At 36.0% G+C, this 72,089-nt stretch overlaps 2 protein-coding genes, 1 non-coding gene and 1 pseudogene across 3 annotated transcripts; 2 read left to right on the top strand and 2 right to left on the bottom strand.

The window, feature by feature from the left end:
• Window positions 1-27,155: 27,155 nt before the first annotated feature.
• LOC141720639 (glutamate receptor 3.2-like) lies at window positions 27,156-31,413 on the top strand. The gene is made up of 6 exons (XM_074523158.1): window positions 27,156-27,954; window positions 28,039-29,381; window positions 29,601-29,878; window positions 29,964-29,995; window positions 30,129-30,523; window positions 30,634-31,413. Exons 1-6 carry the CDS (start codon window positions 27,708-27,710, stop codon window positions 31,132-31,134), a joined length of 2,796 nt encoding a protein of 931 aa, XP_074379259.1. The 5' UTR covers window positions 27,156-27,707; the 3' UTR covers window positions 31,135-31,413.
• Window positions 31,414-31,507: 94 nt separating this feature from the next.
• Window positions 31,508-33,659, bottom strand: LOC141720640 (putative serine/threonine-protein kinase). The gene is made up of 6 exons (XM_074523159.1): window positions 33,428-33,659; window positions 33,206-33,312; window positions 32,808-33,024; window positions 32,403-32,640; window positions 32,140-32,290; window positions 31,508-32,001 (listed from the first exon to the last, which is right to left on the bottom strand). Exons 1-6 carry the CDS (start codon window positions 33,495-33,497, stop codon window positions 31,717-31,719), a joined length of 1,068 nt encoding a protein of 355 aa, XP_074379260.1. The 5' UTR covers window positions 33,498-33,659; the 3' UTR covers window positions 31,508-31,716.
• Window positions 33,660-38,065: 4,406 nt separating this feature from the next.
• Window positions 38,066-39,824, top strand: LOC141717040 (CENP-B homolog protein 2-like; annotated as a pseudogene).
• Window positions 39,825-60,195: 20,371 nt separating this feature from the next.
• LOC141721962 (small nucleolar RNA R71) lies at window positions 60,196-60,301 on the bottom strand. The gene has a single exon (XR_012575002.1). It is a non-coding gene; the product is annotated as a small nucleolar RNA R71 (small nucleolar RNA).
• Between the last annotated feature and the right edge of the window lie 11,788 nt (window positions 60,302-72,089).

Genomic DNA, 72,089 nt, shown 5'->3' with positions numbered 1-72,089 from the left:
ATCAATTGTGCCTCTGTTAAATCCACTTTCCAGAAGAAATTGAGCTAAAGTCTCATACCATGCTATTGGAGTTTGCTTAAGGCCATAAAGTGCTTTATCAAGTCTGTAGACTTGATTAGGAAATTTTGGATCTACAAATCCTGGAGGTTGTTCAACATATACCTATTCTTCCAATTCTCCATTGAGAAAAGCACTTTTCACATCGATTTGAAAGACTTTAAACTTCTTGTGAGCAGCATAAGCCAAAAAGATTCGTATGGCTTCCAATCTAGCAACTGGAGCAAATATTTCATCATAGTCAATACCCTCCTGTTGAGAGTAACCTTTAGCAACCAGCCTTGCTTTGTTCCTTGTAATTATGCCATCACTGTCAGTTTTGTTTCTGAACACCCATTTTGTGCCAACAATTGATCTGTTCTTTGGTCTTGGCACTAGGGTCCAGACTTTATTTCTTTCAAATTCATTTAATTCTTCCTGCATTACTTGCACCCAATCAGCATCTTGAAGAGCTTCTTCCACTTTCTCTAGTTCAGTCTGAGATAAAAAGGAATGATAGAGACATTCATGTGATGTTACAGTTCTAGTTCTGAAACCTGCTTCAGGATCTCCAATTATTAAGTCAGGTGTATATGCTTTAGTCCACTTTCTTGCAGATGGAAGTTGTTCTCTAGAACTGGATCCTCCCCCATGATCCATGCTGTCTCCATCAGCATTTTTTGATGCTCCCCTGTAGTTATGCTCTCTGAGACTTCAGAATTTGAGTTGGATCCTTCAGGATTTGAAGAATCAGAGTTTCCAGAATTATCAGAATTTGGCTCATCAGAACTTGATGAATCAGAATTTGAAAAGCCAGTGATAAGTTCTGATGCTTTTTGAAAGTCTTGAGTTGTGATAGGATCTTCAGCTTGCTCTCCCTAAACAGGTGCATTTTCCCTTGGAGTAGTTATCACATTTTCAATGACATCAGAATTTAACCCGTCAGAACTTACAGGATTAGGATTTAAGCCATCAGAATTTACGGAATCAGAATTTAAATCTTCATTTTCAAATCTCAACTGATCATGATCATTTAAATCTTCAAGTCCAGTAATCTTTTTATCATCAAAAGATACATTGATAGATTCCATGACAACCATTGTTCTTAAATTGTAGACTCTGAAGGCTTTTGTGGAAAGTGGATATCCAATAAAAATTCCTTCATCAGCTTTTAGATCAAATTTTGACAACTGTTCAGGATGAGTATTAAGAACAAAACACTTACATCCAAATACATGAAATTATTTCAGATTTGGCTTCTTTTTCTTCACCATCTCATATGGTGTTTTTCCATGCTTGTTTATGAGTGTAGCATTCTGTGTAAAACAAGCAGTCTGCACAATTTCAGCCCAAAAGTAGGTTGGCAGCTTTGCTTCATCAAGCATAGTTCGTGCAGCTTCAATGAGAGTCCTGTTCTTTCTTTCTACAACTCCATTTTGCTATGGAGTTCCAAGTGCAGAGAATTCCTGCTTTATTTCATGCTCTTTGCAGAACTCTTCCATGATTGAATTCTTGAACTCAGTACTATTATCACTCCTTATTATTTTAACAGAATCTTTGACCAACTTATCCAGCTGTCTGACATGATCAGTTAGAGTAAATGCAGTTTCATTCTTCTTGTGCAAGAAATACACCCAAGTGTATCTTGTGAACTCATCCACTATAACCATAGCATATTTCTTCTTTACAATGGACATGAGATTGACTGGACCAAATAGATCAACATGCAGTAAGTGATAATGCTCAAGAATTGAGGATTCGGTTTTTCTCTTGAATGAAGATTTTCTTTGTTTTGCCTTTTGACATGAATCACAAAGGCCATCAAGAGCAAATACTGATTTTGGCAGTCCTCTCACAAGATCTTTATTTACTAGCTCATTTATGTTGTTGAAATTTACATGAGTGAGTCTCTTATGCCAATTCCAGCTTTCTTCAATTGATGCTCTACTCAATAGACAGATTGCAGAGCCAACAAAGTTTATTGAAAGTCTGGCTTCATATATGTTACCAAGCATGTAACCTTTCAGAACTACTTTGCCTGTAGAATTACTTACAACTTCACAGTGTTCTTCAAAGAAATCCACATGATAACCTCTATCACAGATTTGACTCACACATAGAAGATTGTGTTTAAGTCCTATGCTTAAGCTGCTTCTTAGTCATTAAGCCTATGTTTACTTCAGCTGGTTTATCCTGTTTTAATTTGTCAGAAGTTGACTTTTCTTTTACTTCTGTCTTAGAATCTTTCATCTTTTCAGAATCAAACATAACAGTTTTTGCTACAAATTTAACATGATTTACCTTTGGCTTAGCAGTCTGTTTAACACAATTTGGCTCAATTTACACAGTTCCTTTCTCACTTTTATCATCTCCATAACCTAAGCCCTCTTTCCAGTTTCCACTACTTAGTATATTCTGAGTTGTTCTGCCAGAGTTAGTCCAAGTTCTGATGATCTCTCTTTCCTTTTCTAAATCAGTTTTTAGAGATTCATTCAATTTTAGCACTTCATCTCTAACATACAAAACCTCATCTCTTTCTTTCTTAGTTTGATGAAGAAAAACTAACTCCTTTTTTAAATAGACATTTCTGTTTTTAAGAGCAAGACTTTCAGATGTTAATCTTTCACATGTTAAAGTCTGATTTCTAAAACTAATGAACATGGTTTTAAGGTATAATCTCAACTCAGTAATATCATCAGTATGAAAAGCAAAGGTTGTTTGAGGTACCTTCAATTCAGCAGTGTCAGTACTGCTATCAGCATTTGCCATCAAGGAATAGTTCACCTCATCTTCAGAATTTGAAGTGTCTGTCCAGCTTTTCTTCTTTGTGACAAGTGTCTTGCCTTTATCACTTTTTCCTTTCATGTAGTCAGGAGATATGTGGCCTCTTTCACCACAATTGTAGCATTTGACATTTGAGTTGTATCCTCTATCAGACTTTCCTCCTTTGCCTTCAGACTTTCTGAACTCTTTCTTATCAGAACTTCCACCTTTCCTGGAAAACTTCTTGCCCTTTCTGAATTTCTTGTAGGCTATCTTTGTGATACCCTTCACCATAAGAGCACACAGTTGCATCATCTCTGCATCAACATCAACTTCATATAAACTTTCAGTTTCTGAATCATCATCATCAGAATATGATGACTCTGAATCAGACTTTATGATGAGAGTCTTTCCTTTGCCCTTCTTTGAGACAACAACTTGAGGAGACTCCTCCTCAGCTTTAAGAGCAACTGTCCTTGACTTTCTTCCATGCCTCTTGCTCCTTTGATCCATCTCAAGTTTATAAGTCTTGAGCATACCATAAATTTCATCAAGAGTAGTTTCAGTAAGGTCATAGTTGTCTCTTATGGTAGTAGACTTTAAATCCCAATTTTCAGGAAGAGCTAAAAGGAATTTTAGATTTGAATCTTCAAGATCATATTCCTTGTCCACCAATGACAGATCATTCAAGAGTTTGACAAACCTGTCATATAAATCAGTTAATGACTCATCAGCTTTTGAGTCAAAGTGCTCATACTCTTGAGTGAGTATAGGCCTCTTGTTCTTTTTGATTGCATCAGTTCCCTAGCATCTTGTCTCCAAAGCATCCCATATATCCTTTGCAGTCTTGCATCCAATTACCCTGTTTGACATGACATTATCAATTGCACTATGCAGCAAATGCCTTACCCTTGCATCCTTGGCAATAGATGAGATATCTTTAGGTGTGTATTCACCTCTCTCCTTTGGTATGGTCTTTGCTGGTTGATCAGCAACTGCAACAGAGAGCTTGGTAGGCTTATATGGTCCTTCATTAATTCTATCAAGGTACTCTGGATCTGTAGCTTCCAGAAATATAGCCATCTTCACTTTCCATATAGGATACTCAGATGCTCTCAGTATGGGAACCCTAATAGTCTCATATCGACTGTGGGTTTGAGTGTTTTGAGTTTCTTGAGTTTTGGTGGGCTTAGTTGCAGTTTGTGTTTCTTCAGACATGATTGATTATTTGGATCTCAACTGTATGTGTGTTAACTAGAAAAGCTCTGATACCACTTGTTAGGTCACACAACACTACAGAAGGGGATTGAATATAGTGTTTATACAATCAAATCGATTTTAACACAAGAATGTAACAAAGATCAAGTATATTCAAATAAACTCTGTTACAATAGAACTGTTGTTCTCTCTCAGTGATGAACAATATCACTAAGAGCTGCTAGGTTACAATGAATAATGTTCTCATTAATGATAACACATATAGTATAAACCCTAAGCTGTGTTTATATATTACACAGTTACAAGATATCTCCTAATTGATATAGAATATAATTCTGTCTCCTAAAATATATCAATCAGATATCTTCTACAAGTCTTCTAGTCCTCTAACTCTTCATGCATATCTTCTTTTGTTTTAGTACAGATCTTCTCCTGTAAATCAGCCGCATTCCTTATCTGAAGTCTTCCCGCACTTAAGTCCTGATATATATCTTCTGACGCCTTAAGTTCTGATATTAAGTTCTGACTTCAGTAAGTTCTGATTTCAGTAAGTCTTGATATATAAGTCATGTTGTTAAGTTTTGAAAACTAAACACAAATCAGATTAGACATGACATCTCAAATATATCTAACAGTTACTTTTCCCAAAAACAGGTTTGGAAACAATTATTTATAACTACAGGGGATACGTAACTTAAAACATTTCTGTTCCATTACGAGATTAAAACATTACCTATTCATATATAATGAACCATAAAAGAATGGTCAGGGTACTTGCCTTGCAGAGCTTTACAACTATCACTGACTGACATGGATCGACCCGGACGCTCGACTTTATCGCCTTACTATCAGACTATCCTCGATCCGACTTTGACACTTAGGTTCTTCGCTGGGAACCTTGCTGAGCTTGTCGACTGATCACTAGGTTATCTTTAGTCCAACGTCAATTCTCGAGTCATTCGACTAGCACCTACATGGTCGAACTATTCTATGTTAGACGTCTAGGTATGCTTGACATATCCTCGCTAACAAACCTACCCATTCGATATCAAATCCTGACTCGTAATTATACATATATTATAATAACACACGCTCAATTAGGGTTCTCGTTCTCGAAAATCGGTTCGGTGTTCATTTTCAGAAAATACGCATACTCCTCATTTTACGAAATTAGGGTTATTGGTTTTGGCAAAATATTTCACCACAACATACAATCAAATTTCGTATAAAATATATATTTATTTATATATTTGCTCGACGTACCGATAATTACCGGATATGCTCCCGTATTTCCCTGGTTTGATTTCCCGAAAATCGGGTAGCACTTCCTTTTTTTATCTGACTCTCCCGTCGAACCAATTCGACGTCAAACCAATAACAACAATCAATCAATCAATCACGCAATACAAATTTCACAAATTCCCAACCACCAATTTAAACCAACTAATTATTATTCATATTTTATATTTTTTTATTCGTAGGACTCAAAATTAATTCATCACGGTCCACCGTCGGCTCGCCGAGGCTCATCGCCGACGGCTGTAAAATTTGCGGGTTCTCGATTAATTTTGGGTTTCCAACGTAACTTCTACCGATTAATAAATAATAATTTCTGCACCAAATATTTTTTTCACGAAATTTACTCAAATGAATTTCCCTGCAGAAAATAATATTAAAATAATAAAAAATCTTAACTACACAAACACACACGCACAACGCACTAAACGGAAAACAGAGACACAGCTCGGACATTGAGAGGTCGCGCCACCAGCACCACCCCGCCAAAAAAATCGAGGGGAAGGGCGGCAACACCAACCTCTCAGCCGAGATATATACATACACATACGAAATCATATACACAGGCATGCGATTGAGTAACCAGGCGGAATCGCAGCATCAAACATGAACAGATGGCCGGAAAAAGAAGAAGCCGACGGAAATCTTACCGAAAGGAACAGGGAGCCGGAATAGCAACAAAAAGAAGAAAACAGAGGTGTATTAAGATGATTTCGAGGAAAGAAATAGGGAATTAAGGAAGAGGACTGAGAAAGGGATACATGGAAATGATTTTATATCTATTTAATTTATTTGCTTGTTATGCCCACAAGGAACCGAAAACAAACACGTGGCAAACAACCAGACACGTGTCTTTGAAATTCTTGAAAGCCAAATTTTATCTTATAATATGAAATTTATCGAGCAAAATTACGGTTGGAAATGAGCCAAAAAATTTCCAAACAAGTTTTAAAATTCACAAAATAATAGAGTACTAATATCCTAAAATTTTCATAATTTAATAAACACTTTTGAAACATAACTCATACCCGCATTTTTCAATTTATCGAACCAAGTTGCGCATAAAACAAATTCATGAAATTATGAAAATAGTCTAAAAATGTTAGAAATATCCCGATCTAAATAAAAACGTAATTTTTATAATTTTAAAACAATTTCTGAAATACAATTTATACCCGCTTTTAACAATTAAATGAATCAACGCGCGGGTGAAATTAATCCCAAAAATTCCCAATATAATTTTAAAATTCTCAGAATAATCCAAACTTAATAAAATATGAGTTTCATGATTTTTAAAGAATTCTGGAATTAAATACAGATTTTACAAATAAATGTAATCACAAAATCGTACAGGGCTAAATAATTGATGAAATATTGATTTCTAAATTTTATAAAATTCCAAAACTAATTATTGTAACTATAAAACCATAAAAATAATTTTAGAGACAATCCAAGTATTTATGCAAATAAATTTGCATTAAATCTACTTTTAAAAGTGAACACAATTCAGTACCACTCATTAATTAATCACGCGAACAACCCTGTACACTGAAAATCACACATAGATAATAATAAAATAACACATAGCTGATAGAAGCTATAGATATATTTTATTTATTTAATAATTCCATAATTACATATTAAATAATACGAAAATACGTGAGTCGTTACAAGCTTTTCTCGCATTTCTCATTCCATATGAACTTTTCATCTTTTCGAGTCAGCTTGGTTAATGGTGTAGCTATCTTCGCAAAATCTTTAACGAATCTTCAATAGTAACCAACTAATCCCATGAAACTTCTTACTTCTGTAGGTGTCTTTGGTCTTTCCCAGTTCAAAATAGCTTCAATCTTTGTTGGATCAATTTTGATTCCTTCAATACTGATTACATGGCCTAGAATTTGTACTTCTCTTAACCAGAACTCACATTTAGAAATTTTTGCGTAAAGTTGTTCTTTCCTTAAGATTTCCAAAATAATTCTTAGGTGCTCTACATGCTCTACTTCATTCTTTGAATAGATCAAGATGTCATCAATAAATACAAACAAGAACTTGCCCAAGCATTTCTTGAAAACCCTGTTCATCAGATCCATGAATGTTGCTGGTGCATTAGTCAATCTGAATGCCATTATGAGGAACTCATAGTGACCGTACCTGGTATAAAAAGCAGTTTTAGGAATATTTTTCTGCCTTAATCTTTAATTGATGGTAGCATGATCTTAAATCAATCTTTGAGAACCATGTTGCTCCCTTCAGTTGATAAAACAAATCATCAATCATTGGTAAAGGATACTTATTCTTAACGGTTAACTTGTTTAGCTCGTGATAGTCGATACATAGTAGCATGCTACCATCCTTCTTCTTGATAAATACTACATGTGCACCCCATGGGGATACGCTAGGTCTTATAATCCCTCTGTCCAAAAGATCTTGCAATTGCATTGCCAATTCTTTCATCTCAAATGGTGTCATTCGATATGGTGCTTTCAAAACTGTTTTAGTACCTGGCGCTAGATCAATGGTAAACTCGATTTCTCGATCCGGAGGTAAGCTTGGAAGCTCATCTGGAAATATATCTGGAAATTCGCATACAATCGGAATATTTTCAATTCTCGGACCTTCCTTGTTAACATCCAATATATAGGTTAGATAAGCTTTACATCCTTGACATAGCAATCGTTTAGTCTGCATCATAGTAAGGAATTTCTTCTTCTGTTTCTCACCTCTAAATGTTACCCTTGCATCATCCGTAGTTCGCGGATTCACTTTCTTATGTGCATAATTTATATGGGCATTATGACACGCTAACCAATCTATTCCTATTATAACATCAAATTCTCCTAACTTAAAAGGTATCAAGTCAGCGGAGAAGTGATGTCCTGCAATTTCGATGTCGCACTCTGGACACATCCGATCCACGGGGACTTGGTCATCATTCGCTAACTTTATAATTAACGTCTCACCCAACCATTGAACTTCAGACATAACTTATCAATAAACTCTTCAGAAATAAAAGATCTTATAGCTCCTGAATCAATTAATACTTTCGCATTTATGGAGTTCACAAAAAGCGTACTTGCAACTACGCTCGAATTCTGCACTGCCTCCTTCATTGTCATGTTGAAAGTCCTCGCCTTAGACTGATTCTGTTATGGTGGTGGAAGTGGTTCCATAATCCTCAGAACAGTGGTTTTCATAGCTGGTCCTTTACAATCTTTGGCAATATGTCATTTCCTTCCATATTGGAAACACGTAACATGACATTCATTGGAGTAGTGTCCCTTCTTCTTGCATCGGAAGCATGTAACATTCGTCTTATTGCAAACTCCCGTATATTTCTGACCATATGTCTTGCAGTATGGAAATGGTGGTCTTGCTAGACTTTGTTGGTTTGAAAATTGGAAATGATTACCTGCTTTTTGATTTCACAGGTCTAGCCTTCTAAAGTTTATATTTGTCCGAGCTTGGAATACTGGCTTCCTGTTGAAATGATTCTGTAAATTCCCTTGTCCCATTTTCTTTTGGGACACCTCACTTTCTCCTTCAATTATCATGGCCTTTTGAATGACGGACGTATAAGTTGTCAGCTCAAACATTGTTACCCCGCTACGGATCAATGACTTCAACCCGTGTTGAAATCTTTTAGCTCGCTTCTCCTCAGTATCCACTTGCTCTGGCACAAACCTATCCAATTCTGTAAACTTGGCTTCATACTCAGCCACTGACATATTCTCCTGCTTCAATTCCAGAAACTTTATTTCCATCTGATTCTTCATGTAGTGGGGAAAATACTTCTCCAGAAATAACTCAGTGAACCTATCCCACATCACAGTATCAGTACCTTCTAAAGTCTTCTTCGATTCCCACTAATAGTTGGTTTCCCCTTTCAGAAAATAACTGGAAAAATCACTCTTCTAGTCTTCCTTGAACTTTACTAGCAGAAATGCTTTCTTAATCTCTTTCATCCATGTCCTGGCTTTAGTAAGATCTGTCAAACCTTCAAATTCTGGTTGTTTCACTGACTGAAATTGCTTAAAAGTAACAATAGCCACGACTGGTGGTGGTATTTGGGGGACATTATGAGATGGCTATTGCAACATCTGTTGTTGGAATTGTTGTTATTGCTGCATCTCTTGTTGCAACATAACCATCTGCTGTTGCATCAAATGAAACATCTGGTTCATGGTATTATTGTTTCGTTCCTCAGGGTCGTTACTGGAAGTCTCAAATCTAGTCTTTCTTTTACGTGCCATTGTTCTAGTGATAAAACAAGCAATTCATTTAATAATCCATTAAAAAATTGATAATAAATAAAGAAACAATTTAACTTTTATTGGAACAGAAAATTTTAAACAAATCAAACTCTTTTTTTATAGCTCTGTTCCATATAACATCATTATCAAATAATTTGTCTGTCCTTTCACAAGTCAAACATATTTTAAAAATATGAAAAAGGCTACAAGACAGTTAAGAAAATGTAAATACTGTAAAACTGAAGGTTAAATAAATAAAAGAAAAGAGGTTGGAAAAGGTTTATTCTATATAACAACACCAGCATCAGGTGTGAGTGCTTGCTACAGAAGTCTGTCAAATACTGCACCCGGATACAAATCAAAATTATGAGATAGACATGCCTAATCTCATTACTACTACTATGCCTGCATTTATATATATATATATATATATATATATATATATATATATCACATATCATATAACGTCTCTGACTATCCCACTCTATCTCAGAACCCTGTGGCACTCGATCTATCTCCTGACGGATGGTCTCCAAAATCGATTGAGCAAGTCTAACTGCCCGATGAAACTTTGCACAGGTATGGGTACCCTCATGTCTCAGCTATCCCAACTCTCGAGAAGCTCCACGGTGTATCCGTCTCAATCTCTCTCTCAAGAAGTAATCTGGATGTAAAGCTTTTAGCGGACCAGTCGCTCGCTGATCAACCAACCCAAGTATCTCCCGACACTGTGCCCTCCAGAACTACATGTTCTCACGCATACTAGAGAACTCATGATAAGGAACTGTATGAAACTCTCCAATTTCTCCCTCTGATTCTCGGGAAGGTACTCTCACAACCTCATCGATATCCTACTGGATCCAAATGCATCACAGACTGGTCTACCTCCTGTTTAGCCATATACTCCATAGGTGGCATCTGAAAGACCTCAGGTTCAGGAGCGTACACTGCTAGAGGGCTAGAATAAATGATGGTTGTAGCTGGGGCTCCATAACCTGTAGATAGGGATACTTAGGTGGTAACTGTGGCGGTAACGGAGGCTCAAAATACTGTAGATAGTCTATCGAATTAGGTATCTTGGGTACTGGTGGCTCAATAGGTACTGGTGGAGGTATCTGTGTTGGTAGCTCTACTGCTGCCTGCCCTCTATACCTATGGTCAGATGAAGTCTCCATCTAATAACATAATCAAAACCCAAGAAAAAGGTCAACTTCCCATTCTTAGAACTTACAGATACTTAACCTATAATCTAACAAAACCCTAATAATCTAATTCTTATCTTATATGATCTTCCTATCCTATCTTAGTCATAGTGTTCTTGTTTCAGGGAACAAAAGCTACAACTCTGATGTCAAACTGTAACGCCCTCCAAATCCGGGGTCTAGATCTGGGGATTACTTCCCAACCAATAACATAAATTAACATGTATAATAATTATATAAACATACACCTAACCCCTTTATACTACTACTCAGGATCTTTAAGGTTAAGGTATGAAGACGAGAACACAACACTACCTTTATTACATTTTCAAATTCAAAATCTTCCATATCTCTCTTTATTACAAACCAACTAGCTAAACATGTTTTAAGACTATGTTCATTTTATTCAAACACACACAACAACTCTCTAAACTAAACCTATCTTGGTAGTTCAAAGCTCTCTTCCTGGATTGGGATTAGCACTCTTGGTGCCCAAATGTCCCACTTTTTCACTCACTTCTTTACTACCCTGGTGTGGATAGGCTTCATTCTCAGCTTTTTACTGAAAGGTAAAGTGAGTAACAACAAAAAGGTGAGCCATAATTGCTCAGCAAGTCCACAATATGTATATAGTATTATAAGAAAGTCAAGTGAATCTGATATGAATAGGTAATCAGATTCTATATGATCAGTATATATCTGTAGAGAATAAAGAATTCCGCTATCGGTGATTATCAATAAACTAGACTGGACACAAAATTATCAAAATACTGTAATCAGTTGATCAGTCAGATACAGTACGGATCTATGGCATTTACATAAACCCATATCATAACAAGGTACCCAGGCTCATTTATGGCCTCTGTAATTAATTAAAGGGTCCATTTCATCCTTGGCCCTAATCGTAACTATACAGTGCATAGGATAAGCATCCGGAATAATCGGTATGCTTCGATGTTATCCCAACATCAAAATATACAACAGGATAAAGATATTGTATAATCTATTATAATATGAATAGAGTATTCAACGTATCAAGGATAATCAGAAGCAAGATAGAAGTATGATCAAAGAACAGTAATTGTGTTTCAATGACTATGAACAAAGGTTATCAATATTCAGTGTATCAGGAATTGAAATTAGATATAGAACTAAGTATAGTAATGCATCATTCTGAATTTAGAATAGGGGAGAAACTGGCCTGGTATGTAATTTACCTCAAATCTATCACAGTTATCTATCACTGGCTGGTACTGCCTCGCTCAGTTCGTATCTATCAAGGAAAGATAGCAATTTAATTGACTTATACCTTAATCGTGCATTAATTCGAATCCACGCAACCCTTATCGTCTACTAGTACGATCATAACTGACTCATAAAATGATTAACTAGCATTTAGGACTCGATTAACCACGTAAGTCACATAGCACATAAGTAAGATAGTCATCCTGGTCTTTAAAACTTTTTTTGAATTGAAATCGAGTCATTATTCGCATTATTAAACAATATCAGACTCGTTTCCTAATTTTTAGAATTCATTAGACTCGTATTTCTAATTAATCGGTTCTATAAATAAATAAATATCAAACACCGACTCATTTCCAAAAGAAATTAAGATTTAAAACTATTTTTATTGGAAACAGATCATTTTTCTGAATTTAGGAGCGTTCGTTTCATTTAAAATGGATAAATGGTTCAATTAATATTCGTTTCATTTAAAACGGATAAACGATTCAATTAATATTCAATTAATAAGAATAATTAATTATTGTTCAAATTAATTAATTATTCAAATTAATTAAATATTATAATATTTTTAAATAATTATTTAGGAAAAATCAGAATTAAAAATGATTTTCCATAATTTTTGGAATTTAAATGAATTTAAAATAAATTGTTTAAATAAACTGATTAATTATAAAAATAATTAATCAATTTGAATGAATAATAAATAATAAATAAATATATAAATAATTAATTTTCAAGTTTTGGAAATTAATTCATATATATTTATAAAATTAATTAATTAATTAATCAATTTATTCTAATTAAATAAAACTGATTTTTGAATTTATAAAAATAAAAATAATTTTCCAAAAACAGTTTTCAGAAATGGATTTTGGGTTTAATTTCTTATAGTAACCTGAGTAAAAATTAAGATTTTGGATCAAAATCAGGTTACAAACCAGGTTGTAACCGGGTCAAGATGAACAAATCGGGTTGCCAAGAACACATCGGAAAATCTGTAGATTCCGGTGAGTTCCTGGACTCCGATCAACCTCAAATCAACACCGTTTGGTGTGATTTTTGAGTGGTTTTTATTTCAAATCACCTGAACAAAATGATTCTGGCATCAACATCCCGGAATCATCCCTGGAATCCATTCTTTGATCAAATCAAACCAAACTTCAGCCAAAACATCGATTTGGTTGGTTTGTACATGAAAGTTCACATTTTATATCTCAAATTAATTTGGCTGGTTTGTACATGAAAGTTCATGTTTTATATATCAAATTAAATCTTATTAACTGTATAATAAAACCTCTAACACCTAACTAACCTCAGATCAATCAAAATCCAAAAACGATTAAATCAAAACTTGAACATAAACCCTAATAATCGAATTCAACTATCTAGCAACCATTTGAAGAAATTGACAGCATAAATCGACTGTACACACTCAAATAAAGCTATATCAATCATCAAATCAATCAAATAACCCTATAATCAAAAAGCGCTAAAATTAGTCAAGAACCCTAAAAATTAAAATTGAAAATCTATGAATCAAAACATGAAATTGATGATATAAACATGTACAAAAGATCAACAACATCGATTTGAGTACTTACATGACAAGATTTGGTGCTCAGAATCGATCAAAATCAGTGTTTGATTCATTGACCCGAATTCAAGAACCATACCCGAATTTCAGAGAATTTTTGATTATTTTTCTGATTTTTAATGATTTTTATATAATTAATTAATAAAGTTAGGCTATTTATAATTACAAAATAATACCCCTAATTAAAATTTAGGCCCCAATTATGTCTCTTAATAAAATTAATTGGCCCTTAATTAATAATTTATGGGGAATAATTTTAAATTTTTTTAATCTCAAATAAGTAAAATATATATGCCAACATTTCCCAAAAATTATGAATAATTCAAAAATGTAAAGAAATGAAATATTTGAAAGTCCCATAATTTTATAAAAATAAAAATATGATTTTTGTGGGGTTTTGAGCACCCGTAGGGGCCCGAAAGAGTCATTTTTTATGAAACTAGATATTCTTTAAATTAACTGGATGTTTGAAATATCGATATGGTATACGCCATGTTAGGAATATGTCATAGGCTTGATGCTAAGTTCACCAAAACACCTTAGTAGATTTAATTTAGTGTGTTTGTAGCTCTTAACGGATGATTTACCTCAACATCCGTTGAGAGAGTAGCTTATGTATTAATAAGTTTTTTAGCACATTCCTGCATACTACAATACCTTAGAGATCTAGAAGTTGTGAGATATTCAGAGTCATGTTGACTACTAGATTGATATGCAAAATAGGTTGGCCAATTGTATATATTAGATGCCTTGTAAATTTGCATAAGTGAAATGGAGATAACTGCTATGGAAGACTTTCAATGGATGATTCTACAAGGTTTCAACGGATGATCCAAGTCACATTCAACGGATGATCTAATAAAGTTTCAACAGATGATTCAACACAGTTTCAATGGATGATCCAATGAAGTTTCAACGGATGTTCTAATTCAAATTGCAGTTGATAGTGACGTGACAGTCACATGGGTTTGATTGTATGCAAATGAATTGTGGCAGCCTAAATACAGGTTTTAGAGAACAAAGAAGCATTTCCATTTTCATGCTTACTTGAAGAAAATCAAAGATACTGGATGGAGAAATGAGGAAGCATGTGATTAAACAAATACACATTTTGTTTTATTAGTTTGTCTTATTCACTTGTAACTTGGTAATATATAAACCAAGAGTAGCTAGTAGTAAATTAAACAATCAACAAGAGAAATAGAAAAAGCTGTATCTGTAAAGAATTTTCCTGTTCTTTGTAATTCTACTTACAAGCAGCTGTGAGTAAACCTTGCATCACAGAGTTCTCAATTTTGTATATATCTCTAGTGGAAAATTTTAATCCACCAAAAAGTTTTAAATACTTGTGTTTGTTTACTTTGTGTTTAATTACTTTGTGTTTGATTACATCAATATTTTCATTCCGCGCTTTTGCTTAATCAAACACTGTAATATATTTGAGATAGAGTAGTCCTTACAATCGAAAATGAACCAGAATTATATTCAACCCCCTTCTGTATTCTTTGTTAGATTGGTTGGGAATAACAATTGGTATCAGAGCAAGCTCTTGAAGTACAAAGAGTTTAAAGATCACAACAACTAACAAGATGAGCAGGAAAGAAGTTGGAGTAAAAATTCCATTTCTGGAAAAAGAAAGCTATCACCACTGGAAGGTGAAAATGCACCTGCATCTCCTCTCTCAAGATGAAGCATATGTGGATTGTATTGAGAAAGGCCCTCATGTTCCTATGAGAGCTGCTACATGCAATGAGCAGTCTATCCCAAAGCCTATAGCAGAATGGTCTGATCCAGACATTGAGAAAGTTCATAAGGACAAGAAGGCCATGAACATTTTGTTTAATGGTGTTGATGGTGACATGTTTGACAACATCACCAATAGCAAAACTGCTAAGGATGTCTGGGATATAATTCAAGTTATATGTGATGGAACCGAACAAGTAAGGAAAAACAAGATGCAATGCTTGATTCAGCAGTATGAGCACTTTCATTGTGAAGACAGTGAAACATAAACTGACATTTTTAGTAGATTTCAAAAACTACTAAATGCTCTAAAGTTGAATGTGAGTTCTACCAGACAAAGGATTCCAATCTCAAATTCCTTAGATCTCTTCCAAAGGAATGAAAGCCTATGACAGTCTCTCTTAGAAATTCCCAAGATTACAAGAAATTCACTTTGGATAGACTGTATGGCATTCTAAATACCTATGATCTTGAGATAGAATAGGATGAGCAGCTGGAAAAAGGAAGGAAGAAGGGAGGATCCATTACATTGGTCGCTGAGCAAGAGAGAGAGAAAGAGATGAAGGTATAAGCTATGGAATCTGCACCAAACCCTAGAGTTTGTGAAGGAAAAGGAAAAGGGCTAGTAGCTGAACATGAAGACCATCTTAGTCAAGATGATATGGATGACATAGATGAACATCTGGCTTTTCTATCCAGAAGGTTTTCCAAGCTCAAATTCAAGAAGAATTTTGGAGCATCCAAGCCAAACAAAAACATGGTTAATAAGTCAAAATTCAAATGTTTCAAGTGTGACTTGAGTGGTCATTTTGCAAGTGAATGCAGAAATCATGATTCTGATAGAAAGAAGTTTGACATGTGGATTACAAGAAGAAATATTTTGAGTTGCTCAAACAGAAGGAAAGGGCTTTTCTAACTCAGGAAAATGACTGGGTTGCTGATGAATTAGATGAGGATGAGGATACAAGAATCTAGAACTTATGGCCAAATCAGATGAAACAGAGGTCAGTTCTTCCAGTAATCATGGAAACAAAAGGAATCTCTGGTATCTCGAAAGTGGGTCCTCAAGGCACATGACTGGTGATTCCACCCTGCTCACTAAGTTCAAGGAGAGAAATGTCCCAAGTATCACTTTTGGAGATAACAGCAAGGGTTATACTGTGGGATATGGCTTGATTTCTAAAGAAAATGTCATCATTGAGGAATTTGCCCTAGTGGATGGACTCAAGCATAATTTGTTGAGCATCAGCCAACTTTGTGATAAGGACAACTCAATAACGTTCAACTTTGAAGCCTGTGTTGTGTCCAACAAGAAAAGCAACAAAGTGGTTCTCACTGGAGTGAGAAAAGGAAATGTGTATCTAGCTAACTTCAACTCATCAAATGCAGAATCTGTCACTTGTCTTTTCAGCAAAGCAAGTCAAGATGAAAGTTGGTTATGGCACAAGAAGCTATCCCATCTTAACTTCAAGACTATGAATGAACTAGTCAGGAAAGATTTGGTAAGAGGCATTCCTCAAGTGGAATTCTCAGATGATAGATTGTGTGATGCCTGCTAGAAAGGAAAGCAAATTAAGGCATCATTCAGAAAGAAGCTTAAATCAATAATCGAAGAACCCTTATAATTAATGTACATGGATTTATTTGGACCAGTCAATATGTTGTCCATCTCAAAGAAAAGATATTGCCTAGTAATTGTGGATGATTTCTCAAAGTTCTCTTGGACATATTTTCTCAAATCTAAAGATGAAGCTAGTGAAATCATCATCAATCACATAAGGCAAGTCAACAATCATCCTGATCTCAAAGTTAGAAGAATCAGGAGTGACAATGGAACTGAGTTCAAAAATTCTGTGATGAGATTATTTTGTGAAGAGAATCGGATCATGCATGAGTTTTCAGCAGCAAGAACTCCATAACAAAATGGAGTGGTGGAAAGAAAGAATAAATCTCTTATTGAAGTTGCAAGGACAATGTTGGAAGAATCAAAGTTACCTACATATTTTTGGGCAGAAGTTGTAAATACTGCATGCTACACTCAAAACATTTCCTTGGTTAATCAAGAAAAATGCATGACTCCCTATCAATTATTCGAGAATAGGAAGTCAACATTAAACTTTCTTCATGTTTTTGGCTGCCAATGCTATATTCTAAGGAATCAAACTGTTATCAATCCTTGTGACGAACCCTAACCGTGTCCCTTTGCTTCAAGAACGTAAACCCTATCCTTGTATTTGGTTAACTTATGATCTCTTGACCCTAAGAGAGTCTTTATGAACTTTTCATATGCTACATCTTGTTAACCTAGATTTCTTGATAATCCATTATGTCTTGTTATGTATCATTCTTTGGTACTATCCTTATTGCGACCTTATACACCCTGTTTAACATTTGATCGATATTTTTAACTTATGATCCCTGCTTACTTTCAATTTGTTAACTTCCCTTGAAATTCTTAAATTGGACTTAAGAATAACTTTCGACTTGAAAGAGTCCAAATGATTTCACTTATTGGTAATGTTCAAACAGAATTTGGTTACACTTTCTTGTATTCCAACACAAAGGTTTTCCAAATGAATTCCTTGAGGATTGGATAGAGACGTAAGAGGCTAGTGGGACTAGTGTAGTCATATAAGAGGCTAGCGGGATTAGTCCAATATAAGGCTAAAATAATGCCATGGGTACCTTAATGACCGGATGGAGGTCAGTACGGGCTGTTCACCTGTATTACATTTAAAAGATGAATATTCCAATCGAGGGTTCTTTAGTAATTTTATAAAAGAGGAAATGTATATCTTTGATAAAGCAGTTTGCTTCTTTTACTTAAAATTAAACAGATTGAATTGCATCTTCTTTAAAGTTATGGAATTTGATCGAGAACCCTGTCACTTTACTTTGTTAATGATTCTTGAAGCTTGAATGATTTCTTCTTTTAAAGTGAGAAACTCTCTAAGAACCCCTTATTTAATTGTGATGAATGTCGACTTTCTCTCAACTTTAAATCTTGAAAGCCCAGGAACCTTTTCCAATGCCTTTACCTAGCCATTAATTGAATACTGTGACCTAGCTTAGTTTTATTCTGAGATAGAATGCCTTAAATAATATTGATTATGTTGATATTTAGAACTGCTTATATAGTTACTTGCTGGGCATTTTACTCATTTATTTGCTTTAATCTAACTATGGAAGTTAAGCAAGGAGATGGCCAGACTTAGGCGCACTGCTCGCAAGAGCGTTCCTGGCGGTCCCTACCATGTTGTAAGATTTCAGATGTCGGAGCAGGTAGATGCTGTGTGAGCAAGCGATTATAAGTTGGGGGAAGTGTATTAGCTAAATCAGATACTATTGGGTTTTCTGACGATTCCACGTCGGAATTGAATAATTTGAAATTATTCATATCTTGGGTTATAATAATATTATATTTTGGTTGGTAGTTGTAATCTTATCAAATACTTTATCCTGTTTAGATCCTGTTAGTTTCAGAATTCATCATATTTTGTCATTATTTTGTTTGTTAATTGGTATTGTGGGTCCCCACTCCTAACCCCGAGTTTGAGGGCGTCACATCGGAAGAGTGATTTGATGATCATGTCTTCCATATAGCATTCTATATTTTTCCCGATTTATTTTTTAAAGACCTTATTGACCATTATCTGAAAGGTTGCCTCTACATTTTTCAGGCCGAAACACATTTTGATATAAGCATATGTCCCCTTCGGCGTGATGAAGGCAGTCTTTGAAATATCCACAACATTCATAGCAATCTGATAGTAGCCCGAGAAGGCGCCCCGAAAACTAAGAACTTGATATCTGACTGTGGCATTTATCAACTAATCAATTCTCGACAGAGGATAGTGGTCCTTCGGACAGGCTTTATTTAGTTCGGTGTAATCTACACACATTCTCTATTTGTTGTTTAACTTTTTAACTACCACCATGTTAGCGAGCTAGTCCGGATACTCTATCTCTTCAATAAACTTAGCCTCCGGCAGTTTTTCCACTTCGACCTCAATGACCTTTTGTCGCTCTAAGGCAAAGGTCATTTTCCTCTGCTTCACAGACTTAGCCTCGGGCTTCATATTAAGACAATGATTAGCCGTCTTCGGATCTAGCTCGGGCATATCTTCGGGCCCCCATACGAAGACGTCATGGTATTACTTTACCACAGCTATGAATTTCTCTTTCAGGCCAGGTTCCATATATGTCCCTATGCGGACCATCTTCCCTGAATATCTGGCATACAAGTCCACTTCCTAAACTTCAGTCGTGGGCTCCGCAATTGGGCAAGACAGGTCGGACCCAAATTTTTCTATCTCAATGTTCAGTAATTGCTTAGTTCCACTTGGTTCGGAATCTGATCTCTTTCTATTCTCACTGGTGTCATTCTCTTTAATCCTGATACTTGTCAAGATTCTCCAGCATGATGAAATCGGTTGTCTTTTAGTCTCCTCTCATTTCTCCCACTCCTTTTTTAGTGGGCAACTTCAGTTTGAGGTTGGGGTCGACTCAACAGCTTGGAAGGCAGACAAAAATGGTCGTCCTAGGAGTGCATTGTAGGGGCTTTCAACCCGTACAATGTAGGACTTCACCTATTTTTCAGCAGTATAGGGCATTTTAGCGATAAGGACAGGTAAAGTAATCATAAATTCGCAGAGGATATGCGCTCCATCGAAGGCCTCAAGAGGTGCCTCATGGCATGGCTCCCTTTCTTGTCCGGCGAGGTTCATCTTTGTAAATGTTTGATGGAATAGGATGTTTGTCGAACTACCCCCATCTACCAACATTTTCCATATCTTGTTATCCCCGATGACAGGGTGGATTATCAACGGATCTTTATAAGGGTATATCACATGCTCGTAATCTTTTTCAGTGAAGGAGAGAGGCATAGTTTTTCTGGCAGGGCTAAATTGATATAAGTTATAAACTTGATGAGAATACCTTTTCTGGCATTTTTGTTGTCCATTCTGAGGGCGCTGCCTCCAGAAATGGTCTTCACCTCTTCCCGATATCTCTCTTCAGGCTCTCTGTTCATTTTCTCGTTCGGCCCCAGCTTGTCTCTCGGATCTCTTACAAACTCATTCAGTTCTTCGGCCTTAGTTTTCAATTAGCCTCTTCAAGTGGAAGCACTTATCATTATTATGTCCATTATCCTGATAGTAGTCGCAGTACTTATCTGTGTTCTTCTTGTGATCGGCCATCTTCATCTTGGATGGTCAAATGAAGCCAGGTTTTCCTTTGATTTCAAGGAGAATTTTGGAGATCGGCATGTTAAGTGGCGTGAACACGGTCGATTCTCTATCTCTTCGCCTCTCTGAACCTCTATCAGACTATTTTTATCATTAGTCCTACGGGCATCCCTTCGATCTCTACTAGACCCTCGGGAGTATTCATAGCATTTTGACTGTCGTCCATGATCCTCTCTTCGGGGCTCTTCGTACCCCTCTAGAATCTCCATCTTTCGTCGGATGTTCTCCCCTCACATATATATCATTCAAGGACTTTAGCGGATAATCGTAAATAGACGAAAGAAGTTTTTTACCTTTAACTGGGTCCAACCCGGTAGTCAAATATCGCTTAGCTTTTGTCATATTTAAATTGGTGATCATGCCAACTTCCTCCTTAAACCAGGCCAAGTATTCGCGCAGAGACTCATTAGTTCTTTGCCTACAGTGTATGGGAGTCTTAGTGTCTTTCTCCCTTCGACACAAATGTCAGTACTGCCTTAAGAATTTCCCTTTCAATTACTCATAGGAGTGGATCGAACGTGGCCGAAGTAATGTATACCACATCGACGCCCCTCCTTTCAAGTATGTCTTGAACATTTTACTAGGGGTGAGCATCGGTCGGTTTGGGCGGTTTGGAGGGTACAAACCAAACCAAACCGAAATTAGCGGTTTCCCTAAAATCCAATCTGAAACCAAACCGTTATGTGAAAAAACCAAACCAAACTAATCCGTTTAAAACGGTTCGGTTCGGTTTGGTTTCGGTTTAAACCATTTTTCCTATAAAACAAAGTTAGAAATTAAATTAAACTTGAATTTGTAATTAAGAATCTAAAATATGTATCATGATATATAATTATAATTTCTATTATAATCATATTCAAAAAAATATATATAAATAATGACTTTTAAAAATAAAAAAGGCAAGAAGATGAAAAAGATGTGACAAATTCTTATGCTTTTATTGAATAAAAATAAAAATAGTAAAAACATAACACATACATATATATTTATATCTTAGAATAAAATATATTAAGATTAGTTCTTTTATATGTTTTAGTTTACATATATGTTGTACATTATAATTTTATTATAGTTTGCACTTTAATAATATATGTATATTAATGTTTTAATTTAAATATTCGGTTCAGTTATATCGATCGGTTTGTAAGTAAAAACCGAAACCAAACCGAAAAAATTAGGTTTTTAAAATACCAATCCGTAACCGAACCAAACCGTTAGTAAACCGTAAAATTCGGTTTGGTCGGTTTGGATTGGGCGCTTTCGGTCGGTTTGGCTAATTTATGCCCAGCCCTACATTTTACACACCATCGCCTGGTTGTGGCCCATGCCAGTCATCAGTAACTCATACTTGTTACAATGGTCTTCGGGGTCCCCCTCCCATTGAACTCATCCATCTTCGGGAATTATTTTTCTTCCCCTGGTGGAGGCCGATATGCTTCAATCTTTTTGGTCACCACTGGTTCATGGCTGAACTTTCTTTCTCCAAACATGGCTTTCTCCAGTCTGGAAATCCTGGTTTGGGAGACATCTTCCTCCTCTTCCTGTTCGGAGTCTGAAGTCAATAAGACCTTCGTCGTCATCCTCCTATGGTGTGAGTCAGAGTCTGTGGACTCATATTCCTCAACATGGACCCATTTCTCTTTCCTAGAGTTCTTGGCCCCTTCAGTTTCTTCCAGCAACGCGCGTAGCGCCTTTTCCTCCAGTTCTAGCTCTTCCCTTCGTAGTTTGATAGCTTTAAGCTTCAAGGCATCGGCTTCACGCATTCTGGCCTTTGCCTGCTCTGCCTCTTCAGTTTCCTATGATTTCTCCTTCTTCTTGGCTATCCTCTCAGCCCGCCACTTCTTCAGCATCGCCTGCTCATCAGGATGCGGACGATGTTTTCTTCTTCATCGAAATCGGCTTCCAAATTCCGAGGAGTTACCAAAGGTTATTTCAGGGGAATGGTTTTTGGATGAGTGAACCCAGGAGGGCCCTGTTCATCACCGTTGTTCATCATCTTCTCAGATCTCATAATAATCTCGTATTCCCATAGACGACGCCAAATGTTGGAACCAGTTTTTTGACCTACAAGACTTCGTCTTCGACTTTGGCTTTGGTCTGCAAAGAGAAGAATGTGAGGGATTGTCCCCCCCAATTCATCTTCAGTGTGAGAATAAGTTAACTGGTTTTCGAGAGTAAATTGTAATACGAGATAATTTGAGTCTATAATATTGTGAGTGTATAGATGTGAATACCCTCGTGTATATAACCTGAACGTTGTTAACATTGCTATTCCGTAGTCTCCGGGTTGTTCCGATAAGAGGGTGAAGTGGACGTTGTGGCTAGAGAACACTTCATCTTTCTTGGGCTGATACACTGTCGTGCTACATGGACTAATCTCTTTTCGGTCGGTCCAACTTTCTTTGACATTGTCCCAAAACACATATTATGGGGCAAAGGAATGTGGACCTCTAACAAATATAATTGTTAATGCAAACAAGAACCATAATTTGAAATGTTGTCGAGGATCAGAGAATGCAAATAGTTACACGTTGGGGGATGTACAATCCATTTTTTATCCACTAACCAATAGTTAAACCAGATATCAAAATTAGTTATTGACTTTTATATTTAAAAATTCATTTTTTTATCTAAGCAACGTGTCCAGTTCTTAGCTTAAATTTTGTTAATTAAATTAAATACCAGCACCAATTGTAAAGTTGCTTGTAAGTGAAGTGGTCACAGTGAGTCGGTGATCCCTTCTAGAGGTGGGCAAATGAACGGTTTGGCTCGGCACGATCGAAATTCGGCGTGCTAAAAATTCGTGTAAATCGGCTTGTCATGTGTCGGTTCAGTATTCGGCACAAACCGTGTATGAAGATGAACCGAATACGAATTGGAAGTTGTTAAACCAGAACCAGCCCAGAATCGGCCCTCCTAAACTGCAGACGAATAATATACATGTTATTGAACTGTTCGGCTCAGCCCGCCAACGAATTGATTTGTTCGGCCCGCCAACGAATTGATTTGTTCGGCCTGCGAATGCATCTACGCGCCAACTTCTCTCCAGTCCATTCCACCTGTGTCTGCAAAAATAATGGTCATCTACTCTAGCTCCAACATTCGATTACAATTACAACATTCCATTTTTGGCCTTTAAATCACACACAAACAAATGTACAGATCCACTTCCACTCCATAGTTCACTCTTACTCGATCTCTCTTTTTCTTTCTCCACTCTAACTCTGATCTGCTCTACAGTCTACACTTCAAGCACATATACACTGTTAATTACTCACAGTCACAGTCACAGACTCACAACAAGCAACTCACAAGTTTATCACAGTCACAATCACATTTTCGGCGAGCTTACAAGTTTTCCAGCGACACTCTAAAAAATTCAGGCAAGCTTACAAGTTTTTTAGGCAAGCTTTTTTAAACAAATGGAAGAAGGAAGAGGCACACAATCCTCTCAAGGCTCGAGCCAAGCAAATTCAATGCGACCCCCTCGACCCACTAACATGGAGCCTGGTAAAATTCAAGATTCATGTTTTTATATTTTATGTTCGAATTGTCATAACTCATGTTTTTGTTTTTGTAAATAATTAATTTGTGTTTTTTAAAATTTTCTGTATTTTGTGATTTTTAAACAGACGGAAGTAATTATTTAAAAATTGATTATATTTTGTGTTTTTTATGTTTAAATTTTGTGTTTTTTAGAAATTCGATTGTTAATTTTCATAATTTGAATACAGAAAATTCGAATACTTTGTTAATTTTTTTTATTAAAAATTTGCAGGGAGCTCTTATACTTCGAGACATTCCTCGCACGTTTAGAATTATTTTTCGAGATAAGCAATACCAGGAGATCCTAACAAATTTAAATATTTTTGTCTTTGTATTCAAAGTGGGCGAAATCAATCCTCTTTTCTTGATTGTTATGGTACGTGATTTGCTTGATTGTTATGCACGTGGTACTAAGATATTTTCTTACATTTACGAACTAAATGTACATCTTGTTATTATTGAGTGTGTTAATATTATTACTACTTTAAAAGCATATGAAATTGATCATTGTTTTGGTACAATTATTGTTGATATGAAAAGTAAGTGGATTGAATATTTTGCCGAATTTCCTTTTATATATGGTGTTGCATGTCTAATTGATCCCGGTGTTAGAAATGAAGGTTTAGAAAATATGTTAGAACATTATTACTCGGTGTTAGGAGTTTTATATAATCACATGTTTTATGTGCAAAATTGTTTAGACTTATTATATCGTCTTATAGATTTATATACTCCTATAACTCAAAATATTATACCACCTAAGACTAGTAATTCTAGTAGGTTTAATAGTATAATGCTTGATATCCTAACTAAAAAATAAAAGTGTAAAATTTTTACCGTATCATCTCTACCTACAACTTCATTTAACATGACTAGAGAGTTTTTTTCATATAACTATGAGTTGGATAAGGATTTTTCAATACTAACGTGGTGGAAGAATCATGAGAATCAATTTTTGGTATTAGCTAAAATTGTAAGGGACGGTTTAGTAGTTCTTGCCTCTACGATTGCTTCTGAGGCCGCTTTTAGTGCCTCTAGATGAGTGTTGGACGAGAAGAGATCAAGTCTTTACCGGATGTGGTCAAGATATGTGTTTTCAAAAAGGATTGGGATCAAGCGGCAAAGAGACAACAATGGAGGAAAAAAGATGACTCGGACGGAGAAGAGGACCCTTGGATGACTATGGACACTTCATCGGAATCGGGCATGTCAGCGAACGAACAACAATAACAAGAAGAATTTCAATAGTTGATAGGATATTTTTGCCATGTATTTTTAGTTTTTTTCTTTTTTGTATTTTATTTAAAATGTAAACACGGTTTGTTCCATTTTTTTAGAGAGGAGTCCTCTCAAATCAATTGTAACATTTTTTTTAAATTAATAAAATTTATAGAGGTGCCGCTTTCTTTTCCTTATTTTAACACATGTTAGTTTTTCAAATTTAGAAAAATATTTTAACATAATTTTGAAAAGAAAAAATGAAAATAAAAATTGAACACACTAGCAAGATTTTGGTGCTGCACCCTGAAGCACCTTCTGCTTCTGCTGTTCTAGTTCAACTTACATACTTGCACTTGCGCAGTTGCACTTTTATTCTGCTTTTTTATTAATTTAATTAATTAAAATATTATTATTTTAAACACACGTGAGATGTGAAGTACAATAATGAATATTATTAATATTAATTCTTGTTATTAATCTATTAATATAGTAGGCTAAGTTTATAATTTACATTACATTATTACAACTTACATGTCATATGTCAATTAACTAATCAAGTGGCAGCCTATTAAAAAAAATATAGTTTGTGTAATTCGGCTCGCCAAACTCGGCAGCCCGGCTCACCGTCTCCACTCATTTGTTTGCAAACCGTGTACACCGCCAAAGTCGCCTAACTCATGTAAATCGTGGGCCGTCCACGAACTGCCGTTTATCGAACCGGCCCGAAATCGGCACGCCTCGTCCTATCATACAGGTTGTTTACGAGTTCATAGCTAGAAGAACCGGCCCGCCGAAAATTCAGCACGACACGCACGACACGATCGTGTGGCCACCTCAAATCCCTGCTGATTGTATGTCACTGTATATATTATTAAACTTATATGTACTTTTCTTAAGAAAGTTGTCGCCTTCTTTGATTTTTATTCCTTTCTTGTGGACTGGTTTAAAGGAAAACTAACCCCTTACCCCTGAGTTTTAAAATGGGTGGAAAGCAAGTTTAAGGTAACCAAAATAGTTTCTCACTTTCATTTCTAATCGTGCTCCGAGTTTTAAAAAGGAACGAAAGTAAGTGATGATGAATATAAATTTTACATACTTTCACTCCAAAACATTTATCCCAAAAATGGGATGAAAGTACTTTACCTCTCTATCATTTACTTCTTTCCCTTATAAAAACTCGGGAGAAAGGCCTAAGTGACTGCTTGATTTTCCTTAGTACCATTAAAGTATCTCCAATATAGGTATTTTTGGGATGCCAAACATGTCCAACTCATCATAAATATTAATTTTTTATTTATTTGTTCATTTATATCACAATTAGCATCTTTCAAGTCCAATAGTTGGCACCGCACGTGAGGTGCCTAGATGGTCCCAAACAAATAATATAAAAAGATATATGTAATAAAACGTATATGGACAATTTAAATTTTTAATGTAAATATTGAATGTTTTTTCATTTAGAGTAAGGGTCAAAAATTGGCAATTTCTCTCTTGACACCCCTGGGGCACCCTTGTAACTCCGATAAAAAGGCACCAAGAGTGTCGTGTCACATGGGAGTTGACATCCTGGCATCCCTTGTGGCACTCTGGCTGAAATTACCTGCACCTTTTATACTTGCCAGTCATTACCATTTCCAGATCTTGCGCAGTTGTTCATATTGTCAGCGGAATACGATTCCCTCTTTTTGTGTTAATCGCTGTGGTTTACTTTAGGGTACTTTAGGGTACTTTAGGGTATGCCTTGCTGCTCTACTACTGATTCCATATTCTTCCTTTTCTTAGCGGTTACTCCATGTGCATTAGTTAAAGGATACATTTTCCTTTCTCAAGAAATTTCATTAGTTTATTTTAGATGTTTCATAATTTTTATTACTGTACTATTTTTACTCCAATTGTTGATATATATTGGATACAGATCAGGTCGTGCCAAATGATTGGTGCATCATAATTTATCACGCTTATTATTAGCCGGAATCAACAATATTTGTTTTTATGCGATAACAATACTACTTTTGATTACATTTTTTTTTAAACGGACACTTCTGATTACATAGATGAGCTTGTTTGGTCTACTTTAATTAGCATCCCATTAACATTAGTTCTTTTAATATATTTTCTTCATGCATTGATTCTGTCTGCCACACTCTAATCAAATATTGACTAAGGTTGTGTAGGGCCTGGCAAATGGCTATCGTTTGTTTTTTGATTTTGTAGCTAGGTCTGTCTTTTGCTCTGCAGGTATTCACCTCAAAATGCAAGTCAATTCTGTTTGTTCAGGCAGCAAACCAATATAGTTTAAGTAGCTGTTGTATACTGCATACTTACAGACATATAGGGAACCATGAATTTGTTCTGTCCAGTCCTGCTGTCCATGATTATTGGATCATTTGCAGTAGATACTAAAAAACCAGGTGTAGTGAACATTGGAGCTGTCTTCACATTACGCAGTGTAAATGAAAGAGTAGCAAAGATTGCGATGGATGCTGCTGTGCAAGATGTCAACTCTGATCCCAGTATTCTCAGCGGAAGGAGATTAAATCTTTCTGTTCATGATTCTAACTACAGCAGTTTTATGAGCATTATTGGAAGTAAGTATTCCTACCTCAACAGAACGATTACCTTGACTAAAATTTAAGTCGTAAATTAAATTTATTTTCTTTGCACTCTGACAGCATTGCGGTTCATGGAGATTGATACAGTAGCTGTGATTGGTCCACAAGGTTCAGTTATGGCTCATATACTCTCTCATCTTGCAAATGAATTACATATCCCTATGTTATCATTTACAGCATTGGACCCCAGTCTCTCGCCTCTGCAGTACCCTTACTTCATTCAAACCGCTCCCAGTGACCTGTACCTAATGACTGCCATAGTTGACATGGTTGATTATTTTGGCTATAAAGAAGTGACCGCAGTCTACACAGATGACGATCAAAGCCGGAGCGGAGTAATCAAACTTGCGGAAAAGTTGGCAGAGAAACAATTTAAAATCTCTTATAAAGCAGCAGTTTTACCTGAACCATTGCCAACTCGAAAGGACATTGAAACTGCATTGCTCAAGGTTAGATCAAAGGAATCTAGAGTTATAGTTGTACACACTTATCCCAAAACAGGGTTTACGATTTTTGATGTGGCTCGTGAACTTGGAATGATGACTAGTGGATATGTGTGGATTGCGACTACATGGTTGTCCTCAGTTTTGGATTCTGACCCCACTTTAGTGAACTCCAGCTCCGCTTTAGGAGTCCTCACACTCCGCCCTCATACTCCTTATTCAACAAGAAAGCAAGCTTTCGAATCTAGATGGAACAAGCTGAGCAATGCCTCCATTGGACTGAACCCTTATGGTCTTTATGCTTATGATACTGTCTGGATCATCGCTTATGCACTTCAAAAGTTTTTAGATGAGGGTGGAAAATTCTCATTTTCAAATGACTCGAGTCTGAGTGCTATAAAGGGACACTCTTTGAATTTAAAAGCATTGAACATTTTTGATGGTGGGGAAAAATTACTTGGAAAGATATTGCAGACCAATTTTACAGGTTTAACTGGTCCAGTAGCATTTAGATCTGATGACCGGTCCCCAAAAAATCCTTCATATGACATCATTAATCTAATGGTAACTGGCTATAAGCAGATTGGTTACTGGTCTAACCATTCTAAACTGTCTATTGCTTCCCCAGAAACTCTCTTTACCAAATCTGTCAATCTTTCACCTTTGAACCAACGGTTGAAGAACGTTGTATGGCCTGGAGGCACATTGCGAAGGCCTAGAGGATGGGTGCTTCCTAACAGTGAAAGGCCCTTGAGAATTGGAGTTCCTAACCGAGTTAGTTATAAGGATATTATTTCAAAGAACAACATCAATGCTAGTAAAATTGAGGGATACTGTGTAGATGTATTCGTTGCTGCAACAAAGCTGCTTCCCTATCCACTTCCCTATGAGTTCATTCTCTTTGGAGATAACCAACACAACCCGAACTACAATGATTTTGTTGCTCAGATCACTTTCAATGTAAGTAAAAGGAACAGATCAAATTAGCAAAGAAAGGGGACAGAATATTGTTAATTGCTTGGAATAAAATATGATAACTTTACACTAATCTCTTTTTCAAGGATTGCTAGTAATAAATGCAATGTCATATGTTTTGTCCTTTTGGGACACACAAAATAAATAGATAGGCTGATGCAATTATATTTCTCAGAAAATACAAGATTAATTCTGTTATTGCAGGTTTTTGATGCAGTAGTAGGCGACATAGCAATAGTCACAAATCGTACAAAGATGGTGGACTTCACTCAGCCATATATAGAATCAGGGCTAGTGGTAGTGGTGCCAGCAAGAAGGTTAAATTCAAGTGCTTGGGCATTCTTTCAACCCTTCACTCTATCAATGTGGCTAGTAACAGCAGTTTTTTTTCTCATCGTCGGAGCTGTAATATGGATTTTGGAACACAGGACAAATGATGAGTTTAGAGGGCCTCCAAGAAAACAACTTGCAACCATTTTGTGGTAACTTGAGGCCATTTTTACCAACTTTATCAAGCTGCTGCTCATACAATACAAACCCCTAATATATTTTTTTTCCATCATTCAGGTTCAGCTTTTCAACTATGTTTTTTGCTCACAGTAAGCATTCCTGTACACAATATTATAATATTTTCTTTCTATAATATATTTTTTCATTAGAAAAGAACTGACCCTTTATATCCATTAACTGGTGAGAAAAGATATTGTAATATTGTTGTCAATTTTTTTTTAGGAGAAAACACAGCGAGCACTCTTGGTCGAATGGTCCTACTTATCTGGTTTTTTGTGGTTTTCATCATAACCTCAAGCTATACTGCAAGTCTGACATCTATTCTGACGGTGCAACAGCTATCAACTCCCATCACAGGAATCGAATCTCTAGTACTGAGTAATTTGCTTATTGGATTCCAGATAGGCTCCTTCGCTGAAAACTATTTAAGGGATGAACTCAATGTCCCAACATCCAGACTTAGACAACTTGGGTCCCCAGAAGAGTATGCAGCAGCACTTGAGAGAGGACATGTTGCTGCAGTTGTTGATGAACGCCCATACATAGACCTCTTTCTCTCCGGTCACTGCAAGTTCCAAATTGTTGGCCAAGAATTCACAAAAAGCGGCTGGGGATTCGTAAATATCTCATTCATTTAATAAGGATTATTAATTTATTAATGTATCATGTATGCTACAATTAATTTTTATGTATCTTGTTTACCTTTTGCTGTCTGTGAAATTTATAGGCATTTCCAAGAGACTCACCCCTAGCTGTGGACATGTCAACTGCTCTTTTAACTTTGTCAGAGAATGGAGAGCTTCAAAAGATTCATGACAAATGGCTAAAGAGAAAATTTTGTAGTTTACAGAACTCTGAGGAAGATTCAGATCAACTTCAATTAAGGAGCTTTTGGGGGCTTTTCCTCGTGTGTGGAGTTGCATGCTTTGTGGCTCTTGCAATATATTTCTGCTTGACATTACGCGGTTTCAAACATTTCAGCCGACATTCACTTGAGTCATATAATGGAGATCAACCATCTTCATCAATTCGTGCAACTACAACTTCAGAACGCATAAAAAGGTTCTTATCATATGCAGATGAGAAAGCTGACATATCAAGGAACAAGTTAAAGAGAAAGCAGATGGAGTCAGTAATGTCAAGTAGTCACCGGATGGATTTCACAGCAAGGTACTATGGTTCCAAGAGAATACAAGCTGCAACTATATCACCAGATAGAGATATTTAATGCGGATGCTTTTGTACTGCAGTATATATGATGAGCACAAATTTTTATGTTGGCGAAAACATCAGTTTTTTTAGGGTTAACTCACTTCCTCTTTCATTCTCTTGGCAATCTTCAAATGTTGCTACTGTAATTTAATTCTTCTGTTTATAGACAGAATCTAAGATACCCACATCAGTTCAGCAATATAAACCTTGAAACAGTTCAATAAAACTTAACGATAGGTGCTTTGAGCCTCTGCTACCGGCTGTTGTTATAAAAGCAATTTATTTGGTCTTAACCTCTTGCTTTGATTTTCATAAATTTTAGAACAAGCAACATGTTACGCCTCAGCTTATTTATTTGTTAAATACATGTTGTGTTAAGAGATCGCTCGTCAATTTAATCAAAAGCGCAAGTAGCCTTATTTAAAACACAAGTCTAGTCTGGTAAAACATATACTGGTCTCCAGTAAAATTGTCAATCTTGCAGCTTTTTACATTCATTTGTCAGATATCAATGTGCGCTCAACCTTTGTACACAAGTGGTTCTAACTACATTAATTAAAGAATATAGTGCCTAGGAGATGAATAAACTTATAAACACTCATAGAGGAGAAAAACTGTGTGAAGAGCTCGCATGACCTGCTCCTACTTTAACATCCATGAGATCAGCCACAAATCCTGGTTGTGATATCCTGGACTGTCCTATTTCAACCTCATTTTTCAGCATCTTGATGACTGAAGACATACGAGGACGGAGCTTGCTTTTTTCTTGAACGCAAAGCAGACCGACTTTCATGAACCTAACAGCCTCTTCTTTTAAAAAATCTCCTTTCAGTTCAGAATCAACTAGTTGCACAAGTTCATCAGCATTGTACATTTCCCATGCCTGCAATTACATGCAGAGATTCATAATTTTAGTTTGACAACAACTTTACAGAGGGGAAGATACATTGATTAAAGGCTATAAACCTACATGCCAATGCCACTTGGCCATTTAAATATCGAATAAGCTTGACTTAATTACCTTATCAACTAAGAACTGCTCTCCACGTTCCATGTCAAACGCAACTACTGACCTGCCACTGACAATTTCCAAGAGCAATACTCCATAGCTATAAACATCCGACTTGCGTGTCAGATGTCCACTAATGGCGTATTCGGGAGAAAGGTAGCCTCTGGTGAACATTTGTCAATCAAAGGAATCCCATCAGAAACAGAACCTCAAATGAAGACAACAAAAAAAAAGACACAGACTTGCAACCTAAATTTCAGTAATTGGGGACTTACAATGTCCCAGCAACACGAGTACTAATGTAAGAACTGTCATCTCTGAATAACCTTGCCAGACCAAAATCAGCAACCTTTGGGACAAAACTCCGATCAAGAAGTATATTTCTGGCCTTAATATCACGGTGAACAATATGTGGAGTGATTTCTTCATGGAGATAAGCCAGTCCCCTGGCAATCCCTAACGAAATATCCCTTCTTTGTTTCCAACTAAAGCTACTTCTGTCTATGTCTCTTCCTATTAATCAACATTCAACAGCCATTGGAAATGTAAAAATATTGGACTTTCCTATTAATCAACATTCAATTGCCATAGGAAAAATAAAAAAATTTGGTCTTTTCTCTCAGCATACTGTCTGCATATAATCGAAAACGAATTTATATGAAGAAATTGAAGAAAATTACCAAGAAACGTATGGGTAATGCTATTGTTTTCCATGTAATCATAAACCAAATATCTGGAAGCTCCATCAACACAACATCCCAGGAGCCTAACAAGATTCTCATGTCTGGCGCCTGACAATGCAGTCAACTCGGATACAAATTCTCTTTCTCCTCTCATTGACTCGCGCTCAATAGACAAAACTTTAATGGCCACAATACTACCATCTTTAAGCCGCCCCTTTAAGCAAAAAAAACATATGTTAGCAACGATAGCCACAGGCATGGGCGGATCCAGGATTATATTTTTCACGGACACTACAAAATTTATAAAAAAACAAAAACGTATCCCCTGCCATACAGAATAAACAAGATAATTTAGAGGAGAGTAGACCATGTGATACAAAAGCAGAAATGATCACCTTATAAACAGAACCAAAACCTCCCTGTCCAATCTTATTAGATGATTTAAAACTGGTGGTAGCAGCTTTCAGCTCATTATAAGAAAATAACCGAAATTCTTCATCACCTGAAATCTTAAACTTGATTAAAACATCAAAAATCTTTTGATCTTGAGCATTAGACAATTAAAACACTGCAAGAAATGAAAGTACTTGTGCAAAAAGTTGTTGAGAAATAATTACCATTGTGATTGCTTGTGTTGGCAGCAATATCAACAACATCTGAAGTAGAGCATATACAAGAAAACTTCATATTTAATGGAACTCTTTTTTTTTTGTCCTGCTAAATTTAATGAACTGAAATATCAGAAAGAGAAAGAGAGCAGAGATGGGTATATTCAAGTAAATATATATTTTTTATATATGCTGGGAAGAAAGGGAAAAATGTGAAGAGAACTTGGCTATTGGTTTTGACTGGGTTTTCTTTTCTTCCATTATCATCATTATTAGAGTATTGTTTATTATTATCGTTATTTGAAAATATTATTCTCTCTATCCCTCCCATTTTTTTACACTTTTCTTTTTATATGTCCTATTCAATTGTTTATATTTCAAAAAATTCTAAAAATACTAAAAAAATTATAATTTTTAAAATAACTACATTCATTATTTCTCTTCATTATACCCACTTTATACATATAATATTAATCAGCTCACTATTTTACTCACTTTTTTAATTTTTATTAACTATTTTATCATTTTTCTTAAATTTCATGCTCCCCACATATTTAAGGGAGTAGTAAATTGTTTGATAGGGTATGAACTTGTCAACTACTAATGAGACCAAATATCATCATTAAAAACAATTAAAAAAATGAATGTTGACTGACGTGAGATTTAGATATGACAACCTCTGGTCTAAATTAGATATAATAACGCCACTCGGTGCACTTCGCAGTCCACACGTATGAAACCGTTTAATTATTTAGCAATTTGGTTTTAACTAATTATTTTGTATTTTCTCCGTCCCTGAAAACATTTTTTATTTGTGTTGTACACGTTTATCAATATATAATTTTATTATTAATATCTTTAATTTCGTATTAGTATTAAATATAAGAATTTCATTGTATTAAAATACTCATAAATTTGAATTCAACAAAATCTATATGAGTAGTGTTATGTACCCCAAATTTTATACCAAATGATGTGGCATACACGTGGCGGATTTTAACTCGGGGCGCATATGTATGCACGCGTGATCCATATTATTATTAGGAAACTTATAAGTTATAAATTTGACACATCAGCATTTGGGGAAACTTTTGGAGAAAATATTTGGGTCAATTTCCAATCACTAATTACTAATTACTATATTTGATCTTATTAATTAGACGTAAATTAGTAATCAATCGTTTATCATGAACAGGACAAAAAGTCAAAATAAGAAAAATATTTTGGGATGGAGGGAGTACCATAAATCCTACTCCCTCCGTCCCGTTGATTTCGATATATTTACTATTTGCACGTATTTGAGACTTTTATAAAATATAGTTTTGTAATGTTTTTTTTAATTTTTTTTGAATAAAAGTTTAAACATAAAATTTTTATACATAAAAAGAAATTAAAAAATATATAATTGAGCTATATCTTAAAGAAATAATAAAAAACGTATCAAAAAGTGATGTACAGAATTAAATGGGAGATAGGGAGTACTAACAAAAAGTAGGAGTAATTAAAATGAAAGGGAGCGTGTGTTACTTTTTGTACGTTCAAATCTATGTTTAGTACGGGCAGAATACCTCTGACTCGCCTCTTCGAGTCTCCTGGCTTTAATTATCCTTGTACGGATTGACTCCCATGGATATTCGAATTCCCAGCGTTCTATTAAACCGAGTAAATTGGCAACATAAAAAAGATTCAAGAACCTTCTCATTTTTCTTGAAAAATAAAATACTAAATATTTCCGAGTGAATTTGATATAGTCGTATTTTATAGGTTTGTGGTCGGAATAAAAGTTTAAGGTGGTGTTAGTTTCGCAGGCGAAGAATGATTGTTTGGGATGATATCTGGACTTTTTTATAACTTTTCAAAAGAAACGAATAGAGAATCACGTATTTATATTACTTGGTGAACTCATGCTTACGTATCATATCTGTACCTTATTTGTAGGAACCAAATATTGCGTAATTTTTAATAAACAAGTCATACAATTAGGGTCAGGCTTTTCATGCCCCTGCAGCCCAAGCCAATCACCAAATGGGGCATTCAGCCAATTAATCTCGTAAATATCGACTGACCCCACATATTTTCTTATTATTGCGACATCTTTGCATTTCTTTCCAATATTATAGAAAATATCCAATGTCGATCTTGAGATTCACGATAAATCAAGTTATCTATAGATCATTGTCCATATCATATTCAAAATTGGGTGATGCGAGTCGACCCGATTTCTCAGCTCGCACCAACTGAAACAACCCGCACTTTTCGGACTATTAAATCTAAACCAAAACTAAAATACAATACAATTTATTAAACCGAAATTCTATTACAAATGTTAACTATTACAAAAGCGCAGTTAACGAAGGTCCAAAATCAATCTACTCCAAAACTAAAATCCTCGAACTCCAATGTTATACAAATCGAACCCTTGGACGAAACCTGAAATTGAAAGAATGAGTTGTGAAGCCCAGCAAGCAACTACCGTTTGACGACTCAAAATAATAATTTATATCTTTTTCAAAAACACACTTTACACATATTATACATAACATATATCACATAGCATCACGCAAATATGTTAGGTAATGAATACAACACAGGGGGTGAATGTATCTTTTGTTATTTTTCAGCTTTTTGAACTGTTAAGAATGGTGAACAAAATAATCTATCTTGTAGAGATAATATGCTTTAACAGGTATCATAAAACATGCACATGAACACACTATCTTTTAAAACTCACTTAATTTTATATAAAAATCAAGTATGTTTAGCTACAAAATTTATGGGTTCTTTGTTGATAAAGAACTCAAATTCTCTCTTGAGAGTTACAAGATTTTTAGATCTCTTTTGTTACAACTAAAACAAAGCATTCAGTTTTTACTTTATAGAATAGTAAACACTGTTTTTACGCAGCATGCAGTAGCATGTACCAAACCCTACTTTAAATTAACTAAAACTTTCTATTTATGGCTTAGTGTATCTTTGCAAATCGTGCATGTCTGTGACTTTACTTTGTCAGTTAATCTTGCCCTTTGATCTTGTACTCTTTAAGCTGCTTTTTCTAGACTTTTCAAATCAGTAATTATTGATTTGTTTGTTGATTGATAATCTTGGATATTTAACTGATCTGCATTCTGTACTTGAGTTTTACATCGAGATCTCCAGTTTGTTATATAAAAAACCCGACATCTCGATAAGTATAATGACTTATCGAGATCTCTTATTACTCTATAGTTGTTTTGACTTATCAAAGTCTTTGAGTTCTCTATAAGAGAATTTGGCTTGTCGAGGTCTCTAATCTTCATGTCTTTATTTTGACTTATCGATATCTTTGAATTCTCTAGTGGAAAAATGACTTGTCGATATCTCGGAGATCTCTAGTGATATTTTGACTTATCGATATCTCTGAGTTCTCTAGTGGAGAAATGACTTGTTGATATCTCCAATCTCCATGTCTTCAATTTGGCTTGTCGATATCTCTAAGACTTCTCTATAAGCTTTTCTTGACTTCTCGATAAGTCATTCTGGAGTTCTCGAATGACTTCGCTATAATACTTAATATGTGACTTGTAGATTTCTTGACTTAGATGTTTTTCCCAAAACAGATTTATTCAATTCCAAGCTTCTTCACAATGTCTCTGAGGCATGATCTTCGTGATCTTCTTCCAGAGTATATTCTTAGGCTTGAGACTGTTTACAGAAAAATACTCCAGTCTAATCTATTTACACTTTTACAGACTTAGGTGAAACAATATAAAATGCAAACTTAGATTATCATACAACTTATTTAGTGTTGTCAATTTGACTTAATCTTGTTATAGTACAGGCATGTCTTGCACAACAATCTCTCTCAATTTGTGAGAAGATTTCTTATCACAAATTCATGCATGTTAACAAGTCTAACCCCAAGCTACAATGAACAATAAGACGTTACATAAAAATTGACAGAAATACAATATTTAAAATTGAGTGGTTATAGAATTTTTAACAAGGCATTCATTACATAAAATCTTCATACTCTGGCTCCTTTCTAATGAGATCCTTAAGAGTTATTAACACTTCCATTTCTTCTATAATTTCAGTTCCTCTTAAAGCTTTTACAAGCTTGAGCCACTTATCTAATGAATAACCATTTAAGTAACCAACTCTAAATCCGGAGTATCCGCCAACCTTGATGTTCATAAAATATCCATCTTTGGAAAGTCTGCTCATCCCTTTTTCTTTAAGCTCATTTGATATTTTCTACATTTTTGCAAGTTCTTCTGCATATTTCCTATCTTTTTCTTCTTTTTCAGCCTTTGCCCTTGCATTCTTCTCATCCCTTTCTTTCACCCATACACAACATACAGTAAAACCTCTATAAATTAATATAGTTGGGACCGGAGAATTCTATTAATTTAGAGAGGTATTAATTAATCGATAAATTAATAATTATTAATTTATAGAGAATTTTCGGTAGCAAACAAAATTAACTTTTGATTAAATTTTTATTCACATAAATTTAAATAAAATGAATTGTTCAATTTATATTTTATACTTAATTCAATTAATTCAATGTATATGAATTTAGAAAGTCAATGTAATGTACAATATATTAGATTCAAAGTCCATGTAGTGTATAAGTTAAATTCATTGTATTTTACATAGAAAATATTCAATGTATATTAGGAAAATTCAAAGTACATGAATTAATTTAATTCATTGTATTTTACATAGAAAGTATTCAATGTATGTGTAGTCATAAAATATATTATATATACTGTATATACTAGATTGGGGGAAAAATTATACAAACAAAACAATGGCTTCTCATCTAAAAGGTGTCACAAAATCAACAATGACGGATGAAGCAAGAAAAGCATTATGTGAATATAAAAGAGAAAATTCATCATGCACTCAAAAAGATCTCCAGTTGTGGCTCGAGAATAAGTTTCATCTAAAAGTTAGTCAAGGTACAATATCAAATACACTGAAAAGGTCAGCAGACTATCTTGCAGCTAATTACTTGGAGAAAAGAAAAGATATTAAGCGACATAAACCAGCAAAATATCCAGATATGGAGAAGGTTCTCTATGAATGGTTTCTCCAGTACCAAGATCGTGTTAATATGACAGGAGAGCTAATTTTAGAGAAGGCAAAAGAGACCATGAAAATTTTATACCCTTAACAAGATCAGGAGCACACTTTTTCTCAAGGTTGGCTTGAGAAATTCAAGTTAAGACATGGTATTAAGTCATTTCGTCGCTTTGGAGAAAGTGGTTCTGTTGATGTACAGGACATGGAGAAGAAACTGGAGTCCATAAGGGAAAAAATAAACCAGTTCCCTATGAAAGATGTTTTTAACATGGACGAAACTGGTTTGTTTTACAGGTTACAAGCTGATCACTCTCTTGCTACGAAACAACTTGAAGGAAGAAAACAAGACAAAGAAAGGCTCACGGTTGTTATATGTTGCAATGAAGATGGCTCTGAAAAAATTCCTTTATGGATTATTGGAAAAGTATGCAAAGCCACGGTGCTTCAAGAATGTTAACATGGGCAACTTGAATTGTCATTATCGTGCAAACAAAAGAGCTTGGATGACTAGTGTACTTTTTGATGAATACATTCGTTGGTTTGATAGCCAAATGCAAGGCAGAAGAATTTTGTTTGTGGTAGATACCTGTCCAGCACATCCAAAAAATATTGAAGGACTACAAAATGTTGAGTTGTACTTCTTGCCACCTAACATGACATCAAAAATCCAACCTTGTGATGCAGGAATTATAAGAGCTTTCAAGATGCACTATCGCAGGAGATTTTATCGTGGGTTATTAGAAGGTTATGAGTTGGGACAATCTGATCCAGGAAAGATTAATGTTTTGGATGCTATCAATTATGCAGTCGCGACGTGGACGACAAATGTAAAACAAGAGTCAATAGCAAGGTGCTTTCAACATTGCAAAATTCGTTCCATAGATGAAGTTTCGAGCAATTTAAATGAACATACAACTCCGGAAGAATACATTCATGAACTTGAGGTGATGATTAAGGATCTAGGTTATCGTAATAAAATGGATGTTAATAACTTCTTAGATTATCCGGGTGAAAATGAATCATGTTCCGAGGTCCAGAGTATAGAAGAGATTGCAAACACCATCCTTGAAAATAGTGTTGAAGATGATCTTGAAGACGATACAACACCGTTGGAGCCGGTTACACGTAAAGAAGCACTCAAGGCATCAAAAATGCTTAATAACTTTTTGATGCAACATGAAAGCACCACACCCGAGCTTTTGGATGCAATAAGGAAGATTAGGGATGAGCTTCATGTTGATTTAAATTATATGAAAAAGCAAACTACAATTGAATCATATTTTACAAAGATGTAATAGCTATATTTTTATGAATATAAGGGAATTATTAATTTATAGTTTTATTGGGACCATATTTTTATACATGGTTTTCAAAAAAATTATTATCTTATTATCTTATCGAAATTGATCATTTTTTGAACTGGCCCAAGTCGGGACCGGACAAAATTATTAATTTAGAGAGATTATTAATTAATCGAGTATTAATTTACAGAGGTTTTACTGTACAACTTTCTATATACTTGTGATTATATCCTTATCCTTCATCAAACTGATCACTCTTTTAAATTCTGTGGTTGAAAGTGTGTTCATCAGGTTGCTGCCAAGTAAAGTGATATGATACAACCCAGACTCTGATTATTTCTTCAGCTAGCTGTTGAAAATATTCTTCATCTGTGAGGCACCAATTTAGTGGCAGAAAGTCAGATTGATCATAACAATTCCAGAGAGACCTTGTAATAACTTGGATTTTTGAGACTTTGTAAAATAATTAATGAATAGTAACCCTCACAATCGGGGAAAACCTTTTAGCCCACACTATGTAGTGCATGAGAAATTAAGTTACCGAGTCGATAACATGATTACGAGAATCACAATATAATTACAAATTTAAAATCCTACAAGTTCAAATCCAAGTACGAGACTTCAAAATGTAAAGAACGTATAAGAAAGGATTTACACCGCGAACCATTTACGAGAGTTTATTACGAAAACGAATAAGCGACCGAGCGAACGCATAAACGAATAAATAAACGTATCAAGCCAAGCTAACCATACAAGCTAACTAGAGTAAGAAACTAACCATGGTTAGTAATCAAATAGTAACCTAGCTAAATAGGAATGATAACCTAAGCTAGCAAATAGTAACCATGAATAGTGCAATAGAGTACTTAGCTAGTAACCTAGCTTTGAAATTTTGCAAGCTAGCAAGATATGTACTAAGATATGCATATCTAGGATGACATACACACACAAGCACATCACTTATCCAAGAAGCACCCAAGAACATAACATAAAACTATATCTCTCCCTTGAAGCTCTCATTCGGCCAAAATAAAAAAGGAGGAGAAATGAAATTCAAAACACCAACTTTTAGCCATGGAAAAAACTCCACAATTAGATCCCAAGCTTCATACATCCTAAACTAAGGTAATATAAATTTTTGAGATCACTCTATTAAGTTTTGATGGGTGAAATAAATTCAATAAAAGTGATAATGAATAGTAATGAATAATAACTCTTCTTGGTTTCTTGATTTTTATGGCTTGATCTAGGTTCCTTATACTCAACCAAGCATCCCCAAGACTCTACCATCAATAATAACACATCACAAGCTTGCAATAAAGGTATAAATCTTTTATCAAACTTTTTTTAAGATTTAAGTTTCAAGAAACTTTGAGATCTTAGTTATAAACCTAGTTCTAGTAGTTGATTTGCTATTATCTTGATGTTTAGTTATTTAGTATTAAATTTGATGATTGTTGCCTCAAGAACATGATGTTATTGAGAGTATGTGGTGTTGAGATGATTATATGGTGGTTGTTGATGGTTGATTAATGATTTAAGGTGTAAAAGAAACTCGTATCGTAATCGTAATCTCGTTAAAATGAACAAAACACAACTTAAAGTTTCTACAGAAGTTCCCGAATGTATAAACTATAGTTTCTTGAAAAGTAAGACTTGATTATGATAGAAAATCTTATAAGGATCGTTTAGGAACTTGAATTGCTTGATTTCAATTTACGGATCAAAGGTTATGACCGTTTTAGTAAAAATGATTTACGCGATAAAAACTACTATGAATTACGAACTTTAGAAATAGAAATGACCGACTTAAAAATATTCAAAAATCATGAAATTTTTACAGAGATTAAAAAATAGAGTTTTTAACTGCTATAAAAATTTCAAGTGTAAAAATGAATTTTTCAAATTTATAAAAATATCGGAGCCGAGACCGCGCGATTAGGAAACCATTAAGAATCGTAAGCGGAGCCGAGGACCGAAGTGTAAAATGCATAAAAGAACATAAAGGATTTCGAAAAGAAAGCGAACATGACAAATACTTGTGATTAAAGGAATAATAAGAGTAAAATGAATTACGAGAATGATTAATAAGTAGCGCGTATGTACAAGTCGCCATAAATAAGAACGGGATCTAACGAAATGATACATGTTTATTATTATAGATTTCCGAGCAGACCCTAGAGCATCCTCCACCTCAAAGTACCCAGGAAAGTTTATGAACCCAACTCCATATACTGTTGTGTTGTGAAAAGATTGTTTTACTGTCTTTTGTATAAATGCACGCTTGCCATGATAACAACATTTTAAGTTTTCGCATCAATAGCGATCGTGTTACGATATATATCGTAGAATATTTTAGCGCTACCATAAGCGTGATGTATGAATCATAAGACCGAGAGTCGGTCGAAGTTTTAAAATGAAAACCCGAGAATCATTCCGGTGATGTTTTGGACGATGAAAAGTCTGTACTTATTTTATTCCAAGGGACTCGATGTCCACTTGCGAAGTATGAAATAACTCGAATATATTTAATATGATTTTCAATGATCGTATTCCCTCAACTATATTTAATCACTCGAACAATGGATATTATTTCATATATTTATTTTAAATAGGAGAAGTATTCTCCAACAATTATTTATTTCAAACTCGATTACCTATATCTATTAAAGATTACTTTAATTATTGAAACATTAATTAGTTGAGGAATATAATTTCAAATATTCTTTTAAAAATATAATTGTTCGAGGTTTAATTATTTAATAATTATTATTTAATAATTAAATATTTATTAAATAATTTAATATGATTCAAAAATCATAAAACCTAATTAAAAAATATTTTCTGAGTTTCAGAAAATCAAATTAATACTTTCAGATCATCGAAGAATATTATCTCGACATATTTTAAATATTTAAGTATAGTTTCAAACGAAACTCCCCCTTATTTATCTATCTATTGACAATAGTCAACTCAAATTATCTTAGTACTTCCCCCGAAAATTCTCGGAAGTACATATATATATACAAATGAGATGAGATGTGCCAATCAACAAGCAAAATGCTTGCAGAACTTCAATGTCGTTCAAGTTCTTGAGATATGATAGGATTTCTTAAAGGACAAGGGAGGGGTAGAGATCTAGTACTTCATGTATTGGGGAGACTGCCAGTACCGTGGGAGACGGTACTATGTGTACCTAAGGACCTGCGAAGTGTGTGTATACCCAAAATGGGACACATAGCCTGTATGCGTTCAGGGTGATAACAAGGAGTTTGGAAGTCATCCTCCTACTAGTAGAAAAAGGTTACTAATTTTCGTCTTACGACTGATCATCGTAAGCGGTGGCTCCAGCGAATGTCCTAAATTCTTCCAATTGGAATTGTGATGCAATACCGTAACCCAAGTATAGGTGCTGGGTTTACCATTAAGGTATTTGTAGGATAACAAGTTAACAAAGAATTGATTTCAAAAGAAGGTGTGTATCACCGAGGAAAACTATTTTAAATAAACTTACTTAGCGTATATGGAATCTTTCATGAATTTCTCATACAGTCTTTTCATACTGTACATTATTATGATGGACATCATAGTTCACACTTGTTTTCTTAAATTGACACAACATAACAGTGAATCAAGATTCCTATCATGAAACTCACGGCCAGAAAATGGGTAGGAAATGGCGAGCTGTTTTGTAGGATGTTTTGTGTTGTACCTCAGGTAGACCGATTAAATTGGTTTTCAGTTATTTTTAGTCCGACTTATTTACAAGTATGACTTATGTAAGATAATAAATAAGAAACATATATTTGGCCGACGGATTAACCTTACTTAAAGGTTACTTCCGCGGTAAGACTTAATTACTTTTGGGTTGTAATAATTATCACTTTGTGGATTGATACACTGTAGTAATGCATGGTTCATTTCCAAGATAATAACCTGTAAGTATGTGTGAGTTGATAAGTGTGGGGTCATAAAGGTGTGAGTATTTATATATTGTTGTACATGATAAGTGTTAAACATGATTCAGGTTGACGTGGCCTCCTAGATCCTGACCCCGGATTTTGGGGTGCCACAGAAATGGTTTCAGAGCCTTAGGTTATCAAATCTTGGAAAGGATAGGACATAAAATACGTAGACATAAGGATATTAATAATTAATTAGAACTCAAGTCGAGTTCGTCGTCAGACTGCATGGGCGGTTTTGACAGTTTTACCCTTAAAGAAATTCCGACTCTATGTTAGTAATACCTTGCCTATTTGTGTCAGGTACCACTGGAGCCTATGGGGGAGGTTGACCCTGTTGAGGACGTTATGGCCCCTGAGCGTGACCCTACTCCCGAGCCGGAGGACCCACCTATTGATGACTCAGATGATGACCCTACTGAGGATCCCCCAGAGGAGGAGACTGACTTCCCTGCCCCCATAGCTGATGATATTAAGATGCCCCAGGCGATGGCATAGACTGGACAAACATAGAGATGTGCCATCTCCTGACCGTTCATCCTCCCACACCTCATCCAGGGATGCTGAGCCCTTTTCCCTACACTGATGAGGACGAGGATGACGAGATGGATGCACAAACCTAAGAGATTCATGACATATCCTCCAGTGATCTGAACTCACCTCTACCACCCACATCGACCATACATGTAGTCGTGCATGACTGGATAGTGGCTCAGCTTAACACTAAGATCACCGCGGCATCTATCTGCATTGTGGAGCTACGACAGGCGCTGACCGTCGAGAGAGCGATCAGGCTAGAATACCCAGGAGATTTTAGAACTACTTCCCCGACCATAACTCGCCGGGAGATGGATGGGATTGAACTCCGTACCCGAGTATAGATGAGGATGACAGCGATGGGGGGATACATCCCGATAGTTGATGCAGAGCTGATGTTGGAAGGAGAGATTAGGAGGGTTTGAGACCTCACGCGCAGTGACGGTGACTGAAAGGCCATAGACTACTTATGGACCTTGTAAAGGGCTGGGTGACTTGTCACCAATTTTGTTAGGACAGCTAGTAGTAGATAATATTCTTAGCCCTTCAGGGTACCCGGTGTATGTATTTTTATTTCAGTATTCAGGATCATGTAGTTGATGTATTATATTCAGGACCATGTATGGATTCAGATGGTTGTTTTTTCCCCAAGATGTATTCTGGGAGACCCTATGATATATATCTAGCAGTTATTAAGAAATTGTCTATCATATTATTGCACTTGATAAAAGCATGCTAGATAATTAAATAACATGCTTACCTATGAATAAATTAATCCAAATATAAAATTATGCAACTATATTGACATTATTTTCATTATCCGAACGATGCCACCCCGTAAAAGAGGAACCAGGGCCCAGCTCGCAGAATCTGTCAACCAACAACAAAATGGACCTGATCACATAGTGAATGAGGAAAGTGAAGAAGACCTGGACTATAATGAGTATGCTGAAGAAGAATATGTAGAATAAGAAGCTGAGGATACCGATTAGGGAGGGAACCCCATGAATGAATTTATGGAACTTTTAAGGGCCAATCTGAACCAACATCCCATTCCACCACAGCCATATGTTATCAACAGACTGTTTCCACTGCCTTCAAAGCATTCAAATCTCTCAAACCCCCAAAGTTTCTAGGATATGTCGACCCCGTTGAGGCACGGGCCTGGCTTAAGGAAATAGAAAAGTCCTTCGAGATACTAGGTGTTGAAGAGCGACACAAGACCATCTTTGCCTCTTACATGTTGAAGGGGGAAGCTAACTACTGGTGGGAGTCTAAACGTAACCTCGAGACTGATATTGTAATTCCATGGGATAGATTTACCCGATTGTTCTTAGACTAGTACTTCCCTAGGTTTATGGAGACCCAGATGGAGATTAAGTTTCTAGAGCTGAAATAGGATAAAATGATGGTGGCGGAGTATAAGGCCAAGTTTACTGCATTGTCATGATTTGTACTTGAATTTGTGAATACCGAAGAGAAGAAATCACGAAGGTTTCAGCTTGGTCTGAAACAGTGGATCCAGAACCGATTAGCGGTGTTAGAACTGACAGATTATACCACCTTGGTGCAGAAAGCATCAATTATTGAAGTAGGTAGTGAACAAAGTTTGAAGGAGAAGGAAAATAGAAAAAGGAAGATAGGAAGTCAAGGAGGAGGAGGAACCGGGAACAAGAGCCTTCCGAGCAGGTTTGTCAGGGGAGTAGTGTCCCAACCTGCAAGAGGCCCCGGATTTAGAAAGGCCCGAAGTGAGAGCGTTGGCCAGGGCGGTGGACCATATAGGGTGACATTTCATAGCCAAACCATGCACCTATACCAGAATGTTGAACATGCAGAAAGAGACACCAGGGAGTGTGTGTCCAGGCTAGAGCCCCTCGGAAGTGCTTCAAATGCAAACAACCCGGACACCTTGCCCCAAATTGCCCCCGGCCAGGATTGACATGTTTCCAGTGTGGAAATATAGGTCATATGAAGAAAGTTTTCCCCACGCTAAGACCTCAGGCTTCTGGAATGAGCAGAGCCGCTTCCAACCGGCCCCCAGCTGCTGGACTTTCAACATGACCGTTCAGGAAGCTGTCCGGAATACTGATGTGATAGCAGGTACCCTTTTGTTAAATTCTAAACCTGTAAATATTTTATTTGATTCCGGAGCGACCAAGTCTTTTATATCTCAAAAGTTTTCTAAGAAGTTAAATCTTAACGTTGTACCCTTACTTGAGGTACTACAAGTGGAAATAACGAACCGAGAAATAATTCCTGTAAATCAAGTACACCGTAAATACAAGTTGAAACTACAAGGGAAAGTCTTTGAGGTTGACTTAATCCCATTTGTGTTAGGAGAATTCGATGTGATCTTAGGAATGGACTGGTTATCCAGTAATGGAGCGCAGAAAGATTATGAGAGAAAGAAGGTAAGGATAAGAGTGCAAAATGGAAAAGAAATAGTGTATAAGGTCAACGACAGACCTAGAAATTTCTAACCATGATTCAGGCTAAGAGATTGTTAAAGAAAGGTTACGAGGCCTACTTGGCTTATGTGATGGATACTAAGAAGGAAGTTCCCAACATACAGGACATACCCATAGTAAATGAATTCGAAGATGTGTTTCCAGAGAACTTACCAGGATTGCCACCCGACAAAGAAATAGAATTCGCTATAGAGTTAGCACCATGAACGACACCAGTATATTAGGCACCTTATAGACTGGCCCTAGTTGAGATGAAGGAACTAGCTTCTCAACTACAGGAATTATTAGATAACGGGATGATAAGACCCAGTGTGTCACCATGGGGTGCACCAGTACTGTTTGTAAAGAAAAAGGATGGTAGTATGAGGTTATGCATAGATTATCGAGAGTTGAATAAGCTGACTATCAAGAATAGGCACCCTCTCCCTAGGATTGACGACCTATTCGACCAGCTCAAAGGTGCTGCACACTTTTCCAAAATAGATTGGAGGACGAGATATCACCAGTTGAAAATTAAACCTGAGGATATACCAAAGACCGCCTTTCGCACTAGGTATGGACATTATGAGTTCTTAGTTATGTCGTTTGGGCTAACCAATGCACCTGCAGCCTTTATAGATTTGATGAACAGAGTGTTCAAGAAGTACCTAGATATATGTGTGATAGTTTTCATAGATGATATTCTAATCTACTCAAAGACAGAGCAAGAACATGAAGAATATTTTAGGATAGTCTTAGAAATCTTGAGGAATGAGAAGTTATATGCGAAGTTCTCGAAATGCGAGTTTTAATTAAAGGAGGTTCAGTTCTTAGGGCATGTAGTAAGTACCAAAGGAGTTCTAGTCGATCCCACCAAGATAGAAGCGGTGTCCAACTGGGAAATACTGACTACCCCAACCGAGGTTAGGAGTTTTGTGGGTTTAGCAGGATACTATCGGAGATTCGTGCAAGACTTTGCCAAGATAGCCGGCCCATTGACTAGGCTAACCCGGAAAACAGAAAAGTTTGTGTGGACAGAGAAATGTGTTGAAAGCTTTCAAGAGCTGAAAAGGAGACTGGTGTCAGCATCAGTGCTCGCACTTCCCGATGGAAAGGGAGAGTTTGTGATATACAGAGATGCCTCGCATAAGGGGCTAGGATGTGTGCTTATGCAACATGGAAAGATTATTGTCTATGCCTCTTGGCAGTTGAAAGAATATGAGATCAGGTACCCGACCCAAGATCTAGAATTAGCAGCCAAAGTGTTTGCCCTGAAAATTTGGAGGCACTACTTGTACGGTGAAAATATGAGATTTACACAGACCATAAGAGCCTCAAGTATATTTTTACTTAGAAGGAATTAAACATGAGACATAGGAGATGGTTAGAGCTGATTAAGGACTGCGATTGTGAAATTTGTTGGATTTTTAAACGCAGCGGGGCGTGGAAAAACACTTTTACACATACAAAATCCAAATAAAAGCATATAAATCGTGAATAAAAATTCGAGGGATCGAATCTAACCTTTAAAAATAATTCGGAGACAACGATTAGAGATCCTTAGCAGTTGCTCCTCAAGTGTGAAGCACTCCACCGGTATCCACCAAGAAAACGATGTTAAGGAGGAGGAAGGAGGTGGAGAGAATTGGGTTTTCCAAACTTTTTGGGTTTTCGGGTTCGATGGGGTTAGAATAAAATAGGGTCTATAATAGTATATTTATAGGCAAAATTTTCAGCTGAAATTTTCCCATAAATAATATTATTATTATCCCATTTATTATTCTCATTAATAATTAAAACACCTTTTAATTATTAATCCTTTTTCTAAACACTTTAGAAATAATTCTCTCTCTTGATTTAATTTCCAAAAATTAAATCATTAATTAATAATATTAAGAACTTTTCTTAATTAATTTATAATCAATTAAATCTCATTTAATCAATTATTAAATTTGCCAATTAATTATTTATTTCATAAATAAATAATTATTAGCCATTATTAATTAATTCCTCCACCATTAAATCATTCTCTTTTTATGGTGTGACCCTGTAGGTTCAATATTAAGCCGGTAGTAGAAATAAATAATAATAAAACTATTTTATCATTATTTATATAAATTCTCTAATTTATTAAATATGATTAATTAATTAATCACATTTATTCTACATCGTGAGTGATGCTTCTCAACATATCGCGACTATCCGGATAATATGAATTCACTGCTTAGAATACCAAGAACCTGTCAGTGAATAGTTACCGTACAATAAACTCCTTCTACCCTACAATGTCCTGATTAAATACAAGGCATGGATCTCGTGTCAAGCCTATCTAATTCAATCACTTGCTTACCATTTACTATGCGTAGTTCTATGCAAATTAGAAACTCCTTTCTAATTTCATTCACTCTGGCCAGAGATTCCTGAACTAGCATAAGTGGATCAGCCTTGAACATTCGCTTCCTTCACTGGAAGGGGTAGATCCTTTATTGATCATACACTATCTTCGTGTACAAATTCCTATACCCAGAAGAGCCCTAATAATTGTCCCTGGAGACTAAGAACTAAACCAAAGCATAGTTCAGTGTACACAAGATGACTATGATGACCTCAAGTCTAAGGATACTTGTACAACTATCACTAAGCGAACAACTGCTGACACGTGAGTGAACTCCATCAGTTGTTCAGCTGGGCGAGTCATGTTCAGTGAACTTATTCTATAATAAGTACCTACATACTAGCTATAGTGTCACCACACAAATGTCTATGAGAACAGACATCCTTCATAATGAAGCAAACATAGTATGTACCGATCTTTGCGGATTATTAATTACCAGTTAGTAATCCTATGACCAGGAACTATTTAAGTTTAGAGTTATCATCTTTTTAGGTCTCACTATTATGATCTCATCATAATCCATAAAAAGCTTTACTCTAAACTATGGTATATCTTATTTAAACACTTAAATAGATAGAGCCCGTAATAAAAACAAAACAAGTCTTTATTAATATCAATGAAATCAAAACAGATTACATAAAAGTTATTCCTAAATCCTAATACACGATTGGACTTAGGACATATTCCTTTCAAAATTATGTATCACCCGGGTAAAGCCAATGTGGTGGCTGACGCCCTCAGTAGGAAGGAGAGACTCAAAATGATAATGACATATGAGGAGTTAGTTAAGAAATTCGAAAAGATGGAGATCAATGTAAGAATAATCGGTAAGGGATCAGAAGGACTATTTGAGATCAAGTTAGTACCAGAACTAGCTGAAAAGATACGAGTGTGTCAGGAAAAGAAGATGAATGAAGAAAGAGAAATATTGACCGGTGAGGAGGTCAGATGCGAGAAAGATGAGAGAGGGATCATGAGGTATGCATCCCGGATTTGGGTTCCAAATATGCCAGAACTAAGAGACGAGTTGCTACACGAAGGGCACAGTTCCGGGTATTCAATCCACTCAGGAAGTACAGAAGTATACCGTGACCTTAAGAAATATTATTGGTAGCCTAACATGAAAAGAGAAGTAGCAGATTGGGTCAGCAAATGCTTGACATGCCATAGAGTGAAGGCTGAACATCAGCGACCGAGTGGACTATTACGGCCCCTGGAAATTTCGGAATGGAAATGGGAGCATATAGCCATAGGTTTTGTGACAGGCCTACCAAGGACTAAAACCAATCACGATGCCATATGGGTTATCATAGATAGACTGCCAAGTCCGCGCACTTCCTTCCAATCAACGAAAGTTACACCGTAGATAAGTTAGTGGATATTTACCTGAAAGAAATCGTGGCAAGGCACGACGTTCCCGTTGCCATAGTGTTAGATAAAAATCCAAGGTTTAACTCCCGATTTTGGAGAAGCTTCCAAGAGTGTGTAGGCACTAGACTGAATATGAGTACCGCTTACCACCCCCAAATAGATGGGCAAAGCGAAAGGACCATCCAGACCCTAGAAGATATTTTGCGAGTATGTGCCATTAACTTTGAAGGAAACTGGAATGACTACTTACCCATGATCGAGTTTTCCTACAACAATAGCTATCACTCTAACATAGGGATGCCTCTGTATGAAGCTCTTTACGGAAGAAGATTCCGCTCTCCCTTTTGTTGGGATGAGGTTGGAGAACATAAAATAATAGGACCCGAATTAGTCCAGCAAACCAGAGAGATGGTGGAACTCATTAGAAAGAGGCTGGTACTGGCTCAAGACAGACATAAGAAGTACGCCGACCAGACCAGGAAAGATAGAGAGTATGAAGTAGGAGATTCACTACTGTTGAAAGTATCTCCATGGAAAGGAGTGATGAGATTTGGGAAGAAAGGAAAACTAAGTCCCAGATTCTTAGGACCCTTTAAAATCTTGAGGAGAATAGGACCTCAAGCTCACGAGCTCGCCTTACCTCCTAATCTGCAACAAGTGCACAACGTGTTCCATGTGTCCATGCTAAGGAAATACCATGCCGATGCGTGACAAGTGATAGAGTATGAGCAGGTAGACTTACAACCAGACTTGACCTACGTTGAGCAACCATTAACAGTGATGGACCAGAAAGAACAAGTGCTGAGAAACAAGAGTGTGAAGCTAGTCAGAATCTTGTGGAGAAATCAGAATGTTGAAGAGTCAACTTGGCAACTAGAAGACGCAATGAAGAATAGATATCCCCACCTATTTTCTAATTAATTCCGAGAAGGAATCCTTTTTAGAGGGGAAGACTGTAGTAACTCGAATTTTTGAGACTTTGTAAAATGATTAATGAATAGTAACCCTGACAATCGGGGAAAACTTTTTAGCCCACACTATGTTGTGCATGAGAAATTAAGTTTCCGAGTCGATAACATGATTATACGTACCAAATGAGTGTATGTAAATGCTATTAGTTTTCGAAGAAAATGAACTTTGAAAAATGATTGTATCTACGAACTGTCAAGGATTACGAGAATCACAATATAATTACAAATTTAAAATCCTACAAATTTAAATACAAGTACGAGACTTCAAAACGTAAAGAACGTATAAGAAATTATTTACACCACGAACCGTTTACGAGAGTTTATTACGAAAATGAATAAGCAACCGAGCGAACGCGTAACGAATAAATAAACGTATCAAGCCAATCTAACCATACAAGCTAATTAGAGTAAGAAACTAACCATGTTTAGTAACCAAATAGTATCCTAACTAAATAGGAATGATAACCTAAGCTAGCAAATAGTAACCATGAATAGTGAAAGGGAGTACTTAGCTAGTAATCTAGCTTTGAAATTTTGCAAGCTAGCAAGATATGTACTAAGATATGCATATCTAGGTTGATATACACACATAAGCACATCACTTATCCAAGAAGCATCCAAGAACACAACACAAAACTCTCTCTCTCTCTCTCTCTCTCTCTCTCTCTCCCTTGAAGCTCCCATTCGGCCAAAACAAAAAAGGAGCAGAAATCAAATTCAAAACACCAACTTCTATCCATGGAAAAATTCCAGAATTAAATCCCAAGCTTCATACATCCTAAAATAAGGTAAGATAAATTTTTGAGATCACTCTATTAAGGTTTTATGGGTGAAATAAATTTATAAAAAGTGATAATGAATAGTAATAAAATAGTAACTCTACTTGGTTTCTTGGTTTATATGGCTTGATCTAGGTTCCTTAAACTCAACCAAGAATCCCCAAGACTCCAGCATCAATAAGAACACATCACAAGCTTGCAATAAAGGTATAAATCTTTGACCAAGCTTTGTTTACGGTTTAAGTTTCAAGAATTTTTGAGATCTTAGCTATAAACCTAGTTCTAGTAGTTAATTTACTATTATCTTGATGTTTAGTTAGTTAGTATTAAAGTTGATGATTGTTGTCTCAAGAACATGATGTTATTGAGACGATTTAGTGTTTATATGATGATATGGTGGTTGTTGATGGTTGATTAATGATTTAAGGCGTAAACGAAACTCGTATCGTAATCGTAATCTCATTAAAACGAACAAAACACAACTTAAAGTTTCTGCAGAAGTTCTTGAATGTATAAACTGTAGTTTCTTGAAAAGTAAAACTTTATTATGATAAAAAAATTTATAAGTAACGTTTAGGCACTTGAATCTCTTTATTTCGATTTATGGATCAAAAGCTTTGACCGTTTTAGTAAAAGTGAGTTACGCGATAAAAATTGCTTCAAATTACGAACTTTGGAAATAGAAATGATCGACTTAAAAATATTCAAAAATCATGAACGTTTTACAGAGAGTAAGAAATAGAGCTTATTAACTGATATAAAAATTTCAAGTAAAACTATGAATTTTTCAATTTTATAAAAATGTCGGAGCCGAGACCGCGCGATTAGGAAACCATTAAGAATCGTAAGCGGAGCCGAGGATCGAAGTGTAAAAGGCATAAATGAACATAAAGAATTTCGAAAAGAAAGTGAACGTGACAAATACTTGTGCTTAAAGGAGTAATAAGAGTAAAATGAATTACGAGAATGATTAATAAGTGGCGCGCATGTACGAGTCACCATAAATAAGAATGGGATCTAACGAAACGATACATGTTTTTGATTATAGATTTCCGAGCAGACCCTAGAGTATCCTCCACCTCAAAGTACCCGGGAAAGTTTACGAACCCAACTCCATATACTATTGTGTTGTGAAAAGATTGTTTTACTATCTTTTGTATAAATGCCACGCTTGCCATGAGAATAGCATTTTAATTTTTCGCATCAATAGCGATCATGTTACGATATATATATCGTAGAATATTTTAGCGCTACCATAAGCGTGATGTATGAATCATAAGACCGAGAGTTGGTCGGATTTTTAAAACAAAAACCTGAGAATCATTCTGGTGATGTTTTGGACGATAAAAAGTTCGTACTTATTTTATTCCAAGGGACCCGATGTCCACTTGCGAAGTATTAAATAACTCAAATATTTTTAAAACGCTATCCAAAGATCGTATTCCCTCAACTATATTTAATCACTCGAACAATGGATATTATTTTGGATATTCATTTTAAATAGGAGAAGTATTCTCCAACAATTATTTATTTTAAACTCGATTACCTATATCTATTAAAGATTACTTTAATTATTGAAACATAAATTGGTTAAGAAATATAATCTCAAATATTATTTTAAAATATAATTATTCGAGGTTTAATTATTTAATAATTATTATTTAATTATTAAATATTTATTAAATAATTTATTGTGATTCAAAAATCATAAAATCTAATTGAAAAATATTTTCTGAGTTTCAGAAAATCATATTAATACTTTCAGATCATCGAAGAATATTATCTCGTAGGGCTGAGCAAAACTGAACTGAAACCGAAAAACCGAACCGAACCGTGCTAATTCGGTTCGGTTCGGTCCTAATTTTTTCAGAAATTCGGTCTATTCGGTCCGGACCGAATAGACCGAAATATAATTCGGTTCGGTTCGGTTCTTTTAACAAATATTTTGGTCCGGACCGAATAGACCGAATAGACCAAATAAAAAAGGCTATATTTTCATATTATATACATTTTACATATATCTTAAAAATTATAATCATAATTTTTAATTTTTAATTATATTCATGGACTATTAGAACTCTACATAGCACAATACTTTAATTATATTTTAAATTTTATAATTTATGATTTAATTTTTAATGCAATTTTCTTTTTGAAATTTTTTTCGGTCTATTCGGTCCAAAACCGGACCGAACCGAATTATTTCGGTTCAGTTCGGTCCGGTCCATAATATAACTTCGGTCCGGTTCGGTCCAAGAAAAAATGACTATTCGGTTTTTCGGTCTATTCAGTTCGGTCCGTTTTTGGACCGAACCGACCAAATGCTCAGCCCTATTATCTCGACATATTTTAAATATTTAAGTATAGTTTTAAAAGAAACTCCCCCTTATTTATCTATCTGTTGACAACGGTCAACTCACATTACTTAGTACTTCCTCCGAAAATTCTCGGAAGTACATATATATATACACATGATATGAGATGTGCATATCAACAAGAAAAATGCTTGGAGTAATTCAATGTGGTTCGAGTTCTTAAGATATGATAGGATTTCTTAAAGGACAAAGGAGGGGTAGAGATCAGTACTTCATGTATTGGGGAGACTGCGAGTACCGTGGGAGATGGTACTATGTGTACCTTAGGACCTGCGAAGTGTGTGTATACCAAAAATGGGACACATAGCCCGTATGCGTCCAAGGTGATAACAAGGAGTTTGGAAGTCATCCTCCTACTAGTAGAAAAGGTTACTTATTTCCGTCTTACAACTAATCATCGTAAGCGGTGGCTCCAATGAATGTCCTAAATTCTTTCAATTGGAAATGTGATGCAATATCGTAACCCAAGCCTAGGTGCTGGGTTTACCATTAAGGTATTTGAAGGAAAACAAGTTAACAAATAATTGCTTTCAAAAAAAGGTGTGTATCATCGAGGAAACCTATTTTAAATAAACTTACTTAGCGTATATGGAATCTTTCATAAATTTCTCATATAGTCTTTTCATGCTGTACACTATTATGCTAGGCATTATAGCTCACACTTGTTTTCTTAAATTGACACAACACAACAGTAAATCAAGATTCCTATCATGAAACTCACGGCCATGAAACGGGTAGGAAACGGCCAGCTGTTCTGTAGGATGTTTGGTGTTGTACCCCAGGTGGACCGAATAAATTGGTTTTCAGTTATTTTTAGTCGGGCTTATTTACAAGTATGACTTATGTAAGATAATAAATAAGAAAAGTATATTTGGCCGATGGATTAACCTTACTTAAAGGTTACTTCTGTGGTAAGACTTAATTACTTTTGGGTTGTAATAATTATCACTTTATGGATTGATACACTCTAGTAATTAATGGTTCGTTTCGAAGACAATAACCTTTAAGTATGTGTGAGTTGATAAGTGTGGGGTCATAAATGTGTGAGTATTTATATATTGTTGTAGAAGATAAGTGTTAAACATGATTCAGGTTGATATGGCCTCCTAGATCCCTGACCCCGGATTTTGGGGCGCCACAAACCTTTCAGTAACTTGCAGTTGCTTTGTTTCTCTCCCAACAGATTTAAAGTGGATCTTGGTTGGTGGTTCAAATGAAGGTAGGTTTAAGATTTTCTTTAGGCTAGTTTGGCAGGTAGTGATTGGGATTTTGAGAAGAGAGTTTGCAGTTGGCTTATAGAAGAATTTTGGCTTTGAGGTGAAAGATGGTTGAGTGTTTGAGCCAAAAGGTTTAGTGGGTTGCGCTTGGTTTTTTGGATTGGTAGGGATCATTTTCGTGGTCCTGAACCATCTTTCTTCTTCTTCTTTCTCCTTTTATCTCCTTTCTTCTTCTCATCTTCCTTCCTCTTCTCATCTGTTTTACTTTCCTCTTTCTTCTTATCCTTGTTGTCAGTTGCTTTTGAAGATTGACTTGGATTTGAGCCAGGAGGTTTTTGCTAATCACCATCCTTGTCACTTATTAAATTAAATTGTGAGGTTGGCAACATAGTGTCAGCATTTACAAGATACCTTTCAAGGATTCTAATCATTTCTTCATCTTCAATTTTCTTGTTCTTTTTGTATTTCAAATCAGATTGAAGTGTCATAACCAGCCTCATATTACCTCTAACACTGTTCTTGGGAACATTGAAGATCTTGCATTTCTTGGTTTAAGAACAGATGTAAGCCACCCCATTGCTTGGATATAGATAAGCTTCAGAAAAAATATCTATTTGAGCCTTTTTGAGTTCATGAAGCAATTGGGTGTCCTCTGTGATGACCACATGTACCTTATCAATCACTACATCCAGCTCAGATGCTCTTAAGGTTCTAAGATTTGGAAGAGATACCTGGAGACATTTGTCTACACCAGCATCATTAATTTTCACAACAATTCTCTTCTCCAAATAATTATCAATTCTCACAACCACTGCCCTAATGGAGTTGATGTTCTTGGCCAATGCTCTTTTGTAGGTGATGTAGTTATTTTGAAGAGACATCCTCAGGATTATAAGAAGTTCACTGAATTCTTGATCTTGATTTAAATCTTCTGCAGCCTTGATGAGTCTGTCTTTTCCTACATCTTGGAGTTTTTGAGATTGTGAAGAACTTTGGCCATGCTGAGTTGATGTAGGCTCCTTAGATTTAGATTTACCGGCATCCTTGGATTGTTGAATCCTAGCTTCAATCTTTCCCTTAGTCTTGGGAATAGGCATGAGAAGGGAGTTGGTATTTCTGGCCTTACAGCTTCAGGAAATGAGGGCAATGGTATGTTGAGCTTCTCCATGATGGCTCCCAAAGCTACATAATTTTGTATTTGGAAATGCTTGTGAGAGTCTACCAAGGTTTTGATGTCAGTTTGTTGACTTTGCACTAAAGATGTGAGAGCTTGTACTTGTTCACTTAGTGAGATTTGAGCTTTGGAGAGAAGACACTTGCTGTTGAAGTTATTGAATTTGCATGGTTGATGAGGATTGAGACGTGGAGGAAGTAGAGACCCCAAAAGTATCCTGCACAGCTTTCTTAACTTCTTCCATGAGCAAGGCTGAAGGAGTGTATCTGCTTGAAAGCATTTGATCCAGCTTCAGTCTTGAGTCATTGGAGTGATATGTTTTTGAACTTGCTCATGCAGAGCTACAAATGAGGTTCTTAGATTCTTGACACTTGTTTCCACTCCACTTAAATCATACATAGACATTTGATCAACAAAGGTTGTGAATTTGTTCTTGATCTTTGTCTGTGAGGGAATGATTTGATCCATCTTTTCTCTAACCATCTTCATTATCTTGTCCTGATGCCCAGTAAGAGTAATTTGAAGTGCTTTTCCAAAGTTATGGAAAGCCTTGATTTGAGCCTTGTATATTTCATTTACTTCATCATATACTTCATATGGGGATAAGGATCTAGCATTGCTCCCCAAGATGGTTAGATACTCTTCCCTGAACTTAGCTAGCACATCATCCATTTTAATTAAGAATTCCTTATCCAGCCATGCATCACAATTTGCATCCTGACCAGCTTCATCAATAATCTTAGCCTATTATTCTTCAACATCTGTCTGGTAGGATAGCATGATGGCTTGGTAGTCTTGATTTGACATGTTGGATGTGAGAAGCTGCTGTGAAATTGGAGCAAGGCTACTAAGTTGGTCAACCATGAGATCATCTACTGTAGAAGATGGAGGTGCAACTTCTTGTATCCATTGGGAGATGGGGTGAGGTTCTTGTGGTTGAGAAGTGGAAGGTTGGTTGGATGGGTGAGAAGGAGATATTGTGATAGAACCACCTGTGATAGGAGTCACAATTTTACTCTTATATTACTCTGTGGTTATGACAGGGTGTTGTTCTCCACTTGTGGTGGGAACCTCCAGTTGAATTGGAGGGGATTTGTGTTAAGTGGTATTTATGTCCACATATAATGCTATATAAAGGCCTGATTTAATGTTTTGTACTCAAGTTATTTGTGTATTTAATATGTTTTGGCAGTATTTTTGCATTTCACGCTTATTTCAGGGATTCGGGTGATTTGGCATTATTTTTATGCTAATTTGGTGTTAGGATGGTGTCAAGAAGATTGCTCGTGAAAAGACCAACTCAAACCAGCAAGAAAAGCAGAAATTATGATTTTCTCCATAGAGTCGGTACGTCCATGCTGTAGTAGCGCACGGCCGCGCTGGGATGCATATTTGCAGCGCGCCCGCGCTGATGAAGCGCGTGCCCGCGCCAGGTCAGGATAGCAGAATTCTGTTTCTACTTGGATTTTGAGAGTTTGAAGCCCTGGTTGATTCTACAGCATATATAAACATAACTTATGATTGTGTTTCATAACAAGACGTACCAAAGCTTAAGGAAAAGGCGTAAGAAGACCGTTTAGCACAATTTAACCAAGGCGAAGAGGATCTAGTTTATACTTATGATTATTTATTTTAATTTGCAACTTTGGATGCTAGTTTTTTTACTTGTGAACCTATACTCTTGTTTCGTACTTAGTTTTATTATTTATTCAGTATAAAGACTATGTTTATTATACTATGCTTTTATCGGAACCCACATTAATGATGAGTCCGATTATGGGCTAATCGTTATCATGGGGTTCTAGCGGATTTACTTGTGGATTTCTTTAGTTAAATTATTTCGATACCTTAGTGTGTGGTGATTGTATGATATCCTAGTATTGGTTGTGCTTATTCGTCTTATGAGCGTCGCGAACTTATAAGATAGCGTGTTAATCTCTAATGAAGCGAAAGTGAATTTAGGGATTTAGAACTTGCCATACTAGCATAGGTTCATGTATTTGATATGCATGATTCATAGGTAATTTTAACCATCTTACTTGCCCTATGTAATCAAGATAGGTAACTTGTGCATTAAACCGTTACATTGTTAAATTCTATAGACATATAGGGTCTCAATATAATTGGAGTCTATTCAGCTTCTATCTCTTTTGTGGATGTTTGATAGTATGGTATACGTACATCGAAAGTTGGCGTTTATCATTTTCGTGTTATCTGATTAGTGTCATCACCATTGCATGCTAAGGTTAAAAACAAAAAGGCTATTGAATGAAGTATGGTATCCCATATTTGTGTTATATAATAAATCAACCTTTTATCCTCTTAGTTTAATTTCATGTTAGTTAATAATCTTAGTTACAAAAAATCTCAATTTGTTAATCGTCTTAGCATTTAATAATAAGCATACCATTGTTGCATAGGTACATTGATTGAAATTAACCTAAACCAATCTCTGTGGGAACGAACTAGAAATAATTCTATATTACTTGCGATCGCGTATACTTGCATGAATATTAGCGCGTGTTCTAGCCCTAATAAGTTTTTGGTGCCGCTGCCGGGGACTCGGTGTTAATTTTTAGTTTATGTATTTATCATCAGTGGTCGTTAAAGTTCAGTGACTCGGACATTGTTACTTACTTATTTCCTTATCGTGTTTCAGGTACTCTAGCGAGCGTGTATGCATACGCGTTCTCAGTCTCGTAAGAGAACACTGGATCAAGCTAAGGAAGAAGTTGTAGTAGTTGAGGAAGTTCTCATCGAGGAGAAAGTTTAAGAAGAAGCTCTTATTGCAATGAGAGAACCAGAAGCGAATATGAAGGCTTTGATGGATTACTCTCAACCGAAGATTAATGATATTCAGTCTTGCATTATCAGACGGACCATCTCGGCGAACAACTTTGAGATCAAGTCGAGCACGATTCAGATGATACAGAACTCAGTTCAGTTTGGGGGTTCTCCGACAGAAGACCCCAACATGCACATCAGAGATTTCATCAAGATCTGTGACACTTTCAAGTTCAATAGAGTTTCTGAAGATACTATTAAATTGAGGCTTTTCCCATTCTCTCTGCGGGATAAAGCTAAGTGCTGGTTACATTCTCTACCACCAGGGTCTATCACCAAGTGGGAGGATCTTGCTCAAAAGTGCCTAACTAAATTCTTTCCTATGGCGAAGACTGCTACGATCAGAAACACACTTACTCAATTCGCTCAGCAATCTGGAGAATCTTTATGTGAGGCTTGGGATCATTACAAGGAGATGCTTAGAAAGTGCCTCATCATGGGATGCCCAACTGGACGATCATTAACTGCTTTTACAATGGGTTGGGTCCAATCTCTAGACCCATGCTTGTTGCAGCATCAGGAGGAGCCTTGTGGGCTAAAAGCTATGATAAAGCTTATGAATTGATTGAACTGATGGTTTCGAATGAATACCAGAACCCAACTCAGAGGCTATCTCAAGGCAAGGTAGCAGGAATTTTGGAAGTTGATACAACTACTTCTATAGCTGCTCAGCTTCAGGCTTTGACGATGAAGGTAGATTCTTTGGCTAATTATGGAGTTAATCAGATCACTAATGTCTGTGAGCTTTGTACTGGAGCGCATGAGACTGATCACTGATCAATGTGCTATTTCTAGTGAATAAGCTCAGTTCGTGAGCAACTTTCAGAGGTCGCAGTAACCAGTACCAGCCACCTATCATCCAAATAACCGCAATCATCCTAACTTTAGATGGAGCAACACTCAGAATGCGGTTCAACAGCCTTATCAGCCATATGCAGTAAAGCAATACAACCCTCCTGGTTTTCATCAACCACAATATGCACCAAGACAACAACTCCAGCTGCAACAATCTAATGAAAAATCTGAATTTGAGGAGTTGAGGCTCATGTCCAAAAGCCAAGCGGTGTCTATTAAGACCTTGGAGAATCAAATTGGGCAAATTGCTAATGCCTTGCTCAATCTTTAACCTGGTACACTCCCTAGTGACATTGTAGTGCCAGGAAAGAAAGAAGCTAAAGAGCAAGTCAAGGCAATCAAATTGAGGTCTGGGAAGGTTGCAAATCCCAAAAAATCTCAAGTTTTGGAAGAAGAAGCTGTGGCTGAAGAAGAAGTGCAGAAGGAAGCAGAAATGGAAGCAAGGAAGACTACTGTTGAACATACTCCTCCTAAGGGTAATACAGGGGAGAAACAGATCTATCCTCCACCGCCTTTTCCTAAGAGGCTGTAGAAGAAAAAGCTGGATAAGCAATTTGAGAAGTTTCTGGAGGTGTTTAAGAAACTTCATATCAATATACCTTTCGCTGAAGCTCTTGAATAGATTCCTAGTTATGCGAAGTTTATGAAGGGTATTCTCTCTCGGAAAGTGAAGCTTGATGACTTAGAGACAGTTGCTCTCACGGAGGAATGTAGTGCTATGCTGCAACATAAGTTGCCTCTGAAGCTTAAAGAACCTAGAAGCTTCATTATCCCTTGTACCATTGGAAAGGTATCATATGACAAATATTTATGTGACTTGGGAGCTAGCATCAATCTGATGCCCTTGTCAATCTTCAAGAAGTTGGACTTACCTGATCCAAAGCCTACTTATATGACTTTGCAATTGGCCGATCGTTCTATTACGTATCCACGAGGCATTGTGGAGGATGTCTTGGTCAAGGTGGAAAAACTTATATTTCCTACTGATTTTGTAATTCTTGATTTCGAGGAGGATTAGAAGATTCCCATAATCTTGGGAAGACCTTTCTTGGCTACTAGTCGAATCTTGGGTGAGCTTACTATGTGAGTGTTGGATCAGAATATGACGTTCAATGTTTTCAATGTCATGAAATTCCTCACTGAAAATGAGAAATGCTTAAAGGTGGAGTTGGTCTATTATGTAGTTACTTCAGGACTTGATTAAATGCTAATGTTTGATGCCTTAAAAAGGCCTTGTTGGGGAATTCAGATAGTGAAGATGATGAAGGTGATGAATAGTTGTAATATCTGAATGCTTCTCCCTGGAAGAGAAGGCTGGGTATGCCTTTTGAATCTCTTGGAATGGAGGAGCTAAACAAATCTCCAAAGTGCCTCAAGTCATCTATTGAGGAAGCTCCTACACTTGAGCTTAAACCATTGCCTGAACACTTAAGGTATGCTTTTTTAGGTGATGCATCTACTTTGCCTGTTATTATTGCATCTGACCTTTCAAGTAGTGATGAGGAAAAGCTCTTACAAATTCTGAGAGAGTTCAAGTCGGTAATTGGATGGACTATAGCAAATATTAAGGGAATCAGCCCCTCTTATTGTATGCATAAAATTCTGCTAGAAGAAGGTAGCAAGCCTACTGTTGAGCAACAAAGAAGGCTTAATCCAATCATGAAAGAAGTTATGAAGAAAGAAATCCTCAAATGGCTAGATACAGGGATCATCTATCCCATTTCTGACAGTTCTTGGGTGAGTCCAGTTCAGTGTGTGCCGAAGAAAGGAGGTATCACCATTATTGTTAAGAGAAGAATGAGCTCATTCCTACTCGAACAGTCACGGGGTGGAGAGTTTGCATGGATTACAGAAAGCTGAACAAGGCCACGAGGAAGGATCACTTCCCTCTTCCGTTCATTGATTAGATGCTCGATAGGTTGGCTGGGCATGAGTAGTATTGTCTTCTGGATGGCTATTCGGCTTATAATCAGATTTGCATTGCTCCAGAGGCTCAGGAAAAGACTACCTTCACTTGTCCATTTGGGACTTTTGCTTTCCGTAGAGTTTCTTTTGGGTTGTGTAGTGCACCTGCCACATTTCAGAGATGCATGATGGCTATCTTTTCTGACATGATTGGTCAAAATGTAGAGGTGTTCATGGATGATTTCTCTGTGTTTGGTGATTCTTTTGACGAATGCTTGCAAAATCTTGGCATCGTTCATAAAAGGTGTGTTAAGACCAATCTGGTTCTCAACTGGGAAAAATGTCATTTTATGGTGCGACAGGGCATTATTCTTAGGCATAAGGTCTGTAATAAGGGTCTCGAGGTGGACAAAGCCAAGGTGGGGGTTGTTAGTCGCTAAACACGCGCTAATAATACACACAAGTATACGAGTTCACAAGTAGTATAGAATCTTTTCTAGTTCGTTCCCACAGAGACTGTATTGGTTAACTATTTAATTTACGCATCTAAGCAACAATATAAGGTTATCATCCAATGCTAAGACGAATAACAAATTGAGATTGTTTATAACTAAGAATTAACTAATAATTATAACTATGAGAATAAGATTAACTGAATTAATATATATGCCAAACATGGGATTCTAACTTCATTAAATACTTCATTCAATAGCCTTATTATTCTTAACCTTAGCATGCAATGGTGATGATACTGATCAGATAACACGAAACTGATAAACGCCAACTTTCGTTGCACGAGTATCATTCTACCAGACATCCACAAAAGAGATGGAAGCTGAATATACACCAATTATATTGAGACCCTATATGTCTATAGAATTTGACAACATAATGGTTTAAGCACAAGTTATCTATCTTAATTACATAGGGAAAGTAAGATGGTTAAAATTACCTATGAATCATGCATGATAAATACATGAGCCTATGCTAGCATGGCAAGTTCTAAATCCTTAAATTCATTTTCGCTTCATTAAGAATTAACACACTATCTTATAAATTTGCGACGCTCATAAGACGAATACGCACAACCAATACTAGGATATCATACAATCACTACATACTAAGGTATCAAACAATTTAACTAAAGAAATCCATAAATAAATCTGCTAGAACCCTACGATAACAATTAGCCCATAATCGGACTCATCATCAACGTGGGTTCCGATAAAATCATGATATATAAAATGTAGTCTTTATACGAATAATTAAACCAAGTACAAATAAGAGTATAGGTTCAGCAAAACAAGAAACAAGCATCCAAATTATAACTCAAAACAAAGATTTACAAGAATAAACTAGATCGTCTTCGCCTTTGTTGAATTGTGCTAAAGGTCTCTTGTCATCTTCTCCTTGCGCTCTGGTCCTTTTCTTTATTAAAATGACCTAATATGAATATTTATAGCAGCCCTCAACAATCTGGAAGCCTTCCCTTTTAGAATTGTATTAGAAACATGATTCTTAAATTCGGCATCGGCGTGGTCGCGCGCTATCACAGCGCGGGCGCGCTGTAATTCTGGAACCCCGGCGCGACCGCGCGCTATCACAGCGCGGGCACACCGCCTTCTGGGAAAAACTCAGATTTCTTCTTAAATCTTGCTGCTTTGAGCCGGCTTTCCACGAGCTTTTATTCCAACACCACTTGGACACCAAATTAGCACCAAAACAATGCTAATTCACTTGATTACCTGAATAATGCCTAAAATGCAAAAACACTAGAAAACACATTAAAACCCTTAACAACTTGAGTACAAATGCATCAATTCAAAGCTTATTTAAGCATAAATAAGTGTCATAAATTCCACTCAACATACCCCCAAACTTGAATCGATGCTTGTCCTCAAGCATAAACAGACGCAAAGAACAAAAAATAAAAATGTATGAATGCAACTATATGAATGCAATGATCCCAATAGAATAACTCAACCAATAAACAAGCAACATATCAACAAATGCAGTTACTCGCATGAAGATCAATCAAATCATACAAATAAACTTACAAACTAGAGAGGTGTGTGTGTGAAGATGCTTACAGATATATTATCGCAACTAGATCAATAATCATGACTCACTACTCATCAAGGCAATCACAAGGTTATAAATAAAATAAAAAGCTAGACTCAAAATAACTTATAACACTTCAATTCTTATATTGGAGTTTTATATGGATTCATGCTTTTATTCACAACAAAACAACACAAGTATTCTTATTTGATCGTGCAATGAGTGAGGTCCACAAAAGACTTATACAATAGCACCCATGTGGCGAGCGTTAGGTTAGCGGATCCAAGACCATAAAAGCCTTATATCACTAGGCACAAAATCCCCTAAGAACTTAATAACTCGAGTACTAAAGAGCCAACTCGTGATCAATTATACATAACACCTATTCTTTTTTTTCCTTTTTTTTCTTTTTTTTTCTTTTCACAAATTCTGAATGAGTGTGTTTCGCTCCATCTCATTTAACCCTAGACTACTCATAAAAATATGAGCCGGCTATTAGCCATTGGACACCTAGCCACACAACTAGAAATGAAATCCAATTTCTCCAATTTTTAAATATCCATGTCTTTTATTATTAAGAGAATACCCTAAATTCTTAATACAAACAAACGATTAAACCTCGACAAATAAATAAATCATGATCATAATCTAGCACTCTAGCAACCTATAAGACTTAGTGAAATACAAGTGTCTCTAGCATGCAAATCAACTTAATACGACTTAACATCTCTAAACACGACATCACTACACTAGCATCAATATCGCAAGTCAATCGTAAAAATTATCTAAGGGATCATGTCATGTTATAATGCAAATGCATGAAACTACATGAAAAAAATATCATAAAACTACCAAAATAAATAAAAAAAACTACATGGAAAAATATGCAATTATATGAACTAAACTATCATGAACATGCAACTATATGAGACTCACACAAATATATTCCTTCAACTACTACCCCCAAACTTAAAATATTCACTGTCCTCAGTGAAGGTAATAGTAAGGAATCAGGCATACCTATTCTGAATCAGAATCTTCACCCTCAAGGGTGGAGTGTCAGGCGTGTCAGGAGGCGGATACACAGAGTCCTCACCAAATATTGGCCACTGAATGTTAACTCCGGTGGCTCTAAATGCAATCCCAAGTGCCTGGGTGAGATCGTGTGTAAAACGACTATGGATGTCATGCATCGCATCCATCCTCCTCGCAAGACGCCTATACTGCATCGAACTCTTCTTCAATGATTCCTTCAACTATGATGACTCTATCTCCTCACCCAATTGAGCTCTCCAACCCGCTTCACGGGCAAACTTTGAACCACCAGCATAATATTGATCATAGGGCCGCTTTCCTGGAAGCATATTAAATGAATAACCCAACCCCTTAGGATCAGGCTTACCCCCTGTTAGGTCCCAATTTGTTTGTAGAAGGGGGGTTGAATGCAAACAATACCGTTTAATCGAATAAAATGCGGAATGAAAATGTGAAACAAAATTCAAGTTAAATAAAACTTTTATTAAACTTGAAAGGTGTTACAACTACAGTATCGGTTACAAGGGATTAATCTTAAATCAATTATTACAAATCTAGAATAAATTCGACATGAACTTTTTCTATTTTTGCAATTAAAAGATCAAATGCTAAATGTGATTTGAGATTAAGTTCTAGGGATTTTAATCCGCTAGATTGATACACAAGAACAAGATAAATAATTCTAGTGGATTGGATTTAACTTTTCAATCTAGAATTTTGATCTTGAATAAAGCAGATGAAAAATAAAATGTTGTGCCTTTGTTTTCTGCTGTGTTCTTGACTTGTGTTTTCTGTTGAATTATTGCATGAATGTCTTCTGCTGTGTTTTTGTTGTTTAAGTAAACAGAACAATCCAGTTTACTCAGCAAGACTTTCGGCAAGACAATCAAATGAATTGGTATGACAATCCATTTGAACTGGTAGGACTTTCGGTGAGACTATCCTCTTGAACTAGCAAGACAATCCCAATAGCTAGCAAGACAATCAGAATGAACTAGCAAGACTTTCGGTATGACTATCAATTGTCATACCGATTGTCATAGTAGTTCAAATCACATTGTCTTACTGAATTATTAATAGATTTTAATCTAATAATAATTCTGAAAATCCTTAATATTAATTCTGAATTAATTAATCAATTAATTCAATTAATCAATTAATTTAATTAATCAATAAATTAATCTTTGCAGATATAATTTATTTTCTTAATTAAATTATTTGACTTAATTAATTAATAGAGAATTAATACTAATCTTGAGCAGCAACCATTCTTCTGAAAATCTTCTGAAAATTACTATCAATTATGAATCAATTCCACCACTTCAATGTTGGCACTCGATGTACTATCTGGTTCATGAGTGACTAACTTCCGTGACGTTTCTTCAAGCCTTGACCTTGATACTCTTGATTTTCTTCAGATTAAATCCTTGTAATTAATTGATACCCTGACGAGATCTCTGTCACTTGATTAAATCCACAATCTTGATTTATATCACTGAGGCTTGATCAATTTCTTGAGCTTCTTCCAGTAAACTAAGTCTTCAAGTCTGTAGATGAATAATGTTTCTTAACCCTTTGACATATGTTACTTTGTGAGATCTCTCTGACGATAGATCCACTATTTACTTATTACATTCTTATTTGAGTTGAGTTATATCCTCGAATATACAAATAGGTTATGCCATATGCCTTTCAATCTCCCCCTATTTGCTTGTTAGACAATAACAACAAATACCTAGAGGATAACTCAACTAATAAATAAGAAAAAGATATAAACAGTAATGCAAAGTAAATAGCAGAAAAGTTCTGGATTATATTTAACATTTTCCAGATTCCAAAAGAAATTTACAAGTGAATACAAGATAGATGTTCCTCTAGCCTGAACATATAACTACATTAGACTATCTTGATTCATAAAGCTCTAATCATATTACATTGAGTTTTGAGCTATTTGACTTCAGTTGTCTTCTCTTCTGACTTCACCTTCTTCTAAATCTTGAAGTAACTCTTTGTCAAAGACACGATCCTTTTCTGAAGTGAAGCTTGCTGGTCTGACTGGTTGAACTCCAACTGACTTCAGCTTATTCTTGATCTGATTGTACCTTTTAATATTCTTTTCACAATAAGCTTGAATCAAATCAGCAGCTTGAGTCTTCAACATGGATGAGTATCCAGCAGTTCTTAAATGATGTTCCATCCAGACCAGATGCTTAGCTGAGTAGTCTTTAAGAGATTGTACATCTAGCTGACAGATTTGAAGACAATCAGACTTAAAGAATCTCACCTGATGAGGATTGTTGACCACTTGAGGACTAGCCCTGCTGGCAAACTCTTTAAGCCTTTCTCGAAGAACTTCATTCAATTCTGAGCTTCTTTTTACCTTGTTGAGAAGAACCCAAATCTCTGACAAAGAACGATTCTCAAACAGATGAAGTGACACCTTGAAAGATCCTTCACTCTGACAATATACAAAAATGCTCATCTCATTTAGGGATCTATCAAAAGCAGCTGTGATCCTTGAGACTTCAGTCTTGATAACATTCATGTACATGTCATTGTTAGGATTTGAGATTTCTAGCTTGTCAAGAAGATGTAGGAACTGTCTATCATTGTTAGTGCTCAGCTGAGGCATATCAAGTACTCTCCTAGCTTCATCCCATTTTTCACCAATCTTCAGTCTGACATCTCTTCTCCTTTCTTGAGCCTTAATGTCATGAAGACGTTGCTTTTGAAGAGTTTCTGTTCTTTGTATGTCTTTCCTCATGTCAATGATCTGGGAGACCTTTTTGAGTTCAGCTTCTTTTCTTTTCATCTCTGACTGCTGCTACTGAAACTCTTTCTCAAAGATAGGATCCACTGTAGCTTCCTCTTCCCATTCTCCAAAATCACTTTCCTCTTCAGCTTCAAATAAACCATCTTTATCTTCCAAGACTGGTTCAGTGGGAATGTCAAAAATATCAAAGTCATCATGTTCTCCACTGTAATAGACATCATCAGCCTTTCCTTTGTCCCCAGCAGAGGTATCTTTTTCTTTCCCCTTTCCACTACTCCCTTTCTTCTCCCCCTTAGTTGAGGGATCCTCTACTGACTTTCCCTTAGATCCTTCATGACCTCCATCACCTCCCGAGCCTGAGCCTCCACCAGACGGCCCTTCAAAGGAAGTCCTTTGTTCTTCATTGGGACAGTGAGAATTTTTGATCATGTAGTACAGGTGCTTCATCCCTTCATTCAGATGTTCCATACCTGTCTCTATCTTCAGAAATCTAGAGGAATCCAGTGAATGATTCATTTCAACCAAATCTTCAAGAGAAGTCATCCTTGTATGTAGAGAGCAGAAGTTAGAAATGCCATCAGCTGATAAAGTTGGAGTTTCCTGAATGGAATTGAGCTTTGGTGTGACAGCGTTCTTGAGATCTGAGATATCATTCCTTATGAGTGACAGCTGATTGTTGACAGAGGTGGAAGAAGAAGACCGTTCAACCACTTGTGCTTTGAATACTTGAGCTTCAGCTTGGCTTTTAGCAAGTTCTTCTTTTAGAGCAGCAATTTGAGCTAACAGGTTTACAGTATCAGTGTCTGTGTGTGCTCTCACCTGAATTTCACTCGTGTTTGGTTCACTCACCTCACGTGCTTGTGTTTCTCTCAATATAATTGCTCGTGAGGAGTCTTCCTGTTGCTGTTCTTCTGTACCTGCAGTTAAAATCACCCTAGCCTCTTCAAGAGAGGTCAGTGGTGGTGCAATGGGAATTCGCGAGTCCCGATCCTCAGTGAAACCTATCATTTCATGTGAAATAGATGTCTGAATTGCTTCAGGGATAGATTGACCGAGTTGCCCTCCACTTTCTCCAGATAAATCTGCGAGTGGAGAATCCCGTGAGGGAGCCAGAGGTGTTTGATCTGGGAGGGGAGAAAATGACTCTATTAAGGTTGGCTGAGAGTCAGATTTTCCCTCAGAAACATGTGACTGCTCTTCTGCCGTAACTATGGCAGGCACTGTAACAGACTCTATGTGCACTCCTCGCTCTGTGTCCTGAGTATCATCTGTGGGTATGTATGGTTCCATTGTGAGTAATGGAATTGTGCTTGACTCAGTACAAGATGCCATGGCCCTATGGCGAATTTTAATAGATTCATCCTGTTGAGAGAATGTCTCTAGTAACTGTTCATTGGTCATTTCAAAGTCCATGTCCTGTTGGGAGGACAAAGATGGGCTTTCAGATGCCTCAGTATAAGTTCTTCTTTTCTTTAGAGGAGGCAGAGCTGAGGGTTCACTCACATTTAACAATGCACTACTTCCTATTAACCTTCTGGGTAACATTTTAGACAGTGGAGGAGAGGTTGAGATAGAATGTGACTCTGTATTTGGCTCTATGACCTGGGATTGAAGCTGTGGTTCTACAACTTCATGGTCAGCCCTATCAACCACTGGGGGTCTTTCAACAGAAGTAGGAATGGAGTGAGAGTGAGGAATTACTACCTGTAAAGGAAGAGCATCTGATGTTGGAGGAGCCTGGGTGGCTTGAAGCACTGGAGGTTGAGGTTGCTGTTCATGACCGGGAAGATTGAAAATAGGTAAAGGAATATAAGTGGCCATGAAAGCAGATACAAGTACTGGAACTTGCATGAATTTAAAGGTTGTGTCTTGGCGGGTGTAAATCTTTTTTCTTACTGGAGGGGGTTCGGTTACTGCAGAGTTAGCAAAAAGGGCTTTGTGTTCAGGTGTGAGAAGATGATCTGCTATAAGCATGAGAAAACGAGCATAGTAACATGATACCCTACGATTTGTAGAATGATCACGTAAAGCAGTAGTGAGACGTCTCAAGAGAATGGGAAAAAGTAGTTTGCCAAAATTGATCCTTTGATTGAAAACAACTGCAAGACCAATATACTGCAGAGTGGAAGTGATGTTGTGAAAGTTGGATTTAGTGCAGTTGGCAAACACTTTAGAAAGTGTATCGAAGAAAATATCCCATTCAGACACCAAATTGGATTTTGAAAGTTTGGTTAAATTGATCACTCCCTGATAGTGAATAGCATGGAAAAAGTTTGTGATATCATTTTCAGAGGGTAAATTACAGAAATTGTCCAATGGAAAATTTAACGCTTGATTGACTAATGTTTCATCAACCACATACTGTGTGTTTGCCACGGTGAATGAAAAAGATTTTGAATCATCGGCCACAGTAGAGGTTGTGCAAATCAGTCTAAGCAGATCGACATTTAAAATCACATTTGATTTAATAGCAAAGCTAACAATCGAATGGTCATTTAAAAATCTAATCCAAGGCTTAAATTTTTCCACATCACATTTTTCCGGATTAAAATAACCAACCTGATTATGCGCGACAATTTGGAAATTGAGAGCCATTTAAAATAATAATAAGACACAAACTTTCAGAATTTTAAGAATACTATTAAGAAAATTCGAATTAATTAAATTAATTTAATAATTCGAATCAAATTAATTATAATCGAAAAATTTAGACAAAAATGTATCTCGTTAAAATTCTTAACTCACAAACGCAGATTTGACAAGCCAAAAGACACAAATCAGAAATTAAAAATAAAAAAAAATAAAAAAAAAATACCCAAAATCAACAAACAGAAACTGAAATTGTTTTTTAACAAAAATCCAACAGCACTTCTGTATGTATATACTTGTATGTATATATCATAGGAGTGATGATTTTTGTATGCTGAGTAAAAACTCGAGCAAGGAAGATCAAATGGAGAATTGGGAGTAGCTGTTCGAAGAGAGAGAGAGAGAAAGAAGGAGACTGTTGAAATTTTGAAAGAAAATGAACTGATGAAGATTAAAACAGCCACAAAAATGATTAAGTAGTATAACTGGTATGACAATCCGGGATTGTCATACCGATTGTCATACCAGCTTAAAAACAGAAAAAGAAAAAAATAAAAGCAATAAAAGTAATAAACACTAAATAAATATAACTGGTATGACAATATGATAGTCATACCGATTGTCATACCAGTATAAAATAAAAGAATATATATATATATATAATGTTTATAACTGGCAAGACAATTGATAGTCATACCGATTGTCTTGCCAGTATAAAACTATACTGAAAAACACTAAAATGACAATTATATACTGAAATGACTTTCAGCAAGACAATTTCAATTGTCTTGCCGATTGTCATTCTGGAAATAAAACGTTTACAAACAGAATTAATATGTATATATGTAAGTACTGAAATGATTTTCAGCAAGACAATTTTAATTGTCTTGCCGAATGTCATTTCAGTAGAAAGACAATCAAATATGTACAGAAAATATGGAAAACTGAAATAAAGTCTTATATAAATAGTAGAAATTCAGAAAATATTTACAAAATTAAAATAATTAAAATAT

This window comes from Apium graveolens, chromosome 4 (assembly GCF_009905375.1).
Source record: "Apium graveolens cultivar Ventura chromosome 4, ASM990537v1, whole genome shotgun sequence".
Lineage (NCBI taxonomy): Eukaryota > Viridiplantae > Streptophyta > Magnoliopsida > Apiales > Apiaceae > Apium > Apium graveolens.
Note: the sequence above shows the minus strand (reverse complement) of the source record. Positions and strands in the feature narration are given on the sequence as shown.

Coding starts and splice junctions, on each gene's coding strand:
- LOC141720640 (XM_074523159.1), bottom strand. CDS start 33,497: ATGAAGTTTTCTTGTATATGCTCTACTTCAGATGTTGTTGATATTGCT. Junction 33,025..33,205: donor GTTTTGGTTCTGTTTATAAG/GTGATCATTTCT, acceptor TTTTGCTTAAAG/GGGCGGCTTAAAGATGGTAG. Junction 32,291..32,402: donor ACTCGTGTTGCTGGGACATT/GTAAGTCCCCAA, acceptor AATGTTCACCAG/AGGCTACCTTTCTCCCGAAT.
- LOC141720639 (XM_074523158.1), top strand. CDS start 27,708: ATGAATTTGTTCTGTCCAGTCCTGCTGTCCATGATTATTGGATCATTT. Junction 27,955..28,038: donor TTTTATGAGCATTATTGGAA/GTAAGTATTCCT, acceptor GCACTCTGACAG/CATTGCGGTTCATGGAGATT. Junction 29,382..29,600: donor TTGCTCAGATCACTTTCAAT/GTAAGTAAAAGG, acceptor CTGTTATTGCAG/GTTTTTGATGCAGTAGTAGG.